This window comes from Nelumbo nucifera, chromosome 6 (assembly GCF_055504915.1).
Source record: "Nelumbo nucifera cultivar China Antique chromosome 6, China Antique-T2T, whole genome shotgun sequence".
In the NCBI taxonomy this organism is placed as follows: domain Eukaryota; kingdom Viridiplantae; phylum Streptophyta; class Magnoliopsida; order Proteales; family Nelumbonaceae; genus Nelumbo; species Nelumbo nucifera.
In genome coordinates, this window is record NC_142654.1 from 980,218 (window position 1) to 1,052,306 (window position 72,089).

The 72,089-nt window shown below is 38.8% G+C and overlaps 3 protein-coding genes across 3 annotated transcripts; 2 read left to right on the forward strand and 1 right to left on the reverse strand.

Annotated features, from left to right (window-relative positions):
* The first annotated feature begins 4,769 nt into the window (after positions 1-4,769).
* Positions 4,770-6,652, forward strand: LOC104609244 (RING-H2 finger protein ATL60). Its single transcript, XM_010275495.3, has one exon. The coding sequence runs from the start codon at positions 5,342-5,344 to the stop codon at positions 6,242-6,244; it is 903 nt and encodes a 300-aa protein (XP_010273797.1). The 5' UTR covers positions 4,770-5,341; the 3' UTR covers positions 6,245-6,652.
* Positions 6,653-16,441: 9,789 nt separating this feature from the next.
* LOC104609245 (Haloacid dehalogenase-like hydrolase (HAD) superfamily protein) lies at positions 16,442-23,459 on the forward strand. The gene is made up of 6 exons (XM_010275496.3): positions 16,442-18,082; positions 20,337-20,434; positions 20,924-20,948; positions 21,751-21,871; positions 21,967-22,101; positions 22,906-23,459. Exons 1-6 carry the CDS (start codon positions 17,569-17,571, stop codon positions 23,108-23,110), a joined length of 1,098 nt encoding a protein of 365 aa, XP_010273798.2. The 5' UTR covers positions 16,442-17,568; the 3' UTR covers positions 23,111-23,459.
* A 2,136-nt stretch (positions 23,460-25,595) lies between these two features.
* LOC104609246 (ubiquitin-conjugating enzyme E2 34-like) lies at positions 25,596-53,338 on the reverse strand. Its single transcript, XM_010275497.3, has 10 exons — positions 53,041-53,338; positions 45,104-45,255; positions 39,695-39,749; positions 32,907-32,945; positions 32,707-32,770; positions 32,537-32,598; positions 32,388-32,427; positions 32,131-32,158; positions 28,008-28,099; positions 25,596-26,159 (listed from the first exon to the last, which is right to left on the reverse strand). Exons 2-10 carry the CDS (start codon positions 45,158-45,160, stop codon positions 25,871-25,873), a joined length of 726 nt encoding a protein of 241 aa, XP_010273799.1. The 5' UTR covers positions 45,161-45,255; positions 53,041-53,338; the 3' UTR covers positions 25,596-25,870.
* Positions 53,339-72,089: the final 18,751 nt, after the last annotated feature.

Genomic DNA, 72,089 nt, shown 5'->3' on the forward strand with positions numbered 1-72,089 from the left:
TTTGCAAATGTGGCAGAGTATTTTGTACTATTTTTTTTTTATAAATACAAGTAGCTAGGGGGCAAAGGAATTAGGAGACTTCTTTTGAATTCTAAACTAAATATCCACATATGTAAGATGTTTTGATCCTTCAGAGAAGATCACTAGCTAAACGACTTGACTGGCAGACTCAACCTGTTCTTTGACATTTCGCCTTTCTTAATTTGTGTCTTTATTGCTCTAATTCAAGGGGAGATGGCTAGGACCAAGGATTGTACTCTGGTAACAAAAAGGATACAAGGACTGACGGATCCAAAGTCTTACACGTTATTGTGGTCAAAATGAAGTTGCCCAACCTTTTCCACTTGGTCAGAATATAATCCCCGGTGGCAAAAGAAATCCTAATTGCCACACATAAATGAGTAAGTTCACAAGGCCAATCCGAATGTATATGGTATATACTAATCTGTTTGACCATCCACGTCGCATATAATCACTCCAAACTCTTACCATGAAAAGTTGCATTACATCAGCACTCACATTACATCAGCACTCACAACAATGTGAGCCTGATCTCGACATGAAATTAAACATTCAAACCAAACACAGGGTTAGTGTGAGCATTCCTTGTTTGATCATCAACGGTCATGTTAATTTGATTGCACAATTTTTCACGTGGCAACATTCCGCTCCTCGACTACTCTCGACTCTCGAGCAAGCCGCAAGCGCCAGCCCTTAAGAGCTAATCTGTCAAAAAAGGTCTTTTCACAGTTACACTGTTACACTGTTGAAGATGGAGTTTTATGATATTTTTAATTATGTGGTGTTTATTTAAGTTTAATTTAAGTATTATTTTTTTGGATTATGTTTAATTTATTTAATCATAATTTAAGTTGCACTTTAGTGAAAGTTGTCAATTTCCTATTTTTTAGATAAATCTGTATTTTTTTATATCTTAAAGTTAATTTTTATTATTTTTAAAAAGATTTTTTATTAATTTTTATTAATTTATTATTTTTTTTGTATTATTTTTAGGTAAAATTGTATAAAAACATCCTCTTATAACAATTCTACAAACTGATTTTGTGTTTTGACCCTAACAAAGGCCTCCCCCATAGTTTCGAGGAAAAAAGAAAGGTGCAAATACCTAATTTCCATTTACTTTTTGGTAACAAAGACATTGAAGTTATCAAAATACCCTTATCATTATTAATGCATTATCATACACAATTTAAAGTTTCAACTTTACCTTCCACTAATTTATTTTGCTACGCAACTTTCAAAGAATAATTCTTCTTTCTCTTCTTGGATAAAGTAAGATAAAAGGACTGAAGTGAAGTAAAATTAATGCATTGCATCAATATTTTTTATTTGAAATGCCGACAAAAGGAAGGTACTTGCACCATTTTTCAAAATAATAGGGGAGGTTTTTATTAAGGTCAAAACATTGGGGGGTTTCATAAGATTGTTAGAAAACCCAAAAAGGTTTTTATAATTTTCCTTATTTTAAAAATGGATTTTAAATTGATTTTAAAGTAATTACTCTATTTAAAATTAATATTTTTATTAATTTTTAAAATTAGTAAAAAATTAATTTAATTAAGTATATTATGTCTTTCTTAATTTAAATTCTTTATGAAATTTAATTAACTATATAAATTTTTATTTTTTAGTGGAACTTAAGTTGGTTTTAATTAGTAAAATTTAATTATAAAACTAATAATTGTTAGATAATTTTGCATTATTTTATATTAATTTTAAATTTATATTAGTTTTTAGTTTATCTTATTCCTTTTTATTAATTAAATTCTTTTTTTTATATTAATAACTATATTTTTATCAATAACAATAATTAATAATTATTTTTATTTTATTTAAGTAATTACTATTTTTTTATTATGGTTAATTAATTTTTATTATTTTCAAATAGAATATAAATGCATTATAATTTTAAATGGAAGTAGATTATTTAGTGCAATAATATATAATTGAATATCTCAATTTCAATATAATTAATCTTACTAATAATTACAGTTTAATGCAAATATACTTAATATATATAAAGTTTTAGTTAAATTGAAATGGATATAGATTTAGATAAAGTTAATGAATTTTATGCAATTTAATGGAGTAAGGAGATGAGAGAGAATTAGTGGCATGAATTATTGAATGAGATAGTTAATGATATAATTAATGAGAAGAGATTATTAAAAGAGTAGAGAGAAAGAGAGAGAGTGAGTTTATGGTGAACTAATGAAGAGTGTTAAAAGTCTTAAAGGTGATTGGTTAATTGAGTTACTTTGTTCAATTTTAAAATTAAAAAATTCAAAAAAAAAACAAACAAGAAAAAAGATGAGTGCCTTTGAGAAGAAGCCAAAAAAAAAAGAAGGTAAATGTCTTTGAGAATAAAATCAGAAACCAAAAAAGTGACATCTTGGTACATTCCATTTTAATATACAAATATAGTTTAGGGAGAATTTGTCTAAGAAAACAAGAAAAGAAATTCTAGCATTATTTATTTATTTATTGGAAATAGCTCTCAGGGCTTCAGAAGCATCCCTCTCTCATCATAATAAATTCAATACAACTAGGAAGATAATCTCTCTTAAAGAGTCCGGGATCAGTGCCAATTTCGGCATGTACTTCTTGGAATTTTGTTTGATTTATAATGAGAACATTGTTTTGATGAAACCAACGAAAAAAAAATGCTTCTTAAGATTATAAACATGTTTTCACTTCTGGAATTCTTATATAAGGCCCATTTACACTCTGGATCTGCTGCAAACATAGGGATATTGTGTACAATACGCTATATTACCCATCAAAAATAAAGAATGAATTGGTTACTGATGTGTTCACTCTTGATTGGTTAAGTAGCTTATTGTACATGCCTTTATTTGTAGTGGATCACTGGATCCAGGCCCTACCATTTGAGTCTGGATTTCCTACCGACGACAAAAATCTTTTGGAGAGCCAGCCTTTGACTGTTACCTTAAAAGCTCTTATTGATCACATCAACCTACATTTAAATGGATTTGGGTCCAAATTATAAATAAAAGAAGAATTAACATCTATTTAATTGGAATTTCTACCTGAATATTGCGTGATGTTTGTACACAATACTAAAATACCAGAGGAAATCATGTTTTCAAAGCTAGAAACTGAAGAATATGTTTGTGATTTCATTCTTGAAGAAAGGGTTTCCTTTTAAAAAAAATATTTAAACCATTGTGAAACTTTTTTTTTTAAATCACAAAAAACAATTCATGATAAAAAACATTCTCAAAAATTGAGATTTTGAACCAACCCGATTCAAAACCAAACCTAATCCATATTTGAAGTTTTTGTGGTTGGGTTAGGACTTAGGATTAGGGTTAGCCACTTAGGGGTTCAACACCTTGGTTGGGTTAGAGTTGACCTCAACCCGGCCGACTTGAGGTGAGTGATACTGAATTACTAATACCTCCTCACAAGATGTAGTTTATTCAGTAGGAGTGGTCTCATCTCATGTGACTATGAATTAGTTAACAGTAACAAAAAAAAACCCTATTATTATATATTAAAACAAGGTTGGCTATGTGAGATGTCTTCTCCTTGCTCTATTATTCTAATCTTGCAATTCTAGAAGATGTACATTATTCTCTTTCCAACCTTCTGAAGCTGTCATTTCAACAAACAATTTTTCTTTTTTTTTTCCAAAAAATTAGGAAGAAATTATGACATAATAGGGTTCGTTTGGTTTACAGAAATAGAGGTTTGGAATTGGAATCGGAATGGACTATTCCGACTCCAACTGTTTGGTTGGGCGGAATTGGAATCACATTCCCATTTCTGTTGGAATGACATTTCCCCATTTGAGAGAATGGTCATTCTCTACCCCTCCCTTGGGAATAAAATCCCATTCTTGCTTATTTTAATTCTCATTCCCATTCCTACCTCAACCAAACAAAATATGGGAATGGACCATTCTAATTCTGATTTCAGAGGATTTCAATCCCGATTCTGATTCCAATTCTGACTACAAACCAAATGGACCCTAAAAAATAGGACCGGTCATGCTTCTTCCTTGCTAATTTCTCTGAAAAAACCTAACCTCATTCACCATCTTCCAAACAAATTTGGGTGAATTTATAGTATTCCAAAATCCAATCCATTAGTATCTTGATTCTCTAGAAACTAGCACAAAACAAACGTGGGACTAGTATATTCACTTTTTGCGTCCCTCTTCTTTCGTACCATTTTATTCTTTTCAATCTTCACATTTCCTTACAAATGTGAATCGTTTTGGATAAAAACCAATCCAGCGTAGATCACTACGAAACAGGGTGGAACGGTGGAGTAGAGGCAAAACAGCTCAATTACATTTATTATGACTTGCTTAAATTTTAAATTATATTATTATTTGCTTACATTAATTTATGATTTTTTGAAAAATAATAAAAATTTATATTTTCCTTTTTATTTTTTAATTAAAAAATTAGATATTAGATTTTCCGTACATCGCACGGATTCTCACTAATAAATAAAAGGAAGAACACCGTACGGAACGGAAGGTTATTTACATGACTCGTTTACATGGTCTTCTGTGAGACGAGTCAAAGAAGGGAAACCAACTAGAACAAGGAGAATTCGAGTTTTGGGGTCATGGCCGCCGAAGCATCGCTGCGTCATTCTCGGTAAACATCTCTCTCACTTCTTCGTTGACCCTTGATTCCTTCACGCTTGTACGCTTGTTGAACTACAATAATGTTCTTGTTTTTAAAGGTCATGCATGACTCTTTCTTCAAAGCATAAAACCTACTTCCATCTCCTCTTCTCCTCTCACCTCCATTCTCTGTTTTCATATTCTATTCATTGTTTTCTGAAGCTCATATCTAACTGCTTTATCTTTCTTCCCTTTCTTTTTATAGGCTTTATATATTTAGAGTTTTGAGAGATCAATGACGGCAAACTGCTTTTGTTGAATCTTGAGGAAGTAGTAGATAAATCCCAACCTGGGATTTACTCATCCCGAGATTCTAGGGAGAAACCCAATCTAGGTTCTGTTCTGCTGGAATTCTTTTCACCAAAATTGGGGAGAAAATTTTACCTGGGTTTTGCTGAATCTTGAAAATTATAGATTCCTATCTAGGTTTTTTTTTTCATCTTGTGGTTCTGCATGGTTTTGAATTTGAGAAATTGATAAATTCCCACCTGGGTTGTACTCATTTTGAGACTCTACATAGACAACCTGGGTTCAGGGTTTTTCTGGATTCGTTTTCTTGACAGAAGTAAAATCCTACTTCTGGGGTTTTACTGAATTTTGAAGAGACATATCTAGAATTCTAACAGGTTCTATTTGCTCGAATCCCTATCGGGAGCCATGGCAGAGTCCTCACAGGAGTTCAATCACAAGCTTGAGGACTCAGAAGCAATTGAATTGAGCGGCAAAATCATGATGGGAGCGATCATTACCCTCTTCTTCGTGGTTGTTTTCGTCCTATGCCTCCATCTCTATGCCAAGTGGTTCTGGGGCCGTAGACCTGATAGCAGAAATCTCTCTGGAACAAGCCGCCGCCGCTTTGTCTTCGCACCAAACCCAGACCCTGCTCATGCCCAGCGTCGAGGCCTTGAACCCTCCATTATTCGGTCTCTCCCTGTAATAATCTTCCATCCTAATGAGTTTAAGGATGGATTGGAATGCGCAGTGTGCCTATGTGAGCTCTCTGATGGGGAGAAGGCCCGAATTCTTCCTAAATGCAATCATGGGTTCCATGTTGATTGCATCGATATGTGGTTTCAATCGCATTCGACATGCCCACTCTGCAGAAATACAGTTGCTCCTGAATCCTCTATTCCCGGTTCAGAGGCACCAGAAATTCAGTCAGTTGACAGTAATTCCGGTTCTGGGTACCTGACGGAATCCCCAAATTTCCCTACAAACATCTTGTTTTGGGGCAATCAGACTCAGGTTAGCACTGGAGGCTCAGGTACAGAAGGACCTTCATCACTATCGCCATCAGTGCCAAATAGTGGGAGGGGTGGAGCCCTGGTCATTGAAATTCCAAGGAGATTAACTGAAGGATTCTCATCTGTGTCACCTTCACCTTCAACAAATAGATTTTCCGAAGAGGAAACAAGGTCACCAATGACTACACGGTTGAGATCACTGAAGAGACTCTTGAGTAGAGACAAAAGGGTTCTTCCATGCGGTCCTCATTCAGTGGACCTTGAACAAGGTGAAGGTGAGAAAGGTCAGTGTTCAAAAACAACCTCAGCATCATGAAGGCAGACGTATTAGTGCAGATTGGCAAGGAGATGACAACCAGGTTTTGGAGGCAAGAAAATGAATCCAGCAAAATGAGTTTCTGTTGTTTATAATACACATTGTACAGGTTCTGACTTGAGGCTCCAAATATTTGGTTATGCTAAGTTATACTGGCTTCTCTGATCTTTGGGGATATGTTACCCTGGAAAATGTTCTTTCATTTGCTTTCCTTTACATTGGTGGTGAAAAATAGGTGCTCTAGAATCCGTGAATTTTGCATTATTGTTTGAGTACCAAACTTCTCATGCAGTTTGGAACTCAGGTGGAGATACTGTATAGAAAGTAAGTAGGCTTTTCTTTTGGGATAGAGCAAACCATCTTCCATGGAATATTGATATAATATTTATATTCTTTTCTCATCTGAAATTCATATGTGATATGAGATTCTCGTTTAGCTATAGTCAACTGAGAAAATCCAATCTCAGTTCTTGAATCAACCGGAGTTCTGGGTTGAATTTTTATTTACTTAATGTCCGTTTGGTTTACAGTTGGAATTGGAATCAGAATTGAAATCCTCTAGAATCAGAATCGGAATGGTCCATTCCCGTAATCTGTTTGGTTCAGACAGAAATGGGAATGGGAATTAAAATCAGCAGGAATGGGATTTCATTATCAAGGGAGGGGCAGAGAATGGAGGGAATGGCCATTCCAGCAGAAATGGGAATGAGATTCTGATTTCGCCCAACCAAGCAGTTGGAATTGGAATAGCCCATTCCGATTCCGATTCCGATTCCAGACCCCTATTCCTGAGAACCAAACGGGCCTTAGTTTCTTGGATAATATCTGCTAATATGATAAAGTTCCAACATCCAGTTATTGTAAGTAATGTATTTTAAAGTTCAAAGCTTTAATTGGGCACAAAAACTTGTCCTATTTTCTTGGTTGAATGAAAGCCAGATGTACCTGATTCATTCAACAATAACTCCAGGAATCTAATTAGCAAAGTTTAGACTTAATACCCTTTAATTAGTTTAGCACAGGGAGTTGCTTGAATTTCATAAGTCCTGTACCAAACCCAACTATTAAGCTGTTGGGTTATCCTAAGCCTGCTAAATCTTTCCTATACCTGAATGTTGATGCCTTCCGAAAGGATTCATTCAAGTATTTTGCTGACTTGTATGAGACTCAAAGTCGCACTAAATGATTGATCATTGAAGTTTACCTTGAAGGTTTTGCAGAATGACAAGGTAACCACCAAATAGGGTAAGGCAGTCAGGTACTTCTAGCATCACCAAACCGGAGACACCATTAAATGGTTCCAGACTTCCAGTTATAGAGACTAGCTGGACCAAAAATCAGGTTGCAACTTGATGGAAGCTCTTTATTAGCACACTGCTTAAATTTGGACTCTTTGGGAACAGTTCTCTTGAAACGTTCACAAAGATAATGCATAGATTAATTTACTGAAGCCATCTGACAATGCTAATTTTGGTGGGACACTGAACGAGATGGACTCGTGGACCTATTTGATGACGGGTCCTGATCCTCTGCATATCCAAGTCCAAAAACAAGTTATGAGGTTCCTCGAGTGAACTACATATCCCTAGTGATGATGTGCGATGCGATGCTCCCTATTGGTAGGCAGTTCGGATGTTGGACTGAGTAGGACGTCTGGTCGAATTACAAGAGAGAGATTAGAATGTCTGAGTTGCTTTATTTGGGGTGAACAGTCCGATATTTAAGTTAGCGAATTAGAGATGTGATTGTAAGAATACAATAAAGCTAGAGTGCTTGAGAGCTAAATTGTGTGTACCTTTTGAGGTTGGAGGTGAGGCCCTATAGGCGGGCTTCCATGAGCCTCACAAAACACGTCTAGAATCTCCAACCCATTTGGTTTGAAGGTAGTTTCATGCCTGGAGGTGGATTTTGCATAAGTTGGTAGTGCTTATCTAGTTGTGCCTGAAGCGGGTGAGGTGATAACTGGCTCTTCCAACGTGGCGTCGTGATCCCGGGGAAGTCGGAGACGATAACTCGATTAAGGAGGAGGTCACCCCAAGGTTCTAAATATCGATACGCCCCTATCGACGTATCGGGTAGTATTGGTCCTTTTTTTATTTTTTTCAAAACCGGTTCAGGGGGGCCAGTTTAAGGCTCCTCTACCCCTGAACCGATCAGAACCCTAATACACCCTTTGTAGGGGTGTATTGGCGTGCTCTCAATATGATATGTGTCGGCTGATACGGGCCGATACGTGTCAATACTTTGAACCTTGGGTCACCCGACAGGTCACTAGCTGAACTCGGGTCAGGTGGGTAGAAGAGGGTCGCCTCTCATGCTGACCTGATGTCTTGCCAGGGCCAGGGCAATTCGGTGGAAGCAGGTCACCTCTTACATCGACCTGAGGTTCTACCTAGCTGTTTGCAATTCGGTTTTCCAAGGTGGTGCCAAGGTCGCTAATGTAGTTGTGAAGTGTCGAGGTTAGTAGAAGTGGGTCGCCTCTCATGTCGACTTGATGTCATGCTGGGGCTGGGGCAGTTCGATGGAAGCATGTTGCCTCTTACACTGACCTGAGGTCCCGCCTAGCTGTTTGCAATTCGGTTTACCAGAGTGGTGCTGAGGTTGCTAATGTAGTTGTGAAGTGTCTGAAATGGTATAATTATATAGTGACAATGTGTCACCCAGTTGTTCTATGATATCACATGTTATGATGTCATTGAAAGACCAAATTACTCCTTATCACCTAGAAAATAAGTCAAGCATCTCCAAGGTTACCTAGGATAATCATCAAGTCAAATGATGGATCATCCTATCTAGTTGGTTTCTTATGCAAATCTTGGTATCTATCCCCCAAGCTGTTCCAATCCAGCAATAGAAAGAGTACCTAAGTCAAGCGATTTGTTTGACTGTTGTGCTTTGTTTTCTCAATATATGTGATTGCCTACTTTATGAGTTTTCAGATGAGAACCAGCTAATTACGAGGGTATTTGGTACTGCCGTTTTGCATTCTCTTTATGCTCTAACTTAAGCTCCATGCAGGTGATTCTACTTTAATGTTCAGAAATCTTTGGTAATTGGTAAGGGTATTTTAATTTGAATACACTGGGTTTCACGCAAGGGTAGAAACACTCAATGTTTTTAAAAACGAACCGGAAATAGAACCAGTCAGGAGACCGGTTTCCGATTAGATGGTTCAACCGTCTGGGTCGAACGGTTTGACTTATGACATCATAAATAAATTAAAAATAAAAATATATATTTATAAATAATAAAAAATAGTATAAAATTAAATAGAAAAATACAGTAAAATACAAAAAATAAACTATCTAAATAAAAAATAATATAGTACAAAATACATAAAAAATATAAAAATAAAATATAGAAAATTTTAAAAAATACAAAAAAATAAAAAATACAGAAAAATAAAATAGAAAAATAAAACCATAAAACTTCATCAATAAATCTCTTTCTCTCTCTCATTGGATGGTGGAGTAGCTATGAGTCCTCCATTTACTTCGTTTGAAGCAAGAAACATAACCCTTAGAAGTGGTGTATGTACGAGGAGCAGAGCCACCCAAGGCCGCTACCACAGTTTCAGTGCAGACGATCGAGCCGCATATCTTTCTCTCCACCATAGCCCGACCTGCGTGATTAATCATCGATGCCACCTCTCGCACATTGATGAGCATGGTGTTGTCGAACCTTTCCATATACATCTCTAGAATGCTGCTTAGAGGACCCAAGATCCCTATTGAGAGGAGGGAACTCAGGAAACCCTAAAGCTAAAGTGACTAAATATTCGAACTGGGTTACTGGGTTGGGGAGAAGGTATTTTATTTTATTTTTTTATTTAAAAGATTGAAAATAAAAAAAGTAACCCACGAACTGCTACCCGAGTTGAACGGTTTAGCGGTCCGACCGCCCAGGTAAGCGGTTTTCTGACATTTTCAACGGGTTTTAGAAATTTCCGGTTTTAAATAAAACTGGACCTAGGGGCTGACCAATTACTGGTTTTTCCGGTCCGACCATCCGGTCTGATCCGGTCCGGTTTTGAAAACCATGGAAACACTTGTGAATCTGAAAATGTTCCTACTTTTTTATACAAAAACCTCCCCTAAAGTTTCTGACAATCATAAAAGCCTCCCTTTTAGTTTCAATTTAATAAATACCTCCCCTAAATTTGACAAAAACCTCCCTTCTGTCACTAAACCGAAACAGTAAAACTTAAAACTGATATATCAATTTTTCCAAATACCCATTCTACCCTTTGACTCTTTCTTCGTCTTTCTTTATTGTCTTTTCCCTTCCCAAGTCTCACACATTGATAAACATCTCTCTATCTATGCTTCTCCTTTATTCCTTCTCTACTATTGCAATTCAATTCCTTAAAGCCATATTTCGTTCTGTGGAGTACTATCAGCATTGGTAGGTGGTCCAACATATCTTTCATCTTTCTTCGTTCCTAGACCATGGCAAGACTAGTGCGGCTCTCTATCTCTGTGCTTTTACTGCTGCTTTTTGTTGATTTCATCAATTTTCTAAATCCTCCTCAGATCTCCCCGGCTCTTGTTCCTAACACCGAAAACCTGTCTCCCTCTCCCCCACCTCTTTCCCCTCTCCAACAAGATAAGCTCCCTCATACTGGCTCCTTCACCGAACGTCAATTCTCCTGAACAAAAACACCCACACTGAGAATAGTAATTAAGATGGAGTACTAATAGTATACATGTAGCTTCAGTTTGGGCAAATCAACTCTAAGAAGTGTCTAGCTCTAGCCTCTAGGACTCGAGAAACAAAGGAGTAGTTTGGATGATTTGGCATCCTAATTACAAAAATCATTCTAAACAAAAGAACTCAATTATCAATTCTCTTAAGTACTTAGAGCATGTTCACCTTTGCCTAGACCTGTTCATGGGCTGGGCCGGGCCGGGCTCGGGCCGGGCTTTCACTTGTCACTAATAAAAATATACTAGGCCCAAGCCCGAGCCCGGCCCGACTAACAGGCCTATAACTTGGGCCCAAGCCCAACCCTGATAAAAAGCCCGAAGCTCGAGCCCGAGCCCGAAGCCCGACCTAATTGAAAAAAAACAAATTTTCCTATTCAAATTAGAATTAAGAATCCAGATAGTATTTTTTTTCTATTTAAATGAACAATGGGCTTACAAGATGGTATTTTTTCCCTTTCTTTTATATTTTAAAACACAGTTTTACATTATTAAATCAAAAAATTTATTCAAATGGACATAATCACATAACTCATTTTAAGTTTAATAAGCCCGAGCCCGGCTTGAATTTTATGCGGGCCGGGCTTTTTGGCCCGAGATTAAGCCCGCGGGCCAAAAAGCCTGTTCAAACCCATCCGGGAGCCGGGCCGACCTATTGGGCCACCTGGCCCATGAACAGGTCTATTTGCCTGAAGATTCAATGCCTTGCTGAAATAGCCATACTCACGGAGGCCATAGCAAACACCATATGTTTTCCATGTGTTTTTCCACATGTTGTGATTCTCATTGCACGAGCATTAGATGTTGGGTTAGTAGTTGCATGAGTGTAAACCAACCTGTTAATTAGTTCCATTAATGATCCAGTCATGAGATCATACATAAACGTAGTTTGAAAGAATGTGGTGTAAAGTGTAAACCAACCTCATCAAGAAAGAAATGTGCTCATATTGCACTTTGTAAAAGCCTTCATGTCATTAATAGAGAAAGGCAGGAGGTCCTTTCACAAAGAAGTTGAGTTTAGGTTGGCCGGTCTTGGGAAGGCAACACCCTGCACTAGTTTGCTTGCAATAAGAACCAGGCCACTGCAAATTATTACCATCCTAGACACCCATGTTAGATATATCAAACCAAGGAGGATAAAACTAGTCACAATGATACCATATGAATATGAAGAAAGAATAAATAAACTCATCAACAATGCCTATAGATAGTAATTTCATCATGTGTAAACGTCATGAGAGAGGAAGAGAGAACAGCACCATGAGCACAAGATGGTAGAAATCAAAATCCTTAGCAACAATCCCTCAAATCCCAACCAAAGGCCAAAGATTAACTAGGACTACGAGAGAGGATGGTATGTTGATGAGAAGATTCATGACTCATGCAGCTACAACTGATGTACATAAAAGAAAAATCATTGATTATCGATTGCTAGACAATATGGATGGAAAACAAGATAGATAGTGTTGAAAAATAATGCAAATAAGGTAGAATGAAACTTATCGGTAATGTTGTAGAATTATGAAGACAAAACAGAGATTTGCAGAGAATGAAGGGCAGAGTCGTGCTACTTGGTCTCTCTATGGTGCAACCAGGTGATTGCAAATCGGTTGTCAAGATAAAATAACCCACAGACCACTGGTAGATGTGCACTTGTTTATTAGACCTTTGTGAACCACTCAGAGATGATGCTCAAGAAAGAAATAGACAGAAAACTGTGAACTTGTTGTTTTATCACACTGGGTCGGCCACCACTCTATTTATAGAGTGTTTTCAGTCACCCGGATGGAACATGTCACCTGTTCACAGATACATAGAGACAAAACAAATAGATAGAAGAAGACAAAAAGCGTCAGGCAAAACGATTCGACGTACATGCACCCACGCCACGCCGCACCCCATCTCGGTCCAGTGAGTTCGTCAATGACCTAAAGGGGTGTGGTGAATTAAAATGCATAAAGAGGACTGTAAGAACAATACGAGGATAAAGGAGAGAGGGGTGTATATTCTTTTGTACATTTGGAAGAATATGAATTGGTGAAGGGTGATTTGGCCCTCCAATGACATCATGACATGTGACACCATAGAACTGTCATATGACACCTTAGCACCATGTTGGCATTGACTTCGGGAGCACTTAGGACACATCGCACCCGCTTCGACCTCCTCGACTCCACCTCGACATGCCGACTTGCAGGCACCCTAGAAAGTGTCAGGTTGGCATAAGAGGCGACTTGCCTCCGCTGACTTAATCGAGGCCCAGTTAACGACCTAAACGACGTGGTAGGCAACCTACTTCATGAGTGGGCTATCGTCTCTGACTCCTTCGGGTTCATGTCGCCATGTTGAGGGTACTGAATCCCGTCCTGCCCGCATCGGAGGCAATCGAATAAACATTATTGCTTTACACGGAGTCCGCCTTCGGGCGTGAAGTCACCTCTGGACCAGATGGGCCGGTGATCTTGAACGAAGCCCACTTGTGCCTATATAAAGACATTCAATTCCTCAGAAAAGTTACGCTCAATTTAGATCTCAAGCATTCTAGCTGTCACAACAACTCTTTGTTGACTTAAGCATTGGAGTGCCCACCTTGGGTAAAGCACCAAGGGTACTCTAACTGTTCTCTTGCAGTTCAGCTAGTCGATCTCACATGCCAATGTCTGAGCTGTCATTTGCTACAATAAAGTCAACTTCTCACCAACCCACTGAGCATTAATAAATGACGTCAACCAAGGACAACAACAACAACAACACCTAGATCGAAGGAACCCCTACAGGCCTTGACAGTGGACCGCCTAGCGGGTCGAGCCCTCCATGCTTCCTATGAGAGTTGATTGCCAATAGACTGTGAGGTTGCCCTCGCAGGTCGAGCCCTCCATGGTTCCCATGGGAGTTGATGGCCAATAGACTGTGGAGCCTCCCCCGCAGGTCGAGACCTCCATGGTTCCTGTGGGATTTAATGGCCAAGAAACTATGGAGCCGCCCCCGCAAGTCGAGACCTCCATTGTTCTCATAGGAATTGACGACCAATAGACTGTGGAGCTGCCCCCACAAGTCATCCCTACCAGAGTAATGAGGTGTGCATAGGCTGAGTTGCTAAGAGCGACCTGGCCTGTTAAAATTTTGGCAAGGTTAGGTTAACGTAAGAGGTGACCTGATTTCTCCAACTTGATTGAGACCCGCTTTGGTGACCTAGACAAGCCGACTCACGATAAACGCACTTCGGCAAAAATCCACGAATGGAAAGTCAAACTGCGTTTAGCATTAAGGCTCCCTCAAGCCGACCTATTCGAAACACAATGACAATAGATGGCCAACCCGCACTTAGCGCACCTCGGCTCGTCCAAACATGCAACATCATCCTCGCCCATTGTAGGACTAGGTTAGCCATCTTAGGACTAGGTCACCATCATAAGAATAGGTCGGCCATCTCAAGACTAGGTCACCCATCGCAGGACTAGGTCGACCATCTCAGGACTAGGTCGACCATTTCAAGACCAGGTCGCCCATCGTAGGACTAGGTTAGCCATCTCAGGACCAGGTCGGCCATCACAGGACTAGGTCGGCCATCTTAGGACCAGGTCGGCAATCTTAGGACCAGGTCGCCCATTGTAGGACTAGGTCAGCCATCTCAAGACTAGATCGACCATCACAGGACCAAGTTGGCCATTTGAGGACCAGGTCAGCTATCACAGGACCAGGTCGGCCATCGCATGATTGGACTAGGGACCTCGGCAAGAGGGGCAACCTCTCTTCGCTGACCTAGCTGAAGCGTAATTGATGATCTTTAGGACATGGTGGTCGACCCCCATCATGAGTGGGCTATCGTCTTCGAGTCCTCCAAGGATCATGTCGCCCCATTGACAGAGCTGACTCCTGCACCGCCCACTTCGGAGGCAACCGGATTAGCTCTATCACTTTATGTGGAAATCGCCTCCAAGCGAGGTGGGCCGATTAGCCACGTTCCCCTAGAGATCTCATGTGTAAAGCGTGAAGTCCACGACAACCTACACCTATATAAAGGTGTCCTAGTAATTAGAGAAGGTACATATGATTTAGCATTCACAACTATCTAGCTTTCTCACTTTATAGCTTTCAAACTTTCTTCGTTGACTTAAGTATCATAATGCCCACCTTGGGTAAAACAACCCATGTACTCTGATACTGTTCTCTTGTAACCCGACCAGGCAACCTCAATCAAGACTCTAAGGTTAAAACATTGAGAAATGTTAGATAGAGTCCGCCTGAGGAGGGGACCATCAAGATTAATTTCAATGTGTTAAGGCTTAACAATGATGTGTGCTGCGGTGGCAAAAAATTGTTCAAGGGAGATTATTGATTTCAAGGGTTACTCTTTGGGTGTGTCTTCCATCAACAATGCGGAGGCTTGAGTGGTTTGGGAGGCCCACAACTTGGCTGTTAACTTGAAAGGAGCAAAAGTCATCAATCGAAGGAGTCAAAATTAGTCATTTCGTGTCTAAAGAACCGTACTTCCCCATGTAACCTCAACAACATCATCTTTAGAGTAGAGTGAAATATAAACATGTCTTAAGAGAAACAAATCAAGCGGCCGATTGGATTGCTAATCAAGCTTATTCTTATTATTATGTTATGGTTATGTATAACCAATGCAGTGCAATTTCTTTTTGGCCCCATAAATCCAATTACGGGGCATTACTCATCCAATTATGTTATGGTTATGTCTCCCAACTCCCAAGTGATACCGTGATAGAATTAGTGCATGAAAAAGATACGATAAGGAAACCAATCAATCAAAATACAGATCCATATTCGATAGAGAAACAGATCCGGAAGCGGGTTTTGGAGTATTAATATCCTGTCACAGTGTCACTTACGCATTAAGGTGAGAAAATTACATGTTGGGTGTTGAATCTGTATATCTTATCTCAGATTTTGATTGGATTACTACTACTGTTGGAATTGGCATTCGGGTAGGATTTATTTCAGGATATGGATATGGATGATGCGTGGGGATCAGAAGTCACTAAATGGGTATGGATCCGTGTGGACCGTTTCTTTTCGTTCCCTGTTTAAAAAAGAGAGAAGAGACCAGTCCAAAGGTTCACAATTGGTGGATAAGATTGAATTCACATTGGCGCCTCACGTACACATCTCAGCGTTTGGGAACATATACATCGGAATAGGAGGAGAGGAGACTCCCTCACGACTCTAATGGCAATCAACCCTTGACTGTCCAGATAAGAATAAGAATCTAATATTGTGCATTGACATGTGACCCATCTCCCCACAATTCATTCTACAATAATACATTATGCATCTTACATGGATCAAGCTTCTATTGAAATTCTAGACATGGGTCATATGTACTTGAAAATCCGGATCCGAGTTCCGATATTCCCAATTCCCCACCGCATTAATCTGACGTCTATAAAGCAAGTGGGACCCCTTAAAGCTTTTGTCCCAATGCCGTCGGTTCACTATATGTAAATCATTTTCGCCGTCGTAAAAAAGTAGGGGAAAAAACAGGGGAATTCGAAAATCGTGCCAAGGACTTCGCCGTCGCCGCGAGGCCGCACCCATCATGAAGTGAAGAACCCTCAAAATAGAAGCCCACAATCAATCAATCATATAAACGAGAATCATAGGTTGAGGCCTAAGGCCGCAGGGAGGCAGGAACCGAAACCAGACGTCCAGAATCTCCATACCACTCTTTGTATCAATAGATTTAGCATATTCGAAGTTTCGAACCAATCTGTTGATCCGTTGAAAGCCTTTGACGATCTCTCCGGACTATGCTGACGAGATCATTCCGGACAAAGTCTCGGTCTTGATTTCCACGTCGTTGTTCCAAATTCTTTATTATTTGCAACTCTCCTGTTTATTTATAAATCTTTCTTATCACTCTAATCACCACGTCCCTCCCTCCCGTTTGCTTTGTGCTTTTTTTCATTTGTTGATTTTCCTCTCCTTCTCTCTCTCTCTCTCTTCTTTTTTTTTCTTGAATTTCTTTCCTTCTTCGGGAGGGAGGGGGGATGAACTGATTTTGTACTGTTACGATTTGATGGTTATTTCGTATGGGTATTTTTTATCTTCTCCTTTGAGATCTTTTTTTTTTTTAATTTATTTTTTTTATGAATAGTTAGCCTTGAGCTTATCTCAGAAAGCCCGTTTCGTTTCTTGGATTCCTTACTGCTAATTAGCTATGAACCATTGATTTTATGAGATGGGCACTTCTGATCTTTTATCTTGAAATTGTATTCGGACTTCGGAATATTTCTTTCAGTTTTTTGTAGGAAAAATGGAATCTTTTTCCGTTACTGAGATATCATAGAATATTTTTGGATGGGTCTTTGTGATTTTCGAGACTATCTACAGCGGAGCTTTTCGTTTCTTAATCTTCTCGGTTTCGTCGGAAAACGGAGGCTCTTATCCGACTCAACTTTGAGATGGGGATAAAAATTTAGATGGGTGTTTGTTGTTGCCTGCAAGCCCATTTTGATATTTGCCTGTAACTTCTTTATCTTAGGATTTGAGGAAATTCCTTGCAATTCTATATTGACATTTTTATTCAATAACTCCTAGGTTTCTGGAAAATTACTTGACTGGTTTTTCTAGGGTTGGCTTGAATATGAAATCGTTATGGTAAAAAGGCAAAGTTTTCGCTTGCTTTCTCGTCGAATCATTTCTTCATATTGGCCTGCGATGGCATTACTTAACAAGGAGCCATTCTTTGGGGGTTTCCACGGGTTTAGACGGGTGCATACGGCAAACGTGAAGCCTCGGTTTCCTGCAAAGGTTTCCATTGACGCAGGTAGCAGTTTATGGATAAATGCCAGCAAGGTGTTAAGCTTGAAGGGTTCCTATGATCACTGTGACAGTCTTAGGATGAAGGCAATTGATGGCTTGAGCTTGAATGGATGCTCTGATCACTTTGACCGCCTTGGCAGAAGGGCCGATGATGGATTCCAAAAGGCTCATGCATTGGCTCCATACCCTCAGCTCGCTCGCGATTTGGAGGTTGGGCTTGAAGAGGCCAAAGGTGCCAGCACCCGGTCGATGAGTGATCGTGGTTCGTACAAGGGTGGGAAGTCTCTTGGGTTCCTTGATCAACCAGTGCCCAATAAACTCATTGTTGCCGTCGATGTGGATGAGGGTATCTCTCTTCTGGCCTGCTAATACTTGTAGTATAATATCCTTACTTAACATGACTCACAATTTACCGGGTATTGACATGAAGCCTTGGATTTCCTTCTGTTCATTTCTTCTCCTATGTTTAATGGCTTAATGAGTTAAAAAAATATTACAGCCTAAAATTTTCTGCCTTTCTTCCTAGAAAAATTTATACCATATTACATCATAAACAGGATTAAAGAGGGACACAAATGCGTGCACACACACACAGGGAGGAGGGAGTTCTTTCGTGCTTTGATTGATCATTGTCTTTTCAGGAATAGTTCGGAGACATAGTAGCAGATAGAGTTGCTTAAAATCAGTGAACATACACACACAAGCACAATAAATTTGTCAGGTCATATACATATGTCCTAACCAGCAGCATCCCATCAATGATCACCTGTGAGATTGGACATGATAGAAAAAATGTACCAGTCAGCTAATCCTTTCTGTTTTTGATAATTAGTCAATCAGTTTATCCTAATCTTCCAACACCCAGCTTCTTCTGAAATCTGATATTTTGTTAATGGACATAACAGTACAATTACAATTTTACATCTTTGCATGCATTCAGACAACTCTGACATATGTCTAGGAGTCTGTCTCCATGAACCCCCAAAACTAAGATTTTTAGACATGTCTCTCATAAACACTTTTATTTTATACTAAATATTGTGATCTTTTGACATTCTTTTTAAAATTCACGGAACTATATATGGATGCCAATATATATTAGTTAAATTACTTTACAATTGACTTGTTAAACTCACAGCCTTTGCCTATTTATTGTGTGGAAACAGTAGTTTTTTTCATTGATTTCCTAATATTGATATTAATTAGAAAAGATTCAATAAGCAATGGATCATAAGTCAGGTGTAAATTGAAAAATAAATAAATACTTGAGTGTTCTAGTGGACAGTTTAAATGGTTGAACCATTGTCACGTAGAGGTGTTTAAAGTGAGGATTTGTAATTTTGGAGTCAATGTGGTGGGCATTTTGGTAAATCTAACAGACTTGCACTATAGCTAGTCCAACACGTATTTTGGAGAGTTGGAGACAAGTTCCTCTTTTCTTTTTTCCTTGCATGAGGCTCTTTGTGGCTCTTGGAAGATAAGTGTGTTTGTCTTCCTCTTGTAAATTCTTTATTGATGATTTACTGATGATTTAATGAAAGTGTTATTGATAAAAAAAAAAAGAGTTGGAGACAAGTTGGCTTGTGTTAATTGGATTGTTTTGATTAGACTGATTGTAGTTTTTCTGATCATCCAAGATTTGCCCTATTAATTAATGTGTAGCTTGTTCAGAGGCTAGTAGATTACCTGAAGCAAGGCCAGAAGAGCAGAAACTGGGACTCAAGCCAATTCTTTCCCCTAGATCTGCATGCGCCTCTGACTAGCTCTAATGACAGGCTTGAATCGGGTTTTCACAAACCCATGTGAACTTGGCCCAATTCTATGGACCTACAATTACAAATAATCACTAGCAAGCTTTAGCCTACTAAATTGTTGAATTCAGTCCAAGGCTCATAAAACTTAGCCTGTTCTAGCAAGCCCAAAGGTTGGTTGCCCAAAGGTTGGTTGCCAAATTGGACTGGACCCCATGTGATATGCAGAAATTCAATGCCAATCATGTTTTCTCAAGATTCACATAGTCAAATCTTTTCAAGGTTTGATTGCATTTTCAAGATCTATGTGGGGGATATCCAGGATTTAGAATATTTTCTTTCTAGCAAATATTTCTTTTAGTTTCATTGTTTAGGGGAGTAAATGTACAGTAGGGTTGTTTTTTAATCAATAACGATCAAAATTTTATTATAATATAAACATAATATACAATTTTACAAGATGATAAATTTACAGTAGGTTTTAAAAGATATATTCTGAATCCTCTATATAAACCCATGTAAACACTCTTTTGAGCATGGAATGAATGAATGAAGAGTTTTCTCCACTAATGTGTTTGGGGCTGACTCCATCTCTAGGTGTTAATTCTTAGAGAAACCTTGTAGTGCTGACTTTGTTAGGCTTTATGGCTTCATCTTTATTCTAGAACAGGTACTTTGATTTAGTTATGCATGGTTTTGCTAAATCTTTGTTACTGGCATCAAACTTATTTTTTTTTTCTTTTTTAGTCTTCTGCAAATTCCTGGTCTATGTTATTGCTACATTTTTTTAGTCTTTCAAATTTGTTTTTTGGCATTGTCATCCTGACACTTTTTTTCTCTGATACACAGTTCTTGGAAACTTTGTTTCGGCCTTGAACAAATTTATTGCTGATCGTTACTCTTCAAATCACTCAGTTTCAGAGTACCATGTGTATGAATTCTTTAGGGTAAGGCTGATTCCTGCATTTATGGTTTTCAATATATGGCATCTTGTTAGCCTATTCAATTTTTGGTTATATATATTGTTTATCAAAAATAAATATAGAATAGTCGAATTTCTTCTAGAGACTAACGCTGATACGGGTACTCATCATCTCTGTCCACACCTTCCCAGTTGACAGGTTACCCATTGATTACTTGAATGGATCATAACACAAATTGTGCATGGACAGAAGATTTGACTAATTTATAGTTGAACATCTAAAGCAATCTTTGATATGCTGGTTAAGATCTCATCTATCGGTACAATGCTTGGGTTATGGTTTATTCAAGGGATAGCCATCAATTGGATGATCTGACTGATGGAACATGTGGCAATCACATGCAGAGATGACAAAAAGTGCCACTGTTGTTGGTAGACTTGGCAACTTTTGGCGGTTGTGTTTTATTCCCTTTACCCATATGTAATTTTGGTGTATCTTCTGTTGTTATTGCAGATATGGAATTGTTCTCGGGATGAAGGTACCATTCATTCTTTATTTCAATTCATTTGCATCATAACAAAAGAACGCTCATACTAAGCTAAGCAAAAAAGTTTCACTTCATTCATGGAGATGGGTTTTTTAATTTTTATATTAAATCAACCTTTAACTTGATTAGATAGATTTTAACTTGGTTGGATATTAATACAGTTTTTTCAAGTTTAAAAAAGTTCCATTGGTTTAGTCTCTTCCTGAGTTGTGACTTCTCAAATTTATTAGAATTAGGCTTATAATGTTTGGCCAGCCTACGACTTATCCTAGTCAAGGTTGAAGATTTGATGTGGAGAATTTGTTTTATTTGAATTGCATTGCTATTTAGAACTACAGTGACCTGAATCCCCTTCTCTAATGCAGGTTATTGCATCTACAAATGTCTGATAGTTAACCTTTACTAAAACGTGCATGTGTTTTATATAAATTGTCTGATTATTTATTATATTGCTATATAAAAAAGGGAAGAGCTCCCCCAATAAATACACACTTCAGGGTCTCAATAAACATTGATTTTGCTTTATACTTTTGGAAAAGATGTTTTACTGGTTAATAACATACTCTAGTGACCAATTGCTGATAAAAAAAAAAGAAAAGAAAAGAAAAAGAAAACTCTACTGACCAATGGTTTTGGCTGCCAGCTTATCTAGCGTGCATGTGTCCAGAAATTAAAATATCTGCTTAAAGAACCTAGAGTTTGTAAACTTCGAGTGGGAGATAGCTAAATTGTCAGACAATACCAATACAAAGTTCTAATACATGGTGGTTCAATTTTCATTTTACTGTGGCAGCTGATATCCGTGTTCACGAGTTTTTTAAGACTCCATATTTCAAGAAAGGGATTCATCCTATCCCAGGTGCTCGACAGGCTCTCCATAAGCTATCTGCATTTTGTGATCTATCAGTTGTGACGTGAGTGTTCTGATTACACTCTTCAAGGATTATTTTAATTTCTTTAACAAGATCAAACAGCAATTTTATTTTGTGTAACTTGTCTATTTTTGAAGGTCTCGGCAGAATGCAATCAAAGACCACACAATTGAATGGATCGAAGAGCACTACCCAGGATTATTTCAGGAGATTCACTTTGGCAATCACTTTGCTTTGGATGGGAAATCAAGACCCAAGTCAGATATTTGCAGGTCTGTGTATACTTTTTCCCTTGTTATTATTGTCTTGGGCTCTTAGCTGAACTATGCATTCTTTGTTTATCATTGTTTAAAGATCTGCATGAAAAGGTGCCTGTTAAAAATATTCTAGAGAAAAGTCCAATTATATTTCGTGGAAATGGTAGAAGTTTTTTTAATGTACCCAAAGGGGTCTGTAATCAAGTGCTGAACTGTTAACCGATGACAATTGATGTATTGTGAATGACTGAGAGGATGAAGTTTCAGCCCTACACCAATCTTCTCTTCTCCCCATGTTAAACAATATCCATTAAGATAGAATTGTGCATTCCTTTTACAAATTGGCCATGGTATTATCTTCTCGCTGTTGTGATCTTGCTTATGTTTGGTAGAGCTTCACAGCTTCTGTTTCATGTTTCAGCACATTATCTAACCACAAAATTTGTTGAATTTGGTGAAATTTCCATGGACAGTTTATATTTTTACCTCCAGATATTATGGGTGGATAGTTATCTTTGAAACAGGATGTTCTGTGGCCAAATTCTGTGAACAGCTGCTATGAACATTGACAGAAATCTAGTGGAACATTTTTTTCACCAGACAATATGTAGATTTGCGAATGTTCGCAGATTATGTTCACAGTTTTGTTTGACAGATCCATTTGTGTCACCTTTGCCATGGCAGATTTTGTTGTACTCATGCATATGTGGTTTAATCTAGATCATTTAGCTAGTGCACCTTACTATTAGATTGAATACCTAGAATCACATGAAACAGATAGCTACTACCAGTTTTAATTAACAACTTGGAATCTGGCAGGTCCTTGGGAGCACAAGTTCTGATTGATGATAACCCACAATATGCCATTGAATGTGCAGAAGTTGGAATTAGGGTTCTACTTTTTGATTATCAAAATTCATACCCTTGGTGCAAAACAGGATCAGATAATTTGCATCCCTTGGTGACTAGGGTTCATGACTGGGAAGAAGTAGAGCAACGGTTAGCATCGTGGGTTTTGTCTTAAGCTTTCTAGCAGCCTTAATTGGTGCTAACCAGAATACCCATCTGTTTTTAAATACTCGCCTGGTTCATGTATCGTAAAAGATTGCGTAGATTCTGAAAGTACGGATCGTCTGATGCTGCAATATTTAGCAAGACAGGAGAAGACTAGAAAAACCAGGTCGATGACAGGAGAAAAGTTGTTAGTTGGTTCATGGGTGTTTTTTGAGACGTAATGCTACCAATGTAAATTGTAAAATAGTGGTGGGAGACTCGATATTGATTGGCTGATTCTGGATGTTAATGTTCACTTTGATTTATCTTTCAATTGTAATTCCAATTTGATAATTCCAGCAAATATACTTCGTCAGGAACTGTTTTCCTTCAGGTTCTTCCGGACTTTGGCAAGTTGGGATTTAGAACCAGCAACTTGCAATTAAAGAAAGTGAAAGCTCAACAGCTGACGACTTGTGGTTGATATACCGTAATCCCACTACGGGCTTTTGTGCAACGTTTATGTCAATGTTGGGCACGTCAGGCTGTTTATCTGACAGCTGTTTCGTATTGACCATGTTAAAAGTTTTCTCTTCGTTCTTTTTGCCTAAAATTCTTCCAACTGGCTTAAAGTTTAACCTGTCTCTTAACTCTTCCAACTAGCTAAAGTTAGACCTCTTCTCTTTATATTTCCTTACCTCTAGAGAAAAAGAAAATAGATCTCGTCTTGAATCAGTGCCAGTTTCTTTGGTGTTTCTAAAATATGATATCAATTGGAGGTCTGAGTCTTTCTTTTTCTATAGTACTTGTGAGGTCACATACCCAGTATGCTGGAGAGGACCAGAGTTTTTACTCTGGTTCATGTTATAGAGGATCCAGATCAGACTAGGAAATATTCAGTTCAACAAGCGTTCTCTCAATTGTTTGGAAGAGTTGAGTTTTTTTTTTTTGGTTAAAATGGAAATGAGCCGTCTAGTACTCTAGTTCGTTAAGTAAGGTTGCTAAAAGATATGCGCAAAATCCTTGGTATCACCAGCTTTCAGTAGCCACAAATTAAATTCTTTTAATCTGATTTCTACAAATGAGCAAAACAAACATTGATATATTAATCGATGACGCTCTCTTTCAAACATATGTACTGCATCCAAGATCCAACGCAACAAAATAGGGTCATTACCATTCACAACAAAAATAGGTGAGTATTGATATTGGATGGTTTAAGCTGGTCTAGACACATCCTTTTTCTCTCAACTAAGGTCGAAGGTTCTCTGTGATGCTCCATTGGGACATTCCACTTTCCATGCATACATTCTTGCTTCTGACAACTGAACCACATATTAGTATATTACAAAGCCAAAACCAGGTTAACTTAATCTCTTCAAACATATGGTTGTAACCCAAACGCTGGATCTGAAATTGGCCCCAATTCCAAACCAGCCCTGCCAGCCCTTAAACCGTTAAACGTTCCAAGTTGTTGAAGTGCGGATCTGGTGACCACTTTCCATGTGAATGATGGAAAATATTGAATAAGAGGGGAAAAGCACAAAATAAATAACAAGACAGGATGCAGGGATTTCTATGTTCTCGGGAAATCCAAAAATCCAATGCTATACAATTTCTTTTGACTGATATAATCAGCAATTACTTGATAGTTTTGACTGTATTTGTTGCAGTACCTCTTTCTTCGCAAAGCCCAAGATTCACCAGCCTTTCTACCATTTCCTTCGCATCAAGCATAATCTCATTAGAAATTTCAGCATTGGATTCCTGCATAAAATGGACCCATTCCTGATTGGTAGTTACATATCGGGATCAGGTCATAAAAGTGATTCATTTCACACCATGCATATACCTGCCAATACACTATTAGGTGTTAAAAATACAAAGCGATACCTCAATTGGCGTTTCTACCAAACGCGTGGTTTCTCTCACCGTATTCTGTATTCTGGTTCCAGATGTCAGTCATAAACGGTGCAAATGCATCCAAATTCTCTCGGATGATCATCATTATTTCATTTTGAGCATATTCAAAGTGGAACAGAAGGTCGTTTGCACTTCTAAGAAGGATTGCTAATGCAGGATTCTTAGGATGTGGGTATCAAAAATAAGAAATACAGTCCGCACGGCTGATTGCCAACCCAACCAAGAGGCGATCCGTCAATATTACAGTCCAGATTGTTGGACAGATAGCCAACAATATTTGTTTTCAAATATGAATGATGAATATCCTTCTCGCTTCTGACGCCACTGACGAGACGAGGGGGCGGGGGGAGTCGTGGCGCAGGCTATTGAATACGCTTAGATGCACATTTCCAACGTTCCTGTGGTTCAATCTCAGTCATCTATCACGTTAACCTAAGCCCAGGCTTGTGGTCTAAGGAATGGACAATCTACAACAAAATGTCGCCCTATTTATTTTTTCTTTTCCCTTGAATTCTTTACAAACCACAGAGGTCGCTGATCAACTGCTATCCAGAGAGTTCATCTACGTGTCTCTAAATATACAAACTACATAATTCATCCAATAGTGCACTTATGGTATACTAACTTTTACCAAATTTCCCATTCCAGTTACATTTAGTGTCGGTAGCAGAAAATGGCAAAGTCCAAAATGAACCCCAGACCAATCAAAGATTAAAGTGACTGACAAGCTGCAGAAAATGCAACAACGTTCCATCCCCTCTCACTTCTGTTAGTTACATGATACATGACCCCATTTACCCTCAAATTACGCCAATAAACATAATGACTTTGTACCTAAACTGACATCATACTTCCTTCAAAGTTCAAGTCAAGGTTGGAGCAGAGGCAAGGCCATCACAACGCCAAAGATGGAAACCAACAATAGCAACATCCAGAAGGGAAATTTATCTGAACCCTTGTTGTTTCTTATGTCATTTAGGGTTTCTCCTCTATTTTGGTCCTCTGGTCCTGTGTCATTTCCAGGTGTTTCATGCAAGAAATTTGGGCCTTCTTCTGGGGGTAAAATAGAAGACGACTGCTTCAAAACAGACTGTTCAGCATGTTGTTGCTCATTGTACTTCTCTACATACTCTGGGAACATCTTTCTGAAAATCGGACTGCAATTCAAGGAAAGAGATCCCACTTAGAATCTGATAGAGGACATCAGCATTCCCTACAATTCAACTATACAAGACTCCCGACCCACCCACCCACCTGGACATATATCCATTTTGGAGTTTTTAATAAATTACAAAGAAACGAGAAAAAACCACATACAAATTAGAAAGAAAAGGGTCTATTGTAGACCCCTTTCCATGCCAATTCACAGTTCGAATGGGGTCCTATTGTTTGGGCCAGGCCTCACAAATACTGCTAGAATTGAAACATATCAATTATCAAGTAATGTGCTGAATCCAAATTAACCATTTTCATTTGAATAGAGAATTATGACCAATAATATATGCACGACAGACTGTAGACCACCCCCTCAAGGTCTATCTAATGGAGACTGAGTTTACGTTTGGATAAGCTTCGAGATTTGTATTTTTAGAGCCCCAATTTTGGGCTTTGTTTTTTGAGGCTTAAAAGTGTTTTGACTATATTTTTAAAAGAAACATTTACCAAATGCTTACAACACATTTTGTCACATTTTTGTTTACCACAGCCCAAAGCTCAAAAGCAGAAGCTTATCCAAACATAAGCTAAGATTCTTATTGCTTCAATATTAGATAGAATTTCCCTGAAAGAAATCAAATCATGATAGTATTGCAAATTAAGATTATTTCTGCTTCATTTATAATTTTTCAAAAATTAAAAACGGATAGAAACATGATTTTACCTCATTTTAATCCATATTAAATAAAATAGAGTTTATGACTTCTACATTAGAAGCATAAGATGGCATAATCAGGTTCAACTTAGAAGTCAATTAAACTATGTGCAATATCTTTTTAACTCATATGATAATATAATCAAGTTTGACTTAGAAATGAATTATCCCACATAGAATGGCTCTCAGCTAAATAAATCATATTCTAGTAAGGGTTTTAAATTAGGAGCCCATTGACAAAATTAAAAGAAATAAAGGAATGAGAAAGTAGAAAACCAGGTCTTGATTGAATTGATTCGAAACACATGAATTATATAAATTGTAAGATTTGCAAAACTGAACCATACGATTCAAATAGTAATTTTAGGATTCTTTTGTACTGATGATGACATCATCAGAAATTGGAACCTGTGTGGAATGGAGCCCTCCACCTTCCCCATACACAACTGAATGTTGATAGGTGCAGTATAGGCAACCCAGGGATTTCAGGTGTATGGTCAGAAACTGTGACGGAAACATACTTCTCATGTACTCAAGTCCTATCAACGTTGGGGACTCAACCAGGGCAGAGCTGACTGCTATCTTGTTGGGGCTAAGAAAGGCATAATGACTTAAGCATAGGAACCTCATAGTTGAAGGGCAATTCTTGGGTGGCTACAGGATGGATGGGCAGAAATCAGGAGAGTTCTTGGAAGTAAAGATCTGCACTTAGAGAGGTTAAAGATTTAATGATGGAATTGGGAGCAAGTATCAAGTGAGACCTTGATTTGCAAAGCCAATCTGATGGGCTGTCAAAACAGAAGGTGGTAAAAGATCAGATGTTTTGGGGATAACCTTCCAAGAGGAGCTTGTAATAGACAATCCTAATGGCAGTTGAGGTTAGCTACCCATTTTATAGTTTGCTATGTACATACATACTTTATTCAACTTTAATAAAAATCTTTTAACAGTTACTGAAAAAAAATAGTAATTTTAGGATAAGATTCAAATTGAAACAATTCATGATTCAAATTATGAATATATCACTTTAACAGCTATGGTCTACATGGGGGTAACCTGTGCATTGTAGGCTGAAGACGCATGCATGCACACACACACACACACACACACACACAGAGAGAGAGAGAGCACTTACCTCTTACAATTAAAAGCGAGAGAAGCCTTTGCCAACCGTTGTTTTTCAGCAACAGTAGTTGAAACACTGCCAGTGGTGGGACTGTTATCCATCTACAACAAGAAGAGAATTCCTTCATCATCATCCATGCCTTATCTCAAATAGGGGTGCAACTTGGGCGGGACCAACCCGAGCCCGAACCAGTCCAACCCAGAATTTTACACGGGTTGGGATTGGATTTTCGGTCCTCAGGCTGGGCTTGGGCCCAAGAAGTCGGGTTTTTTTATTTTCGGGCCGGGCTTGGTCCTAGCCCTTAGGTAGCCCGAGCCCAGTCCAATTATATACATTTATACATATATGTGTATATATGTAAATGTTGCATACATATTTACATATATATACATACATATTTGTACACTAGTAATTAAGCACGTGAGAATTTTTTATATTAATTACTTCAATTTTAGATATATCATAGTTAAGATAAAAATTGAAAATTAACAAAAGTAACAATATGATTAAAAATAAACTCAAATGCTTATAGCAAATGTGTACGTGCATTGCATGTGGAAATTTTAAATTACAATAACAATTATTATTAAATTTTGTATTCCATTTTGTCATAAATAAAAATAATTTTTAACAATTATTTTTATTTATTATGATGAATATATAACATTATAAATGTTCTCAAATGCAACAAAATTCTATACTTTTTCATTGTTTGTTTCTATCTTTTTTAAGTATTTATTATTCAATTATGACATCATGATTTTTTTTTGAAAAGTTGGATCATTGACCCACCATCTAGATAAGAAAATAGCTTTGCTTTCGGATCAGTTTTAAATTATATATTATCTACATTATATAAATAATTTTTACTTATCACACTTAATTTTTGTTTGATATAATTAATATATAATTTTTTATATATTCTTTTTTTTAATTGTACTTTTTATTTTTTAAAGATTTATTATTTAACTATCATATCATCGATAAATCCATTTGACCCAAACCACTAACCCACAACCCAAAAAGGAAAATAGTTTGATTTCTATGTTGACACTAAATTTGGTATTACATTTCCCTCATTGATAAAATTATTTCTTATGTATAATACTTATTTTTGTTCAATATAATAAATGTATAATATTAGAGATGTACCCAGTATTTATTTTTATGAATATATAACATTAGATATGTGCCCAAATTTTTTCTATTTTTGTTATTCTTTAAAATTTTCTATTTAAAAAAAAAATAAATTATTATTTGACTATGACTTCATTTCATTTCTAGGTTGATTTTAAATTTGGGTTTCCATTTTCATCATTAATAAACTTACATTTTATATGTATTTTTATTTGGTATAATGAATATACAATACTAGAGATATGTAAAATTCTTTTTATTTTTTGTATTATATATTTTATCTATTTTAATTTTTTATTATTTAATTATGACATTATTTATTAACCCATTTGGTTGAATTGCTTACCCACCATTGCGAGGGAAGAAAATAGTTTTGTTTTCAAATTATTTTTTAAAATATTTATTTTTATACCATTAAAATTAACTTTGTGGGTTTAACGAGAGAATATACCTTAGTATGAGATTAAATGAGAGAGAATGGAAAAATAGTTTTATTTCTAATTGGTTTCAAATTTTACATTCCATTTCCATCATTAATGAAAACATTTCTTATTTATCATACTTATTATTGTTTAATATGCCAAATATATGATGTTACAAATGTTCCCATTTTTTAATTTCTATATATTTTTGCATTTTATCTATTTTGATTTTTATTATTTAATTGTGGCAACATGTATTGACCCATTTGACCTAACGGTTTAATTTCTTACCACCACTTAGATGAAAACACTATTTTTTCAAGTAGATTTTAAAAGTATGTTTTTATGTTATTGGAATTATTAATTTATTATGCATGGATTTAATTAATAGAATTTAATGATGAAAAGAAACAAAATGCCTTAAATATATGATTCAATGAAGACGAATGCAAATTAATACCTTAGTTGTTGGATTTAATGAGAGGAAATTGAATGCATTGAATATCTTATAATTGTCTCTTCTCAAGTCATTTAATATATATACTCTTTTGCCCTCATTTTTTATCAATAAATGTAAATATGGAAGGGTAAATTTTGTCTTAAAAAAATCCAGAAATATTCCTAAGGCTATTCGTGCTTTTTAAAGTAGTATAAATATAACATTTGTATAATAGATATTTTACATACATACATAAATATATGTATATATATTTGCATAAATACATTTATATATGTATAATTTTAGAGTGGGTTCATTGACCAACCCGAGTGCATCAAACTACAAGGCGGGCTGGGCTCAGGTTGGGAAAATCAGGCTTGACCTCGGGCTTGGGCCTTAAGCCCAAATTTTAGGGCTGGGCCTGGGTTGACCATAAACCCGGCCCAACCCACCCGACTTGCATCCCTAATCTCAAATAAATGGGGTCGGTTGCACGAATCCTGTTTCGCCAATTCAATTTGAAGCCATACCCACTGTTAAATTATTAGTGCTTAAATCATTTCTTACTACTTCTACCCATGTCCTTTTTGCTCTACCCCTAACCCTTCTAGCCCCTCAAACTTGTAACAAATCACTTCTTCTAACTGATGTTGTTGATGGTCTTTTTGCACACAACCAAACCATCTTAGTCTACATTCTCTCATTTTATGACCCATTGGGGCTACTCCTAGGTTCCTACGGATGACTTCATTCTTAATCCCTTTCTAGTTTTTCCTCTCATCCATAGAATTCGCATTTCTTCCACAATGAAACCTTTGACAAGTTTATTTTGGGCCTTACAACTGTTTTATTGAATTTTCCTTTTTAGTCTAAGTGGTATTCGCCTATCACATAAAAGTTCAGATCCACCATTCCATTTTGCCCACCCTGCTCTAATTCTTTGGGTGAAATCCTCCTCAATCTCTCCCTTGTTATGAATTATTGAACCAAGGTACTGGAAATGGTAATATTGAGTTATCTCTTGGTCTCCAATCCTAATTCTTAAATGTGTCCTGATTTACACTCCTATAAGTACTAAATTTACGTGCCATATACTCTGTTTTAGTCTTATTTTAAAACCTCTTGTAAATTTAGTACATGACATGAAGCGAGAAGATAGGAGTGTATATCAAGATATTCAAATACAACCCTTTCACTTTGTGTTGGTCCTTATGGCATGCATGAAACAAGAAGATATTTGAATCAAGAATCCGTCCAATGGGGACTGTTAGTGGCAAAGTTGAGAGAACTCTGATTCAGTGGTCCCTTATTTTGAAGCAGTTCAGAGGTATCAGCTAAGCTCTATCTGAGAGCAGATGGAGCAAAAAATCCTTTTGTGATGAAAATCTCCTTAATTTGCAACGAAATCCTTTTACCATCTATGAAAAAGAAAGTGGCATACATGCATTTATTCATTACTTGGTCTTTTTTCTATTTTACAATTTTCATTTTGTCAACTAATATCATTTGGTCACATGAAAAACATTGATAGGAGAAATGAGGATTAACTTGGTGCAAGTAGAAGGATATAAAAGGGATACCTAAGACCAAAAGGATGTCAACTGAAGTAGCAAAAAATCACCTAAGGTCTTATTATTTAACAGAAGATATGGTTCTTGAGTGAAATCCTAGAAGAGGATTCATGTAACTGGCCTTATATTGTTTGGGTTGAGGCTTTTTTAGTTTAATTCAAATCAATATATCAAAGAAAATATACAACATGCATGAAATTCAAAATCTCAAAACAATTTTAAAGGCTGGACCAACCTAGCTGACTTCTAAATTTTAATGAATGGCCATAAGAACAGATAAAAGCATTTCCTTCATTAGAAAATAGAAATTCTTTTGACAACTATCAAAAAAAAAATCTTGACTATACTTGAAGCCGGGCCAACCATGTTTATCAGCATAGTTCTAGACTTCTAGGTCAATCAGCAAGCTTATCAAAACATGTTCCATCTAATTTCTTGTTCTACATGCTTGCCAGCACAATTAATGTGTAAGGTCCATGATGAGAAAAAGTATGAAACATGGATCTATGCCTATCACTAAAAAGGGGAATTAGTAAAAGTTAAAAAGTTGCAATGGAACTCACCATGAATGACAAAAGTCCTGTAAGTATACTGCATCCACAACCCAATAAAATCAATGAAAGCATATGAAAAATAATTAGAATGTTGAAAATCATAATAATTGAGTTTCATTAATTGATAAGAACTCATTGATGGCAAAGGATAAACTGTATAGAAGGATGCTAGACTAGAAGAAAATAGTGTCCTCGAAGAATGAAAAAGAAATTACTACCATAGCTCCACGGGGATTATTAATTAAAACAGAATAGATTGACCTTACCTCGAGACAGACCACATTGGATTCCAACTTTCTGGATGAACTGAAAGAAGATATAAATGCATCCCAGATCAGTTAAGAAATGGATCACTCTGAAACAATAAATTGCTAATAGAATGCTTAAGAAAAAATAAATTGATAAATAAACTTACAGTCACTCATGGATAAGCATATTTTCTTTTGTGTAATAAACCGTCCATTGGGAGTAATCATGCTAGCCAGAGAAGAACAATTTTTTGTGAGAAGGGAAGTCAAGTCATTATCTTAAGAGTCAGAACACCATAACTGAAAGCAACAGACTATCAGTCGGGGATATTAGTACCTAATACTGGGAGGCTTGAATGGATACTCCGGAGGAAACTTGATTTTCCCATAGTAATATCCACCTTACCATAACAAGTGGAATTAAACGTTTAGGAGGGCAAAGGAACACCATCAATAAGCATCAGAAATGGGCCAGGAGGGCCATAAATGTTTACATATCTTCAGTGCCTTCTAATACCAACAGATGAGATCACATACCTGCAAATGGCGTTCCATCGCTCCCCTCAAGCACATAATCTAAAATGAAAGAGAAAAGGAAATTAAAAGATAATTGTTGTCCCAATATGAAACTACATGAGCAAACAACAAATTGACAACAGTAGAAATACGTAGGAGGTAAGCAGGAAAAAAATTATATATGGGGAAAATATTATCCCAACTTTCCTAGAAAAGTGTAACACTGTGATTTGCTTCAAAGAAAAAGACTTAATTGGTGTTTATCCCTGAACTAGTGCATCTTTGTAAAGCTAATGGTGAGAGTTGCTATCACTTATTAATCTCCTGCCCTTTTGTTTCAGTGATTTCAGATTGGTTTCTCTCTATTTGGTTGCAGATGGACTCCCCTGGCCAAATGTACAAAGCTTATTTGCTTCCATTTCTGTTAGATGGAAGAAAATGGGTAGAATCTTGTGGAGATGCACAAGAGCTGCTGTTTTCTGGACAGTTTGGGAAGGAACCAAAGGATTTTCTCTGATTTAAAAGGCGTGCCTCAGGCGCGCCTAGGCGCATTTTGGGGTATGCGCCTCGCCCAAGTCCTAGGCGCACCCCTTTCAAAAGGCCATGTACCTGATGCACCTTGCGCCTCAGCCCAGGCGTGCACCTTTTTAAAATTTTGCGCTTTTTGCTTCTTTTTTTGAGTCTAACGGCTGGGCTGGGGGCTCTACCCCCGGACCCCCAGCCACGCCCCTTGAGGAAAGCCCAAACGAGTCTATGTTAGGGTTTGAAATTCTTATTTCTCACATAAAAAATAATGATTTTAGAACTTTCATTGCCTTTTAAGAAGATATTTTATGCAATGAATGAATGAACAACATTAGCAAATGGGGGGATTCAAAATGGCTTATATGTTTGCTTTTATTTTATATTTTCATTTGAATACGCTTTGCATGTTATGTTTATGTATTTTAATTTTAGATAATATGTTTTTTAAAACATTTATTTTAAAATTTATGTTTATTTTTTTATTAACATTATGTTTAACATTTTTTGGCTTTTTTTTTTAATTTTCTGACTTTTTTGGATTTTTTCGCTTTTTTTTTTGTAATTTTGCGCCTTGCTTAAAAAGGAGCGCGCCTCAGGCGCAAATTAGCTCTCGTGCTTTTAAAACACTGTTTAAACCATAACCATTAGGGTGTTTCATTGGGTGAAAGTCTTTGAAGCTCTTTGAAGGTAAATCTGCAGATGATCTGTTCAAGAATTGGAAGGAAGTGGATAATTCAGCACCTCTCAAAACTGTGACCTGTCCACTTTGGTCCCCACTGAATGATGGTTTCACTATGTTGAATTTTGAAGGAAGCAGTGAAGGCAACCTGAGCCCTTCAGGTATAGAAGTGTTTAGGGATGGGGAATGGAAAGTTATTGCTCTATTTTCAGGCCCTATTGGTATAGCGATTCACTAAGAGCTGAGGTCATGGAGGTAATAGAAGGGATAAAAAGAGCAAAGGAGTTAAATATCAGAAAACTGATTGTGGAAGGTGACTCAATGCTGATCATTGGCTGGCTACAAAATGAAGAGATGGAATTTGGAAATTTGCCAACGAAAAAAAACAAGGTTTAAGTGGTTGACCCAGGACTTGGAGATAATGTTACAGTGGATTAAGAGAAGTGCAAATTATTTTGTGGATACACTTGCAAAACAAGGGATGGGAAGGGGCAGTTTATTTTGGGCCATGCTGTAATTTGATTTTGTACTCGGGGAAGGTTAAGAGATTTCACCCCTCCTCTTGCTTCCTTGTATCTGTTTCTTATTTTATTAATAAAAGTCTGTTATATATATATATATATATTATCCCAACATCCTTCAGACCTTCACTTTAAGTGTTCCAACTAGCTGAACCATCTTGCTGCCAAAAGAAACCACATCTTGTCTGGGTCACAATAAACATCTCATAGATAGAAGTATGGACCAACAGGTACTCAATCTATAGGTAGGTTCGCAGAGTTGCATGACATGTTTATTTATTTATTTATCTCTGGGTCACAATAACCACTGATTCAGTGAGGCATTTGACACCTAAGAACCAAGTCAACTTTTTGCCTGCTTTCCAATCAATGTTAGACCAAATGACTTTGTACTGTATACAACCATCTATCATTCCTTAGGCTGACTCTCTTTCTCCCTCTCAGAAAACTCTATAATGATACAATCTACATCAATGGAGAATTCAATACTACTACTAGCATTCCTCAACTAAAACTTTCCTTTCTGACCATCCACTACCAACACACAACCATCACTAGGAACAGCAACTTGTTGATGGATACATTAAGAGTTCTTTTAATATTTGGAGAAACAGTAACTATTTGTATTTGAGTTCCTGCACCAGTAATTTAATTTTTGGTCAATTTGAGTTTTTTGTTGGTAATTTTTAACCTTTATTAGATATAGAAAAAGAACAGATTACATAATAACATGCCAAGCATCCCTCTTTTTTAGGCCTTGTATCTGCTATCTAACCCTTCCTTTTAACTGTTGACGTTACATGCTCCAATAATTATCCCAAAATATCCATCCCTATATACTCCCTAATCAGCCATGGAATTGCTGATCAATGAACCAAGAGAAGTTGGCATCAGCTGCTCTGGTATTGCTGCAATCCTTGACTGTTATTCTTTAACCAGTGCACAACCACTCTAAAATGTTACTCCTAATTTTATCAATGTCTTAGAATCATCTTGTAGGGCCAAATTAGTTTAAAGAGTAACATTTGTGGTATGGGAGCATGCCCCAACTCTCTCACTCTCTCTCAAGTGGAAGTGGGGTATCTTCTTCGGCCCCTTCCTTCAAGTGTTTTAAACCAACTAATTTGAGAACTTAAACAGATTGTAACCCAACTGAGTTTTTACTATCTAGCCAGGTTAGCATGCATATATGGTTAGTGGGTTCTTCAGATGTTAAGGATACTCTTATGCAGCTACCCCACAAAATAAAGGACAGTTATTACATAAGTTGTATGTGGCATTCCTTTTTTCTTCATTTTTTTTCTGAGAAAAGGTAAGGTAAATTTTATGATAGAAGAGCAAAGCCCACATTACAAGAGAGCATTCCCGACCACAGGACTGTGGTATTCAAACACCCTACAGACACCAAAGAAACAACATTCCCCACAGCAAACCTGACCAGGATATCAACTATATATTTATTTAAGAATAATCTTGTGTTTCTTTCAGCCAAAATTGTTCCTAGATCAGCCTTCCAAAAACATTTGTCTTCACTGCCTAATCCCAGCAATACCCAAGATGACAACAAATCATGCATTGAGGCAGGTATAACCAAGCAAAGGTTTGCAATTTCCTGGTACATTCCTTTTATCTTCATTACACAGTCCAAAGGTTAAAGCACCTGGTTACAGTTTTGCATGGACTCAGACAAGAATCAGAATCTGAAACATGTCTGGGTCCAACTCAGCAAGTCCAAAAAAGTGGGATCTATGAACATGCCTCAGATAAATAATTAAATTACAATTTAAAATGGACAATTTCCTTAAAATAGCCAGAAGCTTTATACGAGAAATAATTGTAAATTAAAACCAAATTAAAATTGGTACGCATGGATAAATGGATTCATAGAATATAAACTTTAAGGAATAGGAAACAACCATCAGATAAACCGTTTTTCCAGGTTGATTTTCTTGTAAGAAGTCTAGTCTCTACCATTGCGGGACTATTTATTGACTATGCCAGATCTGGTGTGGGCTGTTAATAACACAACAGTGTGCTTGGATGGTTGGACCACTAAATGATGTGTCTTGGATTGGACAACTATGAAGAAAAACTGACAAAACACATTTAGGATATTGGAGTGTCATATTGGTGTGGATGGCCCCCTTTTTACTATAAATATCTTGAGCACATATAAAATGAATCCCACATAAGAGATTAACTTGGAAAAATATGTATAGGGATGGATGGTTAAATGGTGTTGCTGATCATGACAATAACCAACCTTATCATAGGAATAGACAACATGCCAAAGGTACATAATCTGTTGCATAGAGGCATCTGTCAGTGAGAATCAGAAATTTGGCAAGTCAACACAGTAGACTTTGGTAAACCCACCTGATTTGTACAATAACCAAGTCAGACATGTACTTTGGCACAATGTTGTAAAACATAGAAGCATGAGAAGAGGTGTTCCACTAGCTGGAGGTGTGAGGTGTAGTTCAGAACACGAGGTCTAAGCCTCCTGAGCACAAAAGAGGTGTTCTTTTCTTTTCTTTCTTTCATTCTTGAGGCATGGATGAGGCCACACCAGAGGCATCTGGGTCATGCAAAATGCATCTGAGGCATATGCCTCAGGCATCCACACCTCCGGGTGTACAACTCATACTTTTTTAAACATTGCTTTGTGAGCCATATACTACTTAACTCATCCTTTCCAAAAATGTGATTTCCGTTCAAAATTTCTTCATTATCTAGACACCCTTCTCTTTCTATGAAACTGTACCTACTATCAAATTCCTATTCTACTTGAGCTGGTTCATCCCAAATACCTACCAAATGGTCCATATCTTATCAGATTGAACAATTAGAACTTTCAACTCCTGAAGACTAGATTGTGCAATCTCTTCTGATTGTATTGTTGGATCCTGGTGATCCTCTTATCAAATCCAGAGTCACTTTCACAACAAGATAGGAACCTGGTCAACAGCAAACCTTGCCAGATTTTATAGCAGCAAGATCTGGACCAATCAAATCCTTACATGGATCAGCTGGTTTTTAAGCATTGCTTTATTCTCTATTCATCTTTATTTTGGATCTGAACCTCTTTCTCTCATAATTTGGATCCACGAGTTTCCTTCTTTACCCATTACATACAACCCTAGTAGGACTTTCTCTTCATTCACTATCAACATGAGAGGATGATATTAAAATCGGCTAATTGCAGAGCACTACCAAGCCTATATGGGAAGGTGATGTCACTATAGTATACACATACCCCCAACCCCTCTGGTTCCTCAATTCAGCTAGCATATCTGCAATAGTAAACTTCAACACACTAGAAATCCATCTCATTTGAGCATCATAGATGCCAATACTTTTTTGATCATGTTGAGAAGATGAACCAAATGCCAGGGCCCACATCCAACTCTATGGCACCAATTGATTGCATTCCTTGAGTTGCTTCAATGGACAGGGGTGAAAACTGGATACTTCTTAGCTGATTGAGCATAAAGCACTTATATTTAACACCCTTAATTCCATTTATGCTGAATCTGTATCCCCAATTGGCACAGTAAAGACTCAATGACCCAATAAATGCTGCAATTTACCATGGAGAAGAACCAATTAGTTCCCCATTGCCCAGGGTTTTCATAGAGCTGCCATCAAAACGAAATTTGACAGCACCAGGACTGGTAGAGGTAAAAAGGCCCGATGAAGAGAGTCATCATAAGATGATTGAAGGGTCCCTCATGAAATCCTAAAGAGAGATCCTTTTAAGCCCCTTAGAAGCACTTGTCAAGAGCTAATAATTGATAGAACATGGCCCTTCAGAACCTTCTTTTTGTAGGTAAGGAATTCATTAACTATCAAATAAAAGAAGGCAACATAAGAGAGGGAAAAAAGGAAACACAAAGAAATAATAGAGAAAACAAAAACATAAAAATGGGGGGTGAGGGCGAAATCCAGACTAATGATCATGAACCACCTCCCCCCCCCCTGCCCGCCCAAAAAAAAGGGAAAAAAAAGAAAAAAAAACTCAGCTGGCCAGCTCATAATCAATCTCAAGCTACACCATCATCATTCAGACATAAGAAAATGACAAAAAATAATCCCAGCCTTAGCCCCCCCCCCAAAAGAAAAAATTAAAATTGAAACTTTCACAGGTTAGATTCTTTACAGTCACATCCTCCTTTTCCCCTTGCCCTTCTTGAACCATCTCCACTCTTTCCCTCACCACCTGTGCCCCATTTTTCCTTCAATGCACTTATGCCCCCTCCTCCAAAGCCTGCATACTCTTTCCTTTCGGAAACTTTCACATCCAAATCACAATGCTCCACCCCAAGATTCAGACTCCTCAGCTGCCCCCATCTCTCCTCTAAGCATCTAAAGCATGCTTACACATAACCATTCCCCACCCTAAAAAAAGGAAAAAGAAAAAAAAAGAAAAAGAAAAAACAATATTGTTGCTCAGTTCAACCATTTCTCCCTCCCTTTCTTTAATACAAATACTCACCCTTCAAAAAAATTATTAAAAAAAAAAGAAAAAAATCCTTGGGGGTGTTTCTGCTAGAACCACCACAATGTGGTGAATAACCTTAATGAAGGGCCAAAACCAGTAAGGTTTTGAAACAATAAACAAACTGTATGAAAAGGCTACAGAAAAAAGGAAGGGCAGATGGCACCAATGGTACAGAGTTCCCATTTAATGGTGGCACATATATGTTGGAAGAGTTGGAACAAGCCTTATATTTGAAAGGTGATCAGTGTGAATGTCTAGTTACTGGGTATTGCTTGGAGTTTCCTGTCTGCATTAGTTCCTTTTCAAATGGAAATAGAGCTTGTTGATTGAATTTTGACACTGCCTCTTTACAGATGGAAACAGATAATTACTAATGGGCATTCTTCCACAATAACAGAACAAGTCATAAAGTATCCTTGACTTTCCCTTTCATCCTAGGTTCTGCATAAGTAGTATACAGTGAAGGGTCAGCTAGAAAAAACATTAATCCATGAGAAAACCAAGTATTTGACATGATTAAAAAAAATTATAAAATCAAACTATGCCAAATAAAATGAGTGCAGAGAGAAGAAATTTTACTTACGCCACTCAAGGATATCATTTGGTGAAGGACGAGCCATAACATGGGAAACCGGCTCCTACAAGTTCATACCGACAGAAGTTAGCCTCTCACAACTACATTAGCAGAGCTAGCTCAGTTTGGTTGGCTAAACGAGCCTCAGCTGAGCTTGGATGGGATAGGTTCTGTTAGATACTACAATATATATGATATATAAATGATATATAATAAATATACTCTTAATCTGGGCTTGGTCCTAATATCAAAACATTATGCAAAATAAGAAGAGTTTAACCAAGCCTAAACTGGGAATTAGTTCACTATCCCAAGCTTGGCCAGGCAAAGCTCAGTTCAGATTGGCTTATTTACACCCATGATAACACCTTCTATTGGAGTCCCCCCCCCCAGGTTATAGAAACAATCCAGGAACTTATCTTAATTAAAAAATGGCCCAAAAGAAGAGCTTAGGTTGACCAGGTGGCAAATGGTTTTAAGCTGAAATTTGCCCCATGAATGAGGGTAGAAAGACAAACATGTCAAACCCTTTTGATCCCCCAACCACATTGTCATGTGAAAAATTCCTCCACCATTTATGCAAGCTCCTTCGCTAAAGGATCAGATCAACAAACCCATTCCCTATATAAATGTACTTCATGTGTATCTTGGGAATATCACATGCACTTGCTGAATCTCAAAGTTGAATAAGGTATCAAATTAACAAAGTATTCATCGTGCCACAAATTAGAGATAAGCATATAAATTGATGTCAAACATGAAAAGGAGGCTGAAAAGGGACAACCATGCAGTTACACCAAGTTTATATGGGGTTTTTTCTTCTCTTTGTTCAGATGTCATATGTAACAGCCAATCAAAGACATCCATGCATGATCTTTTCTTTATGGCCAAGTTTCAAGGAGCAACAAAGATAAGATTTTTTGGAGCTGTGTTCCATTTGCAGTCTGTTGGAGCATTTGAAAGTAAAGACATAAAGGAATATTTTAAGGAACTCAAAAGAGGCATGAAAGAATGTGTTCGGAACCAGGAAAATTGGTTCTGTATTGGATTCTAGTGCAACTAGAATTTGCAAATGCACAAGGAGTTGTGCTCACTTCATTCTTTTGATCTTCTCTTTGTTTGGGTGTAGGTGGAATCCCCCAACTGATGCGCAAAGCTTGTTTGATCCTTCCTTCTTTGGTGGGAAAAAGAAAAGGGGAAGGAGTATGTGGAGATGCACAAGGGCTTCCAATTTGTTGAATTATTTGGGAAAAAAGGAACATCTCTGTTCCTAATTGGTCTCCTCCAGAAAGAGGATTTGTTAGGCTTAATTTTGATTGTAGCAGCTTGGGTAACCTGGGATTGTCAAGAATTGGAGGAGTGTTTAGGGATGAAGAGGGAAAAATACAGGCTTTTTATTTATTTATTTATTTATTTTGAAGGGCTACACAACGGGGGGTAGCCCATCCCCCAACCCAGGTGCAGGTGGGATTCGATCCCAAGTCTCCACTACGACCAGCAGGAGACCTTACCGACCAGCTGGTTGGCACCTTGCAAAATACAGGCTTTTTATTCTGGCCCGATAGGAGCAAGTGATTCCTTGAGAGCTGAAATTTTTGCGCTAATTGAAGTGGTAAAGAGGGCAAGATCTTTAAACATTGGAAAATTAATTATTGAAGGGGATTCCAAATTGGTTGTGGATGGCTGTTAAGTGAGGAGGCAAATCTGAGGAGTTTTAGCAATGAAAGGAAGAAATTCAAATGGTTCACACAAAATATGAAGTGAGAGTTCAATGGGTCAAAAGAAGTGCAAATTCTTTTGCTGATACGACTGCTAAACAAGGGGCAGAAAGAGATCAGTTGTTTTGGGTTCAGTTGTAAAAAAGTTATGTTGGGTTGGGGAGAGATGAGAAGGTTTATCTCTCTCTGCATTTGTTTCTTCATTGTACTCTTGTAATCTGTTTCAATTTTTAAGGAGTTTTCAGTTACTAATAAAAAACAGATAAAATAAAAAGAAATTGGAGACTGTGTAAACAATTTTTCAATAAAATGGAAAAGATGAATCAACCTTGCTAAGGAGTTGCAACAAAGGAAGGGAATAAGAACCCTGGTGAATGATCAACAAGGAAATATTATCAGCCTTCTGGAAAGTTTCACAGTGCAAACTGGAGCATGGGTAGCTTAATATGCACTTATTTTTCCTTCTTTCTTTCTTTTTTTTTTTTTTTTTGAGTGGTAAGACGTGGAACTTTGTACTAAAAGGAGGGAGAGATTCCATCAACATAATATGTAGATACAAGAATGATCATGCACATTGATTACAAGTATTATATATTCATAAAAAGTCTTTATATTTGAAAACCCTTCTCCCAAAGGATTCTCTGCTATTGATTGCTGAAAGCAAAATTTAGGAGATAGATGTTTCATAAAAAATACAAGATGCACCAAGAACTTGCATTTGCCAGTTCTTTCATTCTGGCAAAAAAATTGGGTGCCATCAAAGCAAGATTAAAGATTTGGAAATTGGAGAAAAATATGAGTTTAGACACTGAAAAGAAAGCTCTCTTGAGTACCATAAAGGAAATTGATTCAGCAGAAGAGTTGGGTCCTATATCAGAGGAACATAGATTAAAAAGATCTCAGGCAAAGCTGAAGTATGATAAATTGGCAGTGTCGGAAGAAATTAAATGGAGACAAAGAGCTAAAGTGGCTTGGCTTAAAGAGGGGGACAGGAATACACTTCTTTCACAAAATGGCAAATGCAAGAGCTAGAGCCTTCGTAATTAACAGGTTGGAGGGAGAGGTCAGAGTGGGTGTCTCTGAGGCAGATATGAAGTTAGTGGCAACCAGCTTTTATAAAAAGTTGTACAAGGAGTCCTAGTTCTTCAGACCTTTTCCTAGGTCCCTTCCTTTTAAATAGTTGAGTGAGGTGCAGTCTTCTCTTATTGAAAGATCTTTCACGGAGGAGGAAATAAAAGCAGCAATCAAGTTGTTGGCTGATGAGAAATCTCCAGGGCCTGATGGTCTTACAACCCTTTTCAATATTAAATGTTGGGATGTTGTGAGACAGGATATTCTGAATGTCTTCCAGGACTTCTATGAGAGAGGTTCCTTGTAGAGGAGCTTGAACACTACCTTCATAACTCTCATTCCGAAGATTGAAGGTGCAATGAACATTAAAGATTTCAGGCCGATTAGTCTTTTGCATAGCTTCTACAAAATCTTAGCTAAAGTTCTTGCTGAGAGAATGAAAGGGGATCTAGGTAGTGTCATCTCCAATAACCAAAGTGCCTTTGTTCCGGGTAGACAGATGCTGGACTTTGTACTTATTGCTAATGAGCTTATACATTAAGAAAAAAGAAGGTTCCTCCGGGCGGATTTGCAAACTTGATATTGAAAAGGCTTATGATCATGTCAATTGGAGATGTGTTGATCTTGTGTTATAGCATATGAATTTTGGGTAAAAATGGAGGAACTGGGTTAAAGTTTGTATCACCTCTCCAAAATTTTCAGTTTTGGTTAATAGACGGCCTGCAGGCTTCTTTGATAGTTTCAGGGGTCTTAGACAGGGTGATCCCCTGTCTCCCCTACTCTTTCTATGTGTAATGGAGATCCTCACTTTGTTCTATACAAAGGCTGCTAATTCCGGTGAGTGGGAAGGCTTTGCAATTTCTCCGAGGGGTGAGAAGGTGAACATTCTCCAATTTGCAAATGATACGTTATGCTTTGTGGATGCCTCCCCCTCCCAGGTGGAATTAGTTCTTGGGATCTTATCTTGGTTTGAGGTGATTTCTGGCCTTAAAGTCAATTGGAATAAGAGTCAAATAATTCCAGTGGGTCAAGTTTCCAATTTAGCAGATTGTGCAGGCATTTTGGCTTGTCAAATTGAATCCCTCCCAGTCAAATATTTGGGTCTCCCTCTGAGGGTGAGTTGTGGTTTATCTTCAATTTGGGGCCCAGTAATTGAGAGAATGGAGAGAAAACTGGTTTCTTGAAAGGCAAAATACCTTTCTTTTGGGGGTAGGGTGACTTTGATTAAGAGTACATTTTCCAATTTACCCACCTATTTCCTTTCTCTTTTCTCTATTCCAAACAAAGTTGCAAGCCAGCTTGAAAAACTTCAAAGGAATTTTCTTTGGAGGGGGATGGGAAGAGGAGAAAAAAGTGCATTTGGTAAGTTGGGAGTAAGTCTACCTCCCTAAAGATGAAGGGGGGTTAGGCATAAGGAAGTTGGAATCTTTTAATTCTGCCCTCCTCTGCAAGTGAATTTGGAGATTTGCAGCAGAAAATGATGCCTGGTGGAGATCTCTCATTGCTAGTAAATATGGTGTGGAATGGGGTAATTGGAGAATGAGGGACCCTCCTCCCAATTGGGGAAACTCTTTGTGGAAAGGGATAATGAAAAATTTCTCAGCTCTTGCTGTTGGGGTCTCAATTAAAGTTGGCAATGGTATTAGGACCAAGTTTTGGAAGGACTCTTGGTTTTCGGATGGCCCTCTTGCTGGTTCCTTTCCTCTCCTCTTCTAGTGCGCTTCAAATCAAGAAGCTTCAGTTGTAGAGTGTTGTAGTGTATCTGGTGGTTCAGTTCTTTGGTCTCCTTCATTTAGAAGGAACCTTTTCGACTGTGAGGTGGATGAGGTTTTGAATCTGTTGACCTGTCTTCAGAATCAAGAGTTGGATTTCAGCTCAGAGGATAAGTGGCAGTGGAAGTGGAACTCAGATGGTGTGTTCTGTCAAGTTTCTGACTTCTAACCTCTGTAGAAGGGGTGTTTCTGATTTCCCGTCATCAGGTGTGGAATCCCACCAGCCCAACTAAATCTAACTTCCTAGTTTGAACTATGGCTCTAAATAAATGCCTTACTAGAGCTAACCTTATGAGAAGGGGCATTCAGCTTTTGGACCTGTCATGCAGCTTGTGTGAGAGTAGTGCTGAATCCACTGATCATTTGTGCATTCACTGCCCATTTTCTTCTCAGCTGTGGAATCATTTCTTCAGCTCTATGAACTTAAGTTGGGCCATGCCAAGTTCGGTTAAGGAGCTGTTGTGTTGTTGGAAGTTCTTGGGGTTGAGCAAGAAAAATAAATTGTTTGGAAGACTATTCCTAATGCTGTGTTATGGTCCATCTGGTCTGAGAGGAATAGAAGGATACTCTGTACCAAGGCTTTAAGTCCGGAAGAGCTAATTTAGAAAGCAGTGGGCAAATTGGTTTCTTGGGTGTCTTTGTCTGGGGATTTCAGAAATTGTAATGTGTCTGCTGTTTTTCTTTCTAGTTCTTGGTGGAATGTGTAACTGCTGATTAGATCAGTCGGCCTTTCTAGGAATGATCTCAGCCTCCCTTGTGTATCTCGTCTCAATAAATATTACTTTACCTTTTTCCAAAAAAAAAGTAAATTTACAAAAAACAGATAGATAAATGAATACATATGCAGACAGGCATACTTTGCAGAGTGCTCTATATTCCTTCTGAAGACGCTTTACACAGGACTTATCTGCCATTATATAACAGCTTCAGAATGACACCAAGGTTAAGAGATCCAGATTTCTAAATGGTTCCTTTGGTTCTTCCACCAACAAAGCTTTAATTTGTCAAACTGATGAACATAAGAAGAATAATTAGATTACTCATTGCACATTAACAAATTCATTAAATGTATAAAACAGAAAATCTCATAACAAATACAGAATACTTTCAAATAATAAGCACAGTAATCTTCAATTAGGGGAAATGGAGCATATATTGTTTGGCCCCAGTAACCCCAACATCAGGGTGTTACACCCTTGATGGAGCAAGGACATGATTGGAAGACATAGAATTGTTATTTACTGGAACATATGACAACGAATTTACAGAATTTGGAATAAAAATTGACACCAAATGACCAAATATGGATATCAAACAAAAATGGGGATACAGCTACCTATTTCCTAAGGAACCCAGACTATCCCAATTAATATTCTTATATCATATTTTTTATATCTAATTGCTTAAGCTGTGCCATTTCTCAATATTCATATCCTGCAAAATTCAGTTGAACTTTAAACATGTATAGATTTGATTATGATAAGGGTGGTTCATTGGGCTTCAATCAAAGAGGAAGTCAAATGAGCTCCCATGGATTCTTAATTGAGAGGATGGTCCAGTATTGCCAGCTTAACACATTAAAGGCCCCAAACAATCCGATCCTGTGTACTAGTAGAAGATTGAAAGCATAAATTCAACTTTAATGGTTGCAGCCTAAGAAACCCAGGTCAGTGGGTATTAGAGGGGTCTAAGGAAAACACAAAGTATCGATACTCTCGAAACAGAAATTTTAACTTACCGAGAGTTTTTATAAATCAATACTCTTTTATCTTTTATTTTTAATTTAACATTTCAACAGTGGATATGTTAATCCAGGATTTAACATACAAAACAATCAGAATTAACAAAATCTTATCCATTAGCATTTCAATGACCATGAAAATCGATAATATTGATTCTTTGAACCTTGGGTGTAAGAGATGACAATGAACCATTATTCTAAGTTTCTCAGCCCCTGTTGGAACTGGAAACTCTTTGAGAGCTGAGATACTAGCTCTCCTTCAAGGTCATAGATCATCATCCTCTTTCAACCTTTCAAATTTGACAGTAGAAGATGACTTTCAAGTGGTGGTCTCATAACTCTTTTTAATATTTTTAAGTCATGGGGCTCTAGAAATCTGATTAGAAAAGTAAAGTTTTTGAACCAACATGAATTGCTTGTTCAAGTGAACCCCTAGATCTATTAATAACCTTGCTGATGCATTAGTGAAAGCTGGGATGCAAAAGATGTTCTGGTTTGGGGGAATTGAGGTCCAAGGATTGACCTGTAACAAAATGTGTTTATACTTTATACTGGTGGTCTTATGGGCTTGAGGCATCAATACTCATTTCCACTTCATTGAAAATGAGGTCTCTACTTTTCCATTATCAATGAATTAGTTATCAGTTATCAACTATAGTAAACAGTATTATACTATTTTAATATTCTAAAACTTTTATTTCTAAGTATACCCTGAAGTGCCCATGTTGTATCTGGTGTCATATCAGATACATATCATATCTGACAGTGGAACCAATATGCTAGTGTAATAAGATGAATAAGTACAGAGAGCATAGCTAAGCTGAGATCAGCAGCAACTCCAAAAGACACATTCCCAAACACAGGAATGAGAAAGTCTAAATCTCCCCAAGGTAGGTCCTAAATATAACTTTTTCCTATCAAGTATTAACTCTGCTAGCAAGAGAGTTAGTGGACCTTTGTATCCATCTAAATGAGATGTTCATGGTGGATGACAAAGGCCTCATTTCTTTAAATAGGGGTTGTGATAAGGGATGCAAAGGGTGTGGTACCATTAAGCTATTCAAACCTGTTTTCAGTAATTCAGTAAGGACAGAAATGCTTGCCCTATTTAAAGGGCTGAGTCTGGCTTGATCTTACAACTACTTGAACCTAATAGTGGAAGGTGACTACCAGGTGGTTTTCTCTTGGTTCCATTCCTCAGAAGGTCCTTGGGTTTTGAGGCATTTGATTGGAGAGGCTAATATATCCAAGGCGTGGTATTTCATGTTGATACCTAGAGGCTACATCTGCAAATAGTCTTGCTGACTCTCCATCTAGCAATAGAAGGAGGTTGGATCAAAGCCGGTTTGGGGAGTTACAGGTCAGGGTTCTAATTTGTAACTTATGAACAACAAAATCTGTACTTTTTTTTCCTTTCCATATTTTAGGACAGCTCCTTCCATCCCCTTAGAGACAATTCTAAGCCCCTATAGGAGGGCAGCAAGTTCACCCTTCATTGAGTTTACTACACCAACTAGTCCGCCATAGCTTAATAGAGTTCTGCTTGTATGATCTATGAAAATAGCACCAATAATTTATAATCATGGGTTCCCTAGGATCAGCAAGTGGATGAATTCAACTTTCAGTTCCCAATAAGCCTCCCAACTAGCCTTCATATCATAGTAAAGATCTTCTCCCTGAGATTGAGAGAAGTCCTGGAATTTGTGGCTTCCCTTTCTCAAGGGTCTTTTTTAGAGGGAGATAAAAATATAAAATCAGGACAAATTTTAGTAGGTAATGACGTTGAGAATGATGTTAAGGTGCCAAGATGGAAGGTTTTTATTTTCAAACATAATTTGGAGAAAGCAACATGATCATGTTGATTGGGGATTGTTAGAACGAGTACTCTCTAAAATGGCTTTTGGGAGAATATGGATCTCTTAGGTGATACGTTGTATCAGTTCCATAGAATATCTATTCTAATATGAATGGGTAACCAATCTTTAAAGCTTCCTGGGGGTTATCTTCCATGTTTTTTTTTTCCTTTTTTTATCAATAATACAACTTTCGTTGTTTTTTTTTTTTTTTTGAGAAAATTTAACCAGTCTTTCATTTTTTTATAATTGAAAAGTTATTTTATTTACCAATATATAAGAAAAGTTACAAGCACCCCAAAGAGAGGCACGAGGTGTGACCACCCTTGAAAGTATAAGAAAGTGTAAGAAGCCAACAATGCACTAGAAACAAAGCATTACAAGGTTGCTCAGTACAAATGTTCCCTCGATACCCCTGGTTTAGCAAGATAATCAACCATAGCATTTGCTGACCTGCTCACCCAATGTGATCTAACAATCATGTTATCTGTTAACCAGCTTGCCTTCTTTAGGAAATCCCTATAGCACAAATGACTAAGCTCGGGCCTGTTAACCAGCAGCATACAACAACCTTAGAATCTCCTTCAATTAGAAGATTCTCAACTCCTATTTGATTTGCTATCTGAATACCCTGTAGAGCCGCCAATAGTTCAGATTTGATTGAGTCTCCTATTCCCACTGGCCCAAAGAATAAGGCTAAAATGTTGCTACCATTATCTCTCAAAACTCCTCCTATGCCTAAGGGGCTAGGGTTTCCTTGACTTCCATCAAAATTCAGCTTAACCCAATTACCCAAGCCAACCTCCAGGTGGTGGGGTCCAAACTACAGTAATTTTTCCTTCCTGGAGGAACTGGTTGCCACTGATTACCAATTCCTCCAAAAGTCATCAACAGAGAACAAGTGGAAAGAATCCAAAGTTCTCAGCCAGTGAATTGCCCTTGTTAAGATACACTCCTTGACAAGTAAGAGACTTCGTTCCTTTTCTTGAAAGATTCTTGCATTCCTTTCTTCCCAAATTGTTCAAAGTGCAGCAACTCTAATACATTTCCACATAATCCCCCCTCTTTCAGTGGGCCACACAAAGATTTTTTTTTTATAGAAGAAAAATTGGAGATAAAACAGCTTATCTCCAAATTAAAACATTACAATTGAGCCCAAAAACATTTGATTTCTCCCAGCCCCTAGTCTTGCCAAAGCATCAGCCATGCTGTTAGCCAATCTTTGAACCCATTGAATTCTTACATCCACACCCCTAAATTATCCATTTAATCTTCTTTAACTCGTTTTTATACACCCATAAATTATTCCCTTTGTCTTGCAGCCAATTAACCACCAATTGAGAATTCCCTTCAATAATCAGCTTGTGTACATCTAGCTCCTTTGCTTTGATGACCCCTTCCACAGCTGCCATTACTTCAGTGTTCAGAGAATCCCCAATGCCAATTGGACCAAAGTAAATTGCCACCACCTGACCTAACTCATTTCTGAACAAACCTCTCACACCTAAGGGGCCTAGATTCCCTCTGTTATTGCTATCAAAATCTGGTTTACATACTTCTCAGTGGTGTCGAAGCCAAACTAATCCGGAATTTTAATGATGAATTAGCCACTTCCTATAGAAATCATCCACCGAGAAATCTGAAACAGATTTAGAGACTTTAGCCAATGAACAACTCTGATGGTGATGCATTCTACCAAGGCTTCCTTACTCCTTTCTTTTTCAAGGAAGATTCTTGCATTTCTCTCTTCCCAAAGCGTCCATGTTTTTTTATCAATAACTGATATTTCATTGATGGAGAAAAAGGAGTAAGTACAATTAAGGAATACAAACAAAAAGAGATAAACCCTCTTATCTCTCCCAAAAGAACTCTTTCTTCTTTTTATGGTTGTGCCCAAAGTAGTTGATCCCTTCCCACCTTTTTTTCTTTGAATTGTAAGGTAAACTAATTCATTAAAAAACCATAAAACCAAAAAACAATAGAACCCCCATACAAAAAGAATCTGTACTAAAGGAAAGCCGATATACCCAATACATCCAACCCCAAACCAAAAAGAAAACTATAAGCTCCTTACAAAGAGGAAATCTTGATCAAAAAAAGAACATTTGAGTCTGTTTTTTAATAGTGGGTGATTAGCCAACCAGGAACACACCATTCCCAAATCCTTTTATAAACCTCTTCTTTTGTACTTTGTCTCCCTTCAAAAATTCTACTATTTCTTTCACACCACACTGCCTAGAAAACTGCTGTGGGGAGGATGCTCCAAATTACTTTTCCAACACTGCTTAAGCCTCTTAAGAACCAAGTCCCTATGAATCCCTTCACATCATCCAGGGTGCACATTTTAACACCGAACAATTCCAACAGTCTTACCCAAACCCAGTAAGCAAAGTGACAGTGTAACAACAAATGGCTAGAGGATTTCACACTTCCATTACATAATGTGCAAGCCATATCCACCACCTCTACTAAGTTAAACCTAGTTAGGATCTTGTCCAACACCACAGACCAAACAAAAAAAGAAAAAAAAAAAAAAAAAACAGCTAGTTTAGATGGTATAGTCCTGATCAAAACCTGTCACTTGGAAAGGAAGAGGTATCCTCCCTTAACAAGCTGTTAAAAAAGGATTTCACAGAGAAGGTATTACTCAAAGAGCCATTTCGTTTTGTCCTCCCCTACACTAGATGTTCTTTGAGTCATATAGAATCTGTAGAAAACTGACCAAAGAAGCCACCTCCCAGTCATTTAAATTGAGGGTTCCAAATACAATGCCCATTTTGCCTCTCCAAACAATCAGCCACTGTTACATCCTTATTTACAACAATCTCGAACAGATCAGGAAACAAAACCTTTACTGAGTCATCCCTACACAAGTAGTCCTTCCAAAAAAGCACCCTATAACCATTACCCACTCCTTATTTAGACAAAGCATCAGCTACTGAATTTGCACATCTTTTAACCCATTGCAACCTCACTTCCATATCTTGTGTCAGCCATCTGAACTTCTTTCTTTCATTGTTGTAGCTCCACATCTTTTAACCCAAAGCATCCAAATTATTGCAGCTCTTATGCTTCTCCGCGTGACTCTACCTCTCTTATTAGGTCAAGCAAAGGAGGAGGGAGCAAAGAGGCCTAACATATTGGAAAGAGGGGTCCACCTCCAACCAAACAAAGCAATAAAGCAATCCCAACTACCAATAGCAAAAGGGCAGGGGATTAGTAGGTGAAAGCAGGATTCACCATTTGTCTTGTAGAGAACACACCAATAGGGAGAAGCAAGCGTGAGATCTTCCTTTTTGTAGTAAGTCACATGTGTTAATCTTCCCATGGTAGACCTCCTAATTGAAAGCTTCAATTCTAGGCAGGATTGGTTTTGCCCGGATATCTTTCTCAGGAAAGGACTGAAGAAGACCCAAAGGAAACTAGAGCCTTAAAGAACAAAAGACATGAGAAGGAGCCCAAAGGTGCAGGAGTCCAAATTCATCTGTCATGTTTCAAAAGGATCCAAATAGATACCTTCTAGAATGTTTAACAAATCTAACACCAACAGAATCAAAGTCATGAGGAGCCCAAAGGCGCATTAGATATGATGTAGCATCTGAAAATAGAGATGAATTTTGGGAAGGTTTGTGGCGGGTGATAAACTCCTTGTCATAATTTTCTTAGGTTATATTCTTTGTTCCTACATAAGAACCTATTTGGGACCAGATTTCTTTACCTCTGACAGGTATTCATTGGTCTAAGTTGCTCAAGGAGGGATCAAAGAATTTGGTCTATTGACCTCTAGGTATATTTTTTTCTTGTGCTTTTTTTTCAAAGTCCCTGACCTTTCTTACCCCAACTTCCTCCTTTCCCACTGAGTGTTCTTTGGATTGGTCCATTCTTCCAAAAATTAGAATGTTTTATTAGAAAGCATCAAAGCAGAAAAAATAATAACAACAACAATAAACACCACTAAGGTGCTATATTGGAGACAGGACATTTTATGCCTCTCCCCTCATTTGTGTTTGTGTATCATCTTTTGCTCTTGCCAGTTTGTTGACAATGTGTGAAAACAATTTTTCACTATTTTTGGGTTGTCTTGGAATCTCCATATTGATATTTTAAATCTCTCCTCTTCCCATGCATCCACTTTTCCCACAAAAACAGGAAGGTTGTTTCTCAAATTGCACAAGAGCAGCATCCTTGCAGAGCACTTGGTGCAAAAGGAATGCAATTGACTCTATCATAGTGAGATGTGGGAGTGGCTCATTGTGGGGTGGATGATTTATATAGTCCACCTTTATCCTTTGAAGATAGCTAGCAACTACTTCCTAGATATATCCAAAATTTGGAAGGATAAAAATGAATTTGGATGGTTATTATCTAGAATCCTGCCGAATTATTCAGGCACAGCTAGGAAAAGTATTACCTTTTAAGGGCTGAACTAACTGCTCTACTTCAATGTCTTAAACTAGCTTATTCATCTTTGAATTGTTATCGTTAGGTTCAGTACCCCCCCCCCCGGATTAATTAGGCTACATCCTAGGTATTCATATTGAAAAATTTTGTCCAGATGAATCCCAAGGTGAGCTGAACCTTTTGCTAACAACCTGGGAGGAGTTAGGTGTATGGGGGGTGCTTCCCTCCCGGGTCAGTGGTTTTTTTGGGTTATATTTTATTTTTGTACGTTTTGTAGATTGTGCAATCCATTCTTTGGGAGGCATCGCCTAGGGAAGCCAAAATAACTAGTCACTATCCTGCCTCCTCAAATAGACCAGTGAAGAATTGTTGAATTCTAGAGACAGATTACTATACAATCACCTTTCTGCACCATCATCTAGAGAGATATAAACTTGGTGTTAAGAAAACCGTAAAACACTTTAAACTTATTCTTAAGAAGACTACACACAGTTCAGACTTCATCCAGCTAGTTGGGATAAAGGTGTTCCCATCTAGAGCATACGACCACACTCCAAAATACAAATTCAAAGACAAAAAACAAAATTAAATGGATACAAGACAAAAATAAATTAAGAAAAACAAAAGGGAAATGCATGAAAAAATATAATCCTTTTAATGACTCTAAACAAAGAATAATCAAATATGAATAGAAACAATTGAAGATTCATTCAAAACCGAGCAGCAACAACAACATGTAAAGATTCAAACAGTTCCATGTAATATAGCAGAAAAAGAACGAAACAGATGGCTCGATTACCTGGAATTAGTCTAGCTCCGCCCTGGGTACAATGACTCGGCAATTCGATTCAAAGAAGAACCAGAAATTATCAGAAGCAGTCAACACCGATGAGCTAGAAAAATCACGAATTATTTCCCTTTCAGATCTCCGATTCGGCCCATCAATTCTCCGACTACCCCGATCGAATTAGGTTTATTATTGGCGTTGCGTTCGCAGAAGGGGAATCCGACCTGAAGGACACTTATTTATTTATTTTCTCTATTTTCTTTTTAATGTTCTTGAAAATGCTCTCCGTACTTGCGGTCAATGAGCGTCCGGGAACATTCACTAGGAGACAGACTTTTGATGGTGCAAGGAGAAATCATTTCTAGCCCGACGCGGCCCGGCCCATAAATTTATGGGCATGGGCTAGGTTTTGTGTGCAACAGTGCAAGCCCGACTCGCATTAGGTCCGAAAATTTGCAAATGGTGGTTAGTTTTGCAAGATGAATCCTACATCTCTATATATATAATTCGCCCGATATTGAAGAGTGATTATCTTGCCCTGAACCTGTGTGACACTAGGAACGAGGCGGGGATGGGGTAGAGTATCTTGAATATGAGACAGGAAAAGGGATGGGGTGCTCTGCCGTGAACCCATCCTGTTGTCATTCTTATATAATTATTAATTATTAGTGGAATTATTAAAAATATTAGCTTTTATAATTTTTTTATTTATTTAAAATTAATCAAAATTTCATTTAAAATAATAAAAAAGAATAATAATTATTAAAATTACCATAAATTATTAATAAAACTAAATTTATTAAAAAATATTTGTTCATATTCAATTAATAATTATTATTTTTTATAAATCAATATTAAATGAAAAATAAAATTATTAAATCTTTCAAATTTTCTCATGCATCGCACGGGTCCCTGCTAGTTCTATCTTAAAACTATTCCAAAAATCTCTCTCTACCAAAATCTAATCTAATCTAGCCAAGTGGCACCACTATCCCCCACTTTCTCCTAAATTATCTCTAATTTAATAGAATTTTTCTCATAAAATATCTCAAATTCCTATTAATATTCTCCCCCACTTTTCATCTATATCTATCAAAAGAAAGTTTGAAGTAAAAATTTAACAATTATTTAAATATTATAATAAAATTATGTAATAACTTTAAAATATTTATTAAAAACACAAAAAAATATCATATATATATATATATATATATAATAATATTCATATTATTAATAGTTTTATACTTTTATGAAATTCATAACGAAACTGTGTACTAACAATATAAATTATAATTCTATGAATTATTTAATTTAAATATTATTCAAATAATAAAAATTAAAAATTAAAAAAATCTTATTTAAAAATTTTAATAACCAAATAATAAAAATAACAAAATATTAAAATATTATATAGAAAAATATTTAATAATATGTAATAACTTTTAAATAATGAAAATTTTAAATAACGAAATTATGTAGTAAATTTTAAATAATTAATGTAACTAAGTTTTAAATAACTAAATTTAGTAATAACAAATTTATGTAATAAATTTTAAATAACTAAATTTTAAATAGTTAAAATAACAAAATTATGTAATAAACTTAAAAATTTTACTAAAAGTAGAAAATCGTTATAATAGATTTCATAATAGTTGAATTAATAATAATTTTATATTTTACAAAATTAATAACAAAATTATGTAATAATAGTATAACTTATAATTTTATGGATTATGAAATTCAATAAATAAATAATACTGAAATAAATAGTGATATTATTTAAATAGATGAATAATATTGTAAATAACTAATTTTAAATATTTTAAATATTACAAAAGTTAATAACTAAAGCATATTTTAAATATTATTTAAAAATAAATAAAATATATTAAATAAAGAAATTATGTAATAACCCTAACAATATTACGTAACACAAAAGTTTTTAATAGATATTAAAAAATAGAATAATAATTGCAATGATTAATGTACTAATAATAAAGACATTATTTAACTTGTATCAATTAATAATTCTAGAAAATAACTTTCAGAAAATTGATTTATTAGTAATAATTTTAAAATCTTAATCTATATTTATTATGTATTTTTCAATATTTATGTATAAAGCTATTTTTTATTTGTTATTTAATAGAAAATTTTCAATCTATAGATAGATAGATAGATAGATTCTACGTCATGGCCTGAGCTTTCTCCCTTATCCCAACCAAGAACTCTTAGACACTCTTAAATTTAGCCTTTCTTGCTCCCTCATGAAGCCACCTCATCACTCCCTTCTCCCTTTCTCATAATGAATTATTTAATTTATTTAGTTAATTATTAGTATTAATTAACATTATTTTTATGATATTTTTTAATTATTTAATTAATTAATAGTATTAGTAATACATTATTTAACAATATTTATTAATTAATTATGGTATTTATTTTATTAAATACCATAATTAATAAAAAATATTGTTACAAAAATGTTTCTAATATTTTTAATAATTAACTAAATACCATAATTGATAAAATTATTTTTAATTAATGAATTAGAATTACCACTTAATTAGATCAAAATACAATTAATTAATTGTATTTTCATAAATATTATTTATTAATTAAATAAATACTATAATTAACAACAAGGATATAGTTAAAAAATACCATAATTAATTATGGTATTTATTTATTTATTTTAGGTATTTTGGTAATTTTGGTAAGCTTGAGGGTATTTTAGTGAATTCAGATTTAAGGATACCAAAACAAAACTCTAATCTAATGGTGGGTACTTTAGGTTAATAAAAATGAAGGGTGGAGATGGATTTGAGTATATACAATGCTTTTACATGTATAGACCAATGAAATTAGTCAAAATGGAATCTTTTTATATGGAGGGCAAGCAAGGGTAATTTTGACTAAATTTTTATAAGGTGGGGTTTTAGGCATTTTGAATCGATTGGTGGGATCAGATTGGCCTAAATATGGTCAAATTAGGCAGATCTAAAGGAGTAGTGTTTCATTTAATTTATTAATTTTGAAATAAAATCTTAGTGTGGAGGGAAAAAGATGGCATTTTTTGTTGAAATTTGGTAGAGTGGTGTTTTTGAGAATTATGGGTTAATTGGTATGGTCATATTGGCCCAATTATGTCGAGATCAGGAAGATTTGGAAAGGACTTAATCCAGTCAATGCAAAGCTTTGAAATAGAATCTTGGTGTAATGAAGAGGCAAACAAAGGTATTTTGGGCTGATTTTTTGTGGGGGGTTTTAGGGTGTCTAGGATCTTATGGAAACATCTAATTGATTTTGGAGGGCCAAAATCACGAAAAAATTGGGCCAATGAGAGCATTCAAAATGGAATATTTATTCAATGATGGGGTAAATAGGGGGATTTTAGGTTGAAATTTATGGGTATATGTTTTTTATGTGTCTAGGGTTCAATTGTATGGTTTAATTTATTCATGTGTTAGGATCAAGGAGATTTGGGTTGTGGGTGCTTCAGGATAACGATAGGGTTCGCAAGGGAATCTTGGTTTGATAAAAAGAATAAACAGGGGATAATCTTAGGTTGAAATTTTAGGGGTAAATATTTTAGGAGGTCCTAAGTCTGATGACAGTAATCGGGGAATTTGAGGTACTTCAGAATGATTGGAATGGTCTGATCGGGTGTTTAGGGTAAATTGGGGTTTCAACAGCAAATTGAGCAAAAATTAGGTGCTAACAATATGGTTTCTAAGGGTATTGGTCTCTTGGATCATTTGGTGGGGTTTGATTGGTCCATAAATGGTATGATCAAGAGCATTTAAGAAATGAATATTTTGGTCAATGAGATAACCCAAATTAAAATCTTAGCATGATAAAGCGTTAAATGGGAGATATCTGTGATGAAATTTTATGATAAGATGTTTATATGTATCTAAGGCTCTTTAAAAGCCCATTAACTATAATTTGCATTTTGGTTAAAAAATCTCGTACATCGCATGGGTTCCGACTAATAGAAAGCGAAAGTCTACAAATTATGTTTGGTGAAAATTTCCAAAAGCCCAATTAGTATATAATTTAGCTAAGAAATATATTTTTTAATAAAGCTAATTTCAGTAGTTTCGCTTACTTAATGCAGCTCAATCAACACTGTAGCCATCTAAAAAAAAGGTTCTTAGATGTTAAATATAATCTTTGAATTAAAATAGAAAACCAAACATTAATTAGAACATAGGCTCCGAACAGGATACACCAGCTTTTAAAATAAAGTAAAACATCACATAAATTGATTTTTAGCTGTAAACTTGGGCTGGGATTTTGTTAAAATTTCAATAGGCGCAACACGAATCCGTATCGTCCAATGTAGTGTAAAATGGGTATTCCGGCTTGCACTCCCTAATTATTATTATTACTTTTTTCAAATACTAATCATTGATGTGCTCGCCCCTGGGTTCGCGTTCATAGTAGAGTATTTCTGACTTCAAATTTACGCCCCACAACCGAGCGCCCCCACACAATCGGCCTCTTGCACGATTTCCTTCCTCAGCGTGCGTAGAGTTAACGAGAAGGCCGTTAGCTCCAAATTCCCGCTACTTCGAGTCTCGACTTTCGATCCCTGCGGAGATCTCACATTACCTCTATCTTCAAAGCTACTCGACTCCCTATGCTTGAATCGGGAACAAACCTATTATCTTCATCAACATCTTTGCTTCCACCAAATCTCCGCCACTAGGAAACACTATCCTCTTGCCGTGACTGATCCCTCTCCGATCTAAACCCCTTGTGGAACTCCCGCCTAGATCCAGAGAAGCTCCCGGATCGATGCATACGCTCTCCTCCATAGGAGTTCCTAGGTGAAGAAATTGAAACCCCCGGCGCTGCAATCTCGGTAGCGATCAAAGCTCTTTCTACGATCGAAGTCATTAGACTCATGGTCCAATTGCTTCCGCAAGGATCTAGAACTCTCTCGATCATCGTCTATCAATCGATCATACCCTGACGAAGATGATAACCCCTTCCGCCTGCCACTCTCAGCTTTCGAATAAAATCGTCGATGCGAAGACGAGTGGTTTGCATTATGATCCCTTCTTCCCCAATCTTTATGATGGTGTGCGATCTGGTTATTCTTAGTTGGAGGGCGACCTGAACTCCAATTGGGCGGCGGGCTGGATCAATTTGCAAAACAGTGGATCAGAGAACCTGGGGTAGCTAACCCGGTGAAATCGCTCTGATCCTTAAGTTAGTACTTATGCTATGAATGCGAGCTGAATGCTTGAGAGCTTGAGTGCTAGTGAGTAGAATAATCACGTGTACCTTTGCCTTGAGGTTTCATGTCTTTATATACTGGAGTAGACGTGAGCCTAACGAAACAGCTCCGGGATCTCCGGGCTGTGGAGATAAGGTTTGTTCCGTTTTTGAAGGAGAGCAGTATGTTGATAAGGTTTATCGTTTACCTCCGATTCAGGTGGAACCGGGATGAGTTCTCATCGTGACCTCGGGAAATTCGAGATCTGTTGGCTCATCGTGATCTCGAGAGATTCGGGATCTATTGGGGAGGCCTTTGGAGTCAATTATGTGGCGTTTCGGCTCATTAGCTCAGAGCTAGAACTTCGATTCTTTAGTACCGAACTGGATTGGGTGTCGATGTGCCTCTACACCAAGGTGGGTTTTGGGCCGAGGTGGCAGAATACCCGAACTCCGAATGTTGCGAACTGGGCTTGCATGGATGAGTTGTCCTCCTTCGATCAGATTGCGCCTACGTGTCCCCTTCTTGTTAGGTCGTGCCAAATCACCCTTCATCAATTGCCCCCCACTCCTCGTGCTAGGGGTCCTAACCCGGTGTGGGGAGTTCATGAGGAGTACAGGTGGATTTGGTGCGAGGTCTAGTCAATTTGGAGGGTGAACTATTGGTTGGGCCTATTCAACCATCTGGCTCAACCATGAAAAGACCCAGGTTGCGTCTCGGGCACGCACGGATGTCACACTATTTATAGAGTTCGCGGACGTCAAAGGGCGCGCTCGACTAATTTAGTCCTCGGGTAGCATGCAGTCGGTTTTGATGAGAGTCATCGGATCGTACAAGTCTCAACCGTTGATTGCCGGATGCGGTGGACTATAAATAGGGGGCCGAAGGGCCCATTACCTTCGCCATAAATCTTGTAATTGAGCTCTCCTGAGATCGCGTCAAAGTCCTTCAGCTCGCCACTCTTCCCTTTGTGTATGAGGTCGTTGTCGTCCTTTTGGTGAGTTTGTCTTCTTTCATTAGTTGTTCCCCTTTCCTTTTCCTGTCCAGTATGTCTAGTGCTAGCATAGATAGGTTATTTAGTGATTCTAGTGAGTTTGAGGGTGCTGAGGTGCGGTCCTTGGCTCCCGCCAGTGAGGTCAGCTCTTCGCTAGAGAGCTCCTCTTTACACCTCTTAGGGGAAACACCTTTACCTAACGTTGGGCCATCTCAGCCTGAGGAACCTGAACCTCGGGTAGAGCGACCGACCTCCGAAGAGGGGGTCCCATCTTCTTCTTAGTGTCGGGATCCGGACGACTTCGGCCCTTCCACAATGACCTCGGACAGATTGTTGTCCTTGGTAGCCCGTTACCGTCTTCTTGATGCCCTTATTTTCAGTATTCCTTTGGGTCAGTACCCTTAGGTTCACGGTCACCACGAGTTTGCGGTTTTTGAGGAGCAACTCGTAGCTGGGTTGCGCTTCCCGCTCCACCCTTTCATCATAGAAATCATTAAGTTCTTCAACATTATCATTGACCAGTTACACCCGAACTCCATTTGAACCATTGTTGGCACGATCTCACTGTTCCACGAGTATAATCGATCTCTTACCCTAGACATCTTTAGTTCGATCTGCTCCATCAAGAAGAACTCTTCTTGCCTGTGCGGGGACACCCGTCAGAATTATTACATTTCCCCTCGCCCTAGGTTCAAAGTTCTGTTCGGTAACCCGAACAAAGTACCGGCCTGGAAGAGGAGGTATTTCTTTGTTCGGAACCCTGAGGGATGGCTATTCCCGACTTACTGGCGAGTAGCCATTAAGGACCCTAGGGTGAGGCTGGATGCTGAGACTAGGGCGGTCATTAATTCTTGGAGGGACCTCGGCCTTGAAATGAAAGATTTCTTGGCTGAGGAAAAGCTTGTACGAGCTGGGTTGAGTCCTCCTGGTAGGCCTCCACCTCGGCACACACATCGCTTTTCCTTTATTTTTGCACTTATTTCAGTTCGTGACTAACTTTTTTCTTTTTCTCTTGTAGAATCTAAGACGGGTGTTGATGCAGCAAACCTTCAGCGGAGTGTTCAGAAGGGAAAGAAGAGAAAGGCCTCGAAGAGGACCCATCGGGAGGAGGTCTCGGTCCTTCGGTTCCTACCCAACCCAAGGTCGCTGCGCCAGAGCCGATCTCGGCTGAGCTCCCGAAGGAGGAGGTTCGCCTCCAGCCTTCAGTTGTTGACATGGACGAGGACTAGGACGAGGGGGCCCCGCCTCGCGAGCCTGAGGGTACTTCGGTGCCCGAGCCTCAGCCCCCGAAGGAGAGCATAATGACTCCGCGGCTCGGGCTTCTCAAGAGCAAGGATGTCGTGTTTCCTGCGGAGGTCGCGGAATGGGCTGACATGCCAACGAGTCAGCTCGGAGGAAGAGCGGCTAGTTACTGTATGGTAGTGAGTAACCTGTCCCTTTGTTTACTTTCTTATTCTTCTGTTAATAGTACTTATGTCTGCTTTCTATTTTCCAGGTGAACTTCTCTATTCATTCACTCGTTTACCAGTCCGAGATCCGTTTGAAGTGAGCCCGGGAGGCCAAAGAAAACACTCGGAAGCTTTACCGGGAATTGGATTTAGCTCGGGGTGAGGTTCTTCAAGCCAAGAAGGAAGTTCGGAGCCAGGAGGAGTTGATCCTCGTATTGACGGAGGAGAAGAAGAAACTCAAAGGGGAGAAGGAGGCTCTCCTACGGGAGAATGAGAACCATGAGGCGATGATTAAGGAGCGCACTGAGATCTTTGACACCCCCATCCAGGAGGCGCAGGTTCAAGAGAGAGATCGCACCGTCGAGGATTTCAAGGAGTCCCTGGAGTTTCACAAAGAAACTCCAGGTCGAGTATGGATCTAACTCGCATTGGTCAGGCTTCAAGCTTTGCAAGTGGTTGATGCGGCGGAAGTTTCCCGAGCTTGACTTCGGATCTGTTAACATGTCGGCTGTCACTCTTGAGATGGCGAAGGAGGCTGACGAGGAACCTGACTCCTCCAAAGGGGAGAGTGACGATGAAATTCTCGAGGTGAGGCTGTCAAGGGAGGCAGGTTGAGAGGATGTGAAGGAGGACCACATGGAAACCGACCTACCTGCTGGAGGGGATTCTAGCAGATCTGATGTTTAGTCATGCCTCTTTTCTTGGACCCCCTACATACAATGTATATCCCGTGGCCTCCGAACTCGGTTATAGTAGTTTTTTTTTTTGTACTCGAAGTTCTACATTAATGAAATATAAGTGTTTTGCAATCTTTGTGTGCAAAATTTTTTCTAAGTGTAGATTACTCCCGAGCTGGCGAACTAAACCAAATAGGAGTGAACTTTTTTCTAAGTATAGGTTACTACCAAGCTGGTGAGCTCGACACTAGTAAGAATGATATAATTGCCATTTCATGCCAGGGCGATCAGACACTGTAGGGTACCTACCCGATCTGTCTATGCCTGAGTCACTTATTTGCCTAAGTGTTGGTTATCCCTAAGTGTCGAGCTAACGAGCTTGACTTCATGTGGGGTTAACCTTACATTGTTGTACGCCGAGATGAATTAGACACTGTAGGGTTTACACCCGAGCTGTTTATGCCTCATAGGCAACTAAGACTTGTCTGCCTACGCCGAAGAGGCGACTAGGACTTGACTGCCTATGCTGAAGAGGCGACTAGGACTTGTCGTAGTGCCGAGGTCTTTTGTCAGCTCGGCGCCATAGCCCTTAGGCTTCTGAGAGTGACTCGCAGTCCTCTCTCCAGTCAGTCGTCTTTTTCGACCAGTTCGGTGGTCACATAGGCTTGAGGAAATTTTGCCTTTGAGTTGCAAATTCATGAGTAGTTCCATCTTAGGTTATCGATATTCCATGCTCATGGTACCTTCTTTCCTTCCAAAGTCTCGAGCTCATATGTGCCATCCCCAAATACCCGCTTTACTCGGTATGCACATTCCCAATTCGGTACGAGCTTGCCAACGCCGGGCTCAGGTACTATAACCTTCTGAAGAACCAGGTCGCTGATGCGGAAGTGTCATTTTCTGACCCGGGCGTTATAGTACCGAGCTACTCTTTATTGGTAAGCTACGATCCAAATGTAAGTTAGGTCTCGTACCTCCTCTATCAGGTCTAGGTTGGTACGGAGCTCGTCATCGTAAACCTCCAATCGTAATGTGGGTACCTCGATTTCCGCCGGGATCACCGCTTCCGTGCCATACGTGAGGTTGAAAGGGGTTTCACCTGTGGTGGTCTTAATAGTAGTTCAATAGGCCCAAAGGACATTGGGTTGTTTGTCCACCCACAATCTTTTGGCTCCGGTTAAGCAAACTTTTAATCCGCGAAGTATCGCTCTGTTAGTCACTTCTGCTTGCCCGTTCGCCTGGGGGTGTGCCACTGAGGTAAAATTTTGTTGAATCCCCATTTCGGCACACCAGTTTTGAAACTTAATATCTTCGAATTGCTTCCCATTGTCAGATATCAGCCCTCAAGGTAGTCCGAACTGACATACTATGCTTTTTTAGAAGAAATTTTGTATGTTGCGGGTTGTGATCGTTACCAAGGGTTCGGCTTCCACCCACTTCGTAAAGTAATCTACTGCTACAACCAAAATTCTTATCTTCCCTGTTGCTGGGGGGAAAGAACCAAGGATGTCGATTCCCCGCGGCGTAAAGGGCTACGGGCTAGTGAGGTATTTCAAATCAGCAACAGGTTGATGGTGAATGTTGGCATGCCTCTGACACCTATCACATTTTTTGACGAGCTCGAGTGCATCTGCCTTCACCGTGGGCCAATAATAGCCTTGCCTTAACACTTTTTATGCGAGATTTCTACCCCCAAGTGTCCGCCGCACAAGCCTTCATAGGTGTCGCGAAGTACATGCTCAGCTTCTGAGGGTTACAAGCAACGCAGGTAAGGGAGCATGAAAGATCTTCTGTACAGTTGTCCGTCTATAAGGATGTACTTAGCTGACTGGCTCTCTACCCTTTGGGCCGCGTTGCGTTCTGCAGGTAGGGTTTCGTGAAGCAGATAACTCACGAGTGGGTCGATCCAGCTCGGTTTCGCTTGTGATACGGGAGCGACCTCTTCTGCCCCCCGAGAATGCTGGGCCGAGGTAAGTCCTCTATGTACACAGTTCGCATGGTGTTGCTACTCGTGCTAGCTAGTCGCGACAAGGCGTCGGCCTTAGCGTTCTCGGACCTCGAAAATTGTCTGATGAAGTAGGAAACGAAGCTGCGCAGGATCTCTCAGACTTTGGCCAACTAAGCTGCCAAAGTGGGGTCACGGGCTTCGTACTCACCAATGACTTGGTTAACCACTAGTTGTGAGTCGTTGCATATGATGAGGTGCTTTGCTTTCATTTCCCTTTCTAAAGTTAACCCGGCAACCAATGCTTCATATTCTGTCTCGTTATTTGATGCCTCAAATCCGAACCGGAGAGCATATTCCAGCTTCACCTCGCTTGGGCCGTAAAGTATCAGTCCTACACCGCTTCTCGGTTGGTTGGATGAGCCATTGACGTGGAGGATTTAGGGCTCTTCGTCCCAGGTCGGTTCCACTCTGACTGGGACTGGCGCCGCACTGGTTAAAGCTCCCTTCGTGTGATCGAGCTTGGTCAGCTCGGGGGTCGCTGTGCTGAATGTGCATTCTACTACGAAATTGACCAATACTTGAACTTTGATTGCTGGCCAAGGCACATATCGGATATTGTATTCGCTTAGTTCGATGGGCCACTTCGTTAATCTCCTAGAAACCTCGGGTTTGAGCAGAATCTGCCTCAGGGGTTTGTTGGTGAGAACGACGATAGTGTGAGCCTGGAAGTACGAGCAAAGCTTTCTGGCTACTATGATTAGTGCGTATGCTAATTTCTCGATCTCTAGATACTTGGTTTCTGCATCCTGCAAAATTTTGCTAACATAGTAGATGGGTTGTTGGACCCGATCTTCTTCTTTGATCAGTACCGAACTAACCACTTCGTCACTTGCAGAGAGGTATAGCTTTAACACATCCCCTTCTTCAGGTCGAGTTAAAACCGGGGCGGTACCTAAGTATCTTTTCAGCTTGTCAAAGGCGAGCTGGCATTCTTCAATCCATTTGAAGTCCTTACACTTTTTTATGGCTTTAAAAAAGGGTAAGCACCGGTCTACCGATTTGGACATGAAGCGCCTTAGGGCGGCTATCCGGCCAGTCAACCTCTGAACCTCTTTTATTTTGCAAGGTGATCTCATATCTAGAATGACTTTTATTTTATCTGGGTTGGCCTCGATGCCACGTCGGTTTACTATATAGCCTAGAAATTTACCCGAATTAACTCCGAAGACGTACTTATTTGGATTTAACTTCATGTTATATCTTCATAAAATTTGAAAAACATTCTTTAAATCATTCAACAAAGAATTTGAAAACTGGGTCTTCACGACCATGTCATCAACATAACATTCTACTTTATTTCCGATTAACAACTCAAAAATCTTATTTACAAGGTGTTGGAATGTTGCCCCAACATTTTTTAATCCGAAGGGCATGACCTTGTAACAATATAACCCGAGCTCAGTTATGAAGGTGGTCTTCTCTTCGTCAGTAGGATCCATCCTAATCTGGTTATAATCGGAATAGGCGTCCAGGAAGCTCAGCAACTCATGCCCTGAGGTCGAGTCCACTAAGCGGTCGATTTTGGGTAGCATGAAGCAATCTTTCGGGTAGGCTCTGTCCAGGTCGGTGTAGTCGACGCACATGTGCCATTTGCCATTGGCTTTTTTCACCAGAACCGGGTTAGACACCCAACTCGGGTAATGGACTTCCCTAATGAAGTCTGCCGCGAGGAGCTTCCCAACCTCTTCATCGACTACCTTCCAACGTTTCAGGGTGAGGTTACGCATCTTCTACCTTACTGGCCTGATAGCTATGAGCGAAGTGGTTCGTTGATCAAGGCACCGATCTAGATAGTCTTGGCCGGTTTGTCAGTAGAGACTGGTATGTGGACCGTCTCCTCTTTCGAGGCAGCTCCCTCGTCGGTATACTCTGCTGGTCGCTCGAGCTTGACATACTCTACGAGCATTGCTTTTCCTTTTAGAGCAGCCACATAGCACTTGCATGATTTGAGCTGGTCACCTCGCACGACTCCCACTCCGTAATCAGTTGGGAACTTTATCGCCAAATAATAAGTGGATACTATCGCACGTTGAACATGCATGATGGGCCGACCTACTATTGCGTTGTAGGGAGAGGGAGTCACGACTACCAGGAACGAGTGCTTAAATCGCACGATGTTTGGCCACGTGCCGACTTCCACGGGTACTGTGATTCGACCAAGAGGTCTGACCTCCTCGCCGCTGAACCCTACCAAAGGAGTATCTACCAAGATGTGCTTTACCTCGAATTCATTAATTCGTAGCTTCACCACTAGGGCATCATCGTGAGGGTACTGTATCCCGCACACATCTTCCTTAGTGAAGTATATCGGTTCTTCGAGCCGAGGTCGCTTTGGCGGGTTTTCCTCTTCATTCTCTAACTCGTGGACCGAGGTCCTCCCGGTTGCTGATGTACATTCGACAATGATGGACCTGTCGATGATCATGTTAATTACCCCATAGATCGGTCTTTTCTCTGGCAACTATCGCAGTGGTTGTTCATTCTGCTTGCTGACTTCGGGGCCATTCCTCCTCTGGTCCCCCTATCAATCTACCTGCCGATCTGTTTGTCCCCTCTCTTCTTGCAAGATGAAGTTTTTTAGGTATCCGCGTCGGATAAGTTCCTCGATCTCGTCGCGGAGATTCCTGCAATTCTCTGTGCTGTGTCCATGATCTCGGTGGAAATGGAAGTAAACATTTGAGTTTCTTGTTGCTGGGTCTCCCCTTAGCCTAGGAGGCCATTTGACGAAGGATGAGTCCTTAATAGCCATTAAGATCTCTCCTCGCTTAGCGTTCAGAGGCGTGTAGCTCGTTCTCTCCATAGGTGGGGTTCTAGAGCATCGACCTGACTTGCGAGTTCGCGAGGGGGACCGACTTCTTGAGTTGCTTCTTCCCCTTCTCAGGGACTTGCTTTTCTTCCTTTTTTGCCCCCCATTGCTTGTTTCTTCGTTCTCTCTCTTCCTCTTTTCCGCTGATGGGTTGTCGATCTTTTGATTGATCTCTTCCTCGGTACCGATGAACTGATCTACTAACTTAAAGAAATTCGGTGATGTCCTTTGATTTGTTATCTACCACATGCCACTTAAACTCTTTGTGGGTGATTCCTTTCTTTGCTGCAGTGAGCCGCACCGCCGGGTCGAGGTCTGGTATCAGCAGCCAAGTGTCGTTGAAGCGCTTAATATAACTTTTGATCAATTCTCCTTCCCTTTGAACCACATTCAGAAGGCTTTCCTGTGATTTCAGACACTTCTTGCTAGTAATGAAGTGCGCAGTAAACAAGTCGGCAAACTGGGACTAGCTTTTGATGGAGCCCGGCGTGAGATTTTGGTACCAAGTTCGAACTACCCCCTTAAACGTAGTAGAGAAGGCCACACACATGCATGACTCATCAGCCCCAACTAGGTGCATCTGAGACTAGAAGGAGTTCACATGGTCATTGATGTCAAACGACCCGTCATACTTGTCCAATGGGGGCATCTTAAAATCTTTTGGCATTGGAGTTGCTAAGAGCTCGGGAGACAGAGAGGATAACTGGCAAAGTAGTGGAGGCGCAGTCTTTGTAGCCACTGAGCTCGCTTCTTCCTTTCCTTTGGTTTGCTCTTGTCGCTGGCCTGGCTTCGCTGGCGGGCTGTTCCTAGCCGAGGGGCAGCGTGTTTTGCGATGTCGTCGCTACTACTTCTTCACTGGCTCGACGTTGATGCTGCTGACTTCGGTCTGGTCTGGTACTTCAGCCTTGTCGCGAGGTAGATCCATGTTCTTTGTTGGATTCTGTAGGTTGTGTGGCTCGAACTGGCTATCACGAGGCCTTGTCTCAAGTTCGCACCTCGAACCCCAAACTAGTTATCTGCTCGTGAGCCGTCATTTACTTGTTGTGAGTACCGAGGCGGATTGGGCTAACTATCCCTGGACCTATTTCTGAGATTTCCTTGCGAGAATGGAGGAGTGTGCTGATCGTCTCTCCTCCCACGGGGCAAAACCTGACTCCTAAGATGAATCGGTACTTGTGAGATCTCTTCGCCCCGATGGGGAGATCGGCTGATGTTCTGGTTAGTTCTAGGCCGATTTGAGTTATGGCCCTGATGGGCCCTGGGTGTCGAGGTGGAACCGACTGCTGGTTTGGCTATAGTGGAGGGAATTGGTGTTGATACTGCTGGTACAAATAGTATTGTTGGAACTGTTGGACCTGCTACATCTGGATATGAATAGCCTGGACGCACTGAACGAGGTCATAAAACTGAGAATGCCCAATTCCAGGGGGAACCACGGTTGGCTCAGAGAAAGTTGCGCCTACCACTAGGGGAAGTGGGACGCTCACTTGCGTGGTGCTCGGTGGTGCGGACAGTGATGGACTCCGGACGCTGTGAACGGAATAGTGAACTGGCCGATGCATACCATAGGACCTTGGGGGAAGGTTGATTGTTGGGCTTGCCCCCCAGTGATGTTCATCTCGACACTTTTTCCGGTGTGGCTGGAAGATGCCATTGAGGTTGAGATTAAGTTTGAAACTGTAAAGAGATAGGGATGACCTTTCGGTCGTTTACCACAGACGATGCCAATTGATGGTGCACGATTTGGCTACTCCTAGTTGGAGGGCGATCCGAACTCCAATTGGGCGGTGAGCTGGATCAATCTGTAAAACAGTGGATCAGAGAACCCGGGGTAGCTAACCCGGTGAGGTTGCTCCAATGCTTAAGTCAGTACTTATGCTGTGAATGCGAGTTGAATGCTTGAGAGCTTGAGTGCTAGTAAGTAGAATAATATCGCGTAGCTTTGCCTTGAGGTTTCATGTCTTTATATACTAGAGTAGTCGTGAGCCTTACAAAAGAGCTCCGGGATCTCTGGGCTGTGGAGATAAGGTTTGTTCCATTTTTTAAGGAGAACAGTATGTTGATAAGGTTTATCGTTTACCTCCGACTTAGGCGGAGTCGGAACGAGTTCTCATTGTGATCTCGGGAAATTCGGGATTTATTGGCTCATTGTGATTTTAAGAGATTCGAGATCTGTTCGGAAGGCCTTTGGAGTCGGTTATGTGGCATTTCGACTCATTAGCTCCGAGCTGGAACTTTGATTCTTTAGTCCTGAACTGGATTGGGCGTCGAGGTGGTGCCTCTACACCGAGGTGGGTTTGGGGCCAAGGTGGCTAAATACCCGAACTTCGAATGTTGCGAACTGGGCTTACCTGGCTGAACTGTCATCCTTAGATCAGATTGCGCCTACATGTCCCCTTCTTGTTAGGTTGTGCCAAATCACCCTTCATCACTTTACAAGTCGAAGACCGTTCTAGTAAACACACCGGAGGTATTCCCCGTTTGCCGGTAGTCTCTACTTCTCTCCTCCAACTTTCTATTCATCAATCTCTTTTTCTTCTTCCTAGAGAGGAAGTTTTTGTTTTCGATGGCCACGCCGGATGAGGCCAAGAAGCTAAAAGATGTCGAACTATCTTCGGCATGTTGAATCCTTGGCTGTTCTACTATTCAACATCGGGAAGATCTCTCATTCGCATGCTGTAATCCTCGGGGAAGCACTTGCTTCGTAGGAGAATGATTTCGTAGGGAAAAACTGAACCTGTATAATGGTCGGGTGGTCGTCGGTGATCTCCCTTCCCTTCTTTGTTTTGTATTGAAAAAAAATAAAAATAAAAAATAACTCAGCAAAACATGTAAAGGATGTTAGAGAGGGACGGGGAGTACCTCCGATGTATTTGTCAGAGTGGCCGTCTTTGCCGGAGTTCTCGCCATTAGTACGGATGGAGGAGTACAAGGGTCAAGAGACGAGGGCAGGTCAATAGTTGAGATAACGGGAATTTAGAGCTAACGGAACGAGTTAAACGTCCGTCATGTTAGCTCCACACGCGTTACGGCGTTAAGGGGAAAATAGTGTGGAAGGACACTTAGCACCTTCCGATTGTGTAGGGCATTTGTGGGGCGTCTGGCCCTGGGGCGCAAATTTGGACTCAGTATTTCTCCCCATGAACACCCCTATATTGAGTTAAACGTCCGTCATGTTAGCTAGAGCATTAACAATGAAGTCCGGGCCACTTGCCTAGGTACAAATACGGGAAGAAGTCACAACAAATTGAGCCAAAGTGTGAGGAGACCGCGTTCGTATGGGTGCACTGGACGCGTGAACCTGCGAATGAGAAAGTGACACGTCGATTAGGCCAACATTAACGTCCGTTTGAGCATTAGCATGGTCTGGTTGGCTCAATTGGACGGTTCACGCGGATACGAATTGGTCTGGGACAAAAATGCCTCATTTCTACCATTCTGTTTCCCTGAGAACTCCTTCCACCGAACCCTACCCATACACTAAACCCTTCTTCCATCAACGGCGATAGAGCTCCGGCGGTTCATTGATGGCGACAAAAAGACCTCCTGCAGCGACGTATTCTTCTTCTCCTCTTCTCTTCTTCTACTCTCCATTCTTCTTCTTTGACAAGTAACTCCGGTGGTAAGGCCGACGATCATTCTTCTTATTCTCCTCTTTTTCTCGTTGGAGTCTGACCACTGTGTTTGCGAGATTTGCAATCAGGGATTTAGAGAGACCAGAACCTTCAGATGCACTTGCACTGGCAGAAGGTGTCGTGGAAGCTATTCAAGAGGGAGACACTAGAGGTTCGAAAGAGTGTTTGTTTGCCCATAACCCAACTGCTTGCACCATGATCCTTACCACGCACTCGGCGATCTCGTCAGCATAAAGAAGCATTTCAGAAGGAAGCACAACAATCACAACCAAGCAGCTGAGTGTGTGGCTATGCGAAGAAAAAGAAGAAGACCTCTTCTTTGTGTTGCATAAAAGAACAAAGAGGAGGTTGTGCCTGAACGGTAAGGTCTCTGGTGTTTCCACTCCCTTGTCGACCGGAAGAAAAGCCGAACAGACTGCCACTGAGAACACTACGCCGTCTGAAACCCGAACTAGCATCTAGTGCTTGAATGGTAATGTCTCTGTGTTTCGAATGGTAAGGTCTCTGATGTAGAGGCAAACATTTTATTCCTCCTCCATTGTCTCCCCGAACTAGTGCCTAGGACTACCTGAATGGCAAGGACTTTGATGCAGAGGCAAACCCTCTATTCCTCCTCCATCATCGCCCATGAAAATGCAATGGCATGGACTTCGGCTTCTTCAAGCCATAATTTCTGGATGGATTTATAAATTAGGGCTTTAGCTTCTTTAGGGCTTCAAAAATCAAAAATCAAATTCCAAAGAGAGAAGAAGAAGAGAGAAGAACACATCGCCGCCAAAGGTCTCATTGCCACCGTCGATCAACCCCGGAACTTTGTCGCCACCGATGGAGGAAGGGTAGGGTTCGGTGGAAAGAGCTCTCTGCATGAATCATCCAATTGAACTGACCAGACCACGTTAACACTCAAACGGATGTTAACATTGGCCTGGTCGACGTGTCGTTTTCTCATTCACAGGTTCACGTGTCCAGTGCACCCACGAGTGCATAGAACACGGACTCAAATGTGAGCCACTTGACTCAAGTGTGAGCAACTTGATTGGCCGTTCGCTTAGCATGGTTGATTGAAATGAACATAAGGGTTGTCAAAAGGCTCCTCAATTTGCAATCACTTTATTATGAATGCAGCAGGGTGGGGTTAAAAGATTCCACCAACAGAAGATTTGTTACTTGTAAAGCATCGCCTTCGATAATAACGGATTAAAGTGAAATTTGACTGTAAATTTGTTCCCAAAGAAGAAGAAAGCCATTGCCTCCACTTCTAAAGATGTGTCGTAAGGAAGAGGAATAGATCGAGAGTAAATATGTCTACCGCAATAGTCTCGAGCCATAATGCCTACCCCTGAACTAAGTTAGTTCCAACAGCTCCATCAACGTTAATTTTTATCGAGTTGGTCTCTGGTGCAACCCAAACTTCGTGGTTAAGAGTGGTTATCAACGGGGATCAAATCAACTGTAACTGTAACATAGGCACTTCTGTCAACCCTCCCCCCACCACCCAAAAAAATAATAAAAAAGAGAATTGGGTTTAGTTGGCTTAACAAATATAAACTACGGGATCATTTATTAAGACACTCCCTATGATTTCACATAATTACTAAGACCTATCTTATAGTTTGGATATTCCTAAGACACCCCTTAAGGGTGCAAAACATTTTACACTACTTCTGGACAAGGCTTTGGGGTGGGCTCATTCATGTTGCACTCCTCACATCCTTAATATGCAATTGTTTATTTTTTGTTGATTATCTTAAATAGAAGTGTAAAATGATATTTTTGACCCTAATGTCCATTAGCCAAAATAATTAAAATAAAAAATGTCCACTTGAAATAGCAAAAGATATAAAATAAAAAGAAAATAGACAATAATAGGAAAATAACAAATTAAAATAGAAAATATAAGAATATAAAAAGAAATAAAAATAAAATATTATTATCTTCTTTTACTCATATTACTATTTATATCATTTTTATGTTTTTCCTATGATCTTCCCTTATTTTTGTTTTTGCTTATTAGTTTTTGTTTTGCTTTAAAAAAAATGTGGGGGAAGGGGTTTTTTTTTCTAAAAAGGGTAATATGAATCATTACAGACATTTTTTAATAAAAAAAATATTTCCAAAAAGATATACAAACAGTTCTTTTTTTTTTGTAAGGCCCAATTTGAAAGGAGTACAAATATAAATATGTAGAGTACAAAACCTTGTATTTTGTATTATGTTATATGCACTAGTAAGTGTGCATGTGCTTTGCACGTGACTATTTTGTTGT

Bases quoted from the DNA above. Each gene is read 5' to 3' on its own strand.
- LOC104609244 (XM_010275495.3), top strand. From the start codon at position 5,342: ATGGCAGAGTCCTCACAGGAGTTCAATCACAAGCTTGAGGACTCAGAA.
- LOC104609245 (XM_010275496.3), top strand. From the start codon at position 17,569: ATGGTAAAAAGGCAAAGTTTTCGCTTGCTTTCTCGTCGAATCATTTCT. The intron at 20,435-20,923 runs GTAAGGCTGATT...TTGTTATTGCAG, and splicing joins ATGTGTATGAATTCTTTAGG to ATATGGAATTGTTCTCGGGA. The intron at 22,102-22,905 runs GTCTGTGTATAC...GGAATCTGGCAG, and splicing joins CCCAAGTCAGATATTTGCAG to GTCCTTGGGAGCACAAGTTC.
- LOC104609246 (XM_010275497.3), bottom strand. From the start codon at position 45,160: ATGGCAGATAAGTCCTGTGTAAAGCGTCTTCAGAAGGAATATAGAGCA. The intron at 39,750-45,103 runs GTATGCCTGTCT...ATGAACTTGTAG, and splicing joins AATATAGAGCACTCTGCAAA to GAGCCGGTTTCCCATGTTAT. The intron at 32,946-39,694 runs GTAAGTAAAATT...CTTTCATTTTAG, and splicing joins AAATGATATCCTTGAGTGGC to ATTATGTGCTTGAGGGGAGC.